Below are 72089 nucleotides of genomic sequence, written 5' to 3'. Positions count from 1 at the left end.
GTCAGAATAAGTAATCGGAACCCATTTTTTATTTTGACATTTATTAGTCGACCAAAGATTAGAGTTTATGATAGGTATGTATAATCATGAATTGTTAGGACTACCCGAATCATATAGATATCCAAAAATTTGTTGAAATCATGATTATGTCTTGAACTCTTGATCATTGTTTACTATCATCAAGAATCATGATTTGTTTGTCACCTGTTATACATTTCTTCAACAATTCACAATACAATAATGGACTTTTTAATATTATTTTAGTTATTGATTGGATTATTTCGTAGCAACCAAAAATAAATCTAGGATATTAGATGATGTGAAATGAATTTATATTTATTACAACTTTCTCTTTAATCGTCAAATAATAATTATTAAACACTTTTTTCATTAAGTATTCTGAAAATCGGCTAATCAACAGATTAATTAGTAGTTGGGAGAAATTTCGTCTTTACTAATCGGAATTTGGGTTAGGATACGATTTTTCATAAAATCGGTAAAAAGTCAGGCAAAACACGATTAAGCGGTCGAATTGGGTCAAAATCGGCCAAACCAGTAAGAATTAAAAAATTTACTAAATTTTCTAAAATATTGATGCATTAATTTTATGTTTAATGACTTAGATCATGAGGTTTATGGAACTATACGTTGGTAAATTAGGATTTTATATATGTTAGTAGTAGTAGATACTAAATCTATATTTTTTAAGTTACAAGGAGTGATTATCAGACGCGAACAACCTACATAGTAATTTTGTTTTTTTACAAATCTTGCCACTTAAATATCATAATTGGACTAATCATATAACATTCAAACCGAAAACTGAGAGTATATCGGACACAACAATCCACCACATATCAGTCCTAAAAAGCTAGTAATTTGGTACACATTATTTGTTGACTTGTCTCTCTAAAGACCCCGAATACTTTTATTTTTTTAAGTTACAAGGAGAGATTATAAGGCGCAAACCACTTAAATAGTAAATTTTGGTTTTTTTACAAATCTTTCCACTTAAATATCATAATTGGACTAATCATATAACATTCAAACCCAAAACTGAAAGCATATATGACCCAACAATCTACCACAAGTCACTCCTAAAAATCTAGTAATTTGGTATACATTATTTGTTGACTTGTATTAATAAAAGCCCAAAATACTCGTATTTTTATTGATCTAGGATTTTACAAGCACCCCCTCTTATTGGCTCGATATTCTCGTCCATTCCACACGGAACCCGGGCAGTGCCTCTGCACTTCCGCCCGGGCAGAGCTCTAATAGCATTGATAACATCGAAGCCCGCAACCGAATACATACCAGACTCAACAACCCACCACAAGTTGTCTGAAAAAGCTAGCGATTCAGTATACATTAGTTGTTAGCATTATGACTCCGTTTGGGAGTGCTGTTGAAAACTGCTGTGCTGTGAGAAAAAGTGCTGGTGGAAAAAGTGTTGTCAGGAAAATTAGATAACTGTTTGGTAATTTTTTTAATTTATGAATATTTTGAGATATAATATATAAAAATAATGTTTTTAAGAAGGTTTGATGGTGAAACTGATAGTTACTTCTTGTAAAGGTTGAAAATAGATTTTTTCCAAAAGCATGGGGGACATTCTTTTGCTAACAACAACTTTTAGACCAAAAGTGATTTTCCAGACATCAGCTTTTAGAATTTACCAAACACCTTTCTCACAGCTTTTTAGCAAAAAGCTGCTATAGAGTCCCCGAACACTCTTATTCTTATCATTGTGGGATATTACAAACGCCCTCTTATAGAGTCGACGTCCTACTCGAGTCTACAACACACATACGTAACTCGGACTGTGTCTTTGCAATTTAGACGGGGCAAAGTTCTGATATCATTTATAACATCCAAGCTCACAAGTGAATGCATATTACACCCAATAACCCCTCACACCTCACAGGTCCGTACAAAAAAACTAGCGGATTAAGTGTATAATTGGATTATAATTCTTTAAAATTGTATATTATTTTTGTTTTAAGGGATAATCTTGGGATTGAAATATAGTTCTTTAAATTTTCCAATCCTATATTTGTTTCAGATGAGATAACAATGAGGGGATTATAATTATTTAAAAAATGAGGGGATAAAATAATATCTCCTCACACTAAAGCTCTGTTTGGGATTGCTGTGCTGTTAGAAAAAGTGCTGCTGAAAAAAGTGTTGTAAAAATCAGATGACTGTTTGGTAATTTTTTTGATATGTATATATTTTTATGCAAAAAATTAAAAATAATAATGCTTTTGATAAGGTTTGATGGTGAAATCAGCATCTGCTTTCCCCAAAAGCTGAAAAACAGTTTTTTCTAAAAGTATGGGGGAACTTGCTTTCTCTAACAACACAACTTTTAGGCCAAAAATACTTTTCCGAAAAACAAATTTTGAATTTTACCAAACACTTTTTAAACTCGCTGTTGCTGTCAGCAACAACAATACCAAACACACCCTAAGTATTAGAGGAGATTATAGACATATTCTCTACTCCAAAAAAATAAACACGGGATAGAGATAAACATGAGAAAAGATAATTAAAAGGATTATAATCCTTGAATAATCATTCACTATTTTTTTTAAACAAATATGAGAAAATTTTAAATGATTACAATGTTTTTTTTACAGAAAAATGATTACAATGTTATCCCCTATTTAATAACATAAAATAAAAATGGCCATAGGTTATAATATCTTTGTATAATTTTTTATTGGAATTACGTGTTGTTGCGCCCACTTATCGGAGAGGCTGGCTGCGCCGCTAGGTGCACATGTGAACTCAATGTGAAGGTTTTTGGGACTAGAAATCCTGATTATATTGATCGCTGCTATAACAGATTTGGTCAGGCTGCTGATACCTGCTGCTTATATTTGAAGATAAGCAACTAAATTATTTGTATCAAATGCATGCAGCTATTCCTTCATATCAAAATTATGATGTTGAAGATTACCCTGTTTTTATTATTTTATATAGCTGGCTACAAGAACACAGATGCTTGTAGTTAGTTAAAAATACCACAAACATTAACATGACTTGAAATCTATAATGTTGCAGTAATATGTAATTCAATTAAGTTTATTCAATTTTGATGTAAATGTAATTAGTTGAGTTGATCAAGAGTCTGTGAATACAATCTACGATTAATACATATAAATCAAACAAGTGTGTGCGTGAGTAAACAAAATCAAACAGAGAAAGAAAGGATATAAACATAGGGAGATCCTCGAGTCTAGTTAAAACTGTCTCCTTAAACTTATTTCTCCTCTCACCGTATGTGCGAGTTGATAGCCTCCCAGGATAAAACGAGGCAGCGGCGGAGTTACGGATAACGAGCACCTTGGCTTAGAGAAATGTGTGTACTACTTCTCTTATTTAATTAAACACGTTAATTAAATTTAATTCGAGAGTCAATTATTATCTGTAATTGAATGGAATTATAACTGTATCCCAGTGGAAATTAAATTAGCAAAACTAGTCCATGATTATTCGGGCCAATTTTCTGCTACATTCGTGTCCGCATGTCGCACACGTGGGCTTTGGATCAGGCAAATCAACTTTTTGAAGATCGACAACGGCATCAGATTGATGCTTTCTCCCAAATCACACAGGCACTTGTCAAAAGACAACTTGCCAATGGTGCAAGGAATGGTGAAACTACCTGGATCTTTAAGCTTTGGAGGTAACTTTTGTTGCAGCACAACACTGCATTCTTCCGTTAGAGCAACGGTCTCAAGGTCATCCAGTTTCACCTTCCTTGAAAGAATACTCTTCATAAATTTCGCATAACTAGGCATTTGCTCCAGAGCCTCAGGGAAAGGTATATTGATGTGAAGTTTCTTGAACACCTCCAGAAACTTACCAAACTGCTTATCCAGCTTTTGTTGTTGCAATCTCTTAGGGAAAGGTGGTGGAGGATAGAGCTGTTTCTCCCCTGTATTACCCTCATGCAGAGTGTGTTCAACAGTAGTCTTCCTTGGTTCCGCCGCTTTCTCCCCTTGCTTAGCTTCTTCATCACCAACTTCAGCTTCCCCGTCTTTTGCTTTTTCAGCCTCAGCAACTTTTCCAGACCTTAAGGTAATAGCCTTGACTTGCTCTTTAGCTTCCTTCCTGCCTGGCACTTCAGTATCGCTGGGAAGTGTGCCAGGTTGACGATTGAGCACTGCATTGGCTATTTGACCGATTTGATTTTCCAAGATCTTGATAGAAACTGCCTGACTTTTGCACAACAGCTTAAGTTCCTCAAAATCAGCACTAGAGGGTGGAGCAGCACCTCCTTGTTGAGGATATGATTGCCTTTAAGCATATTGCTGTGTTTGCTGGAATCCAGGTGGATTAAACTGTTTACTTATGCCTTGCTGATATGGTTGCTGAATATCATTCTGATTATTACTACAGCTGAAATTTGGATGATTTCTGTTATTAGGATGATAAGTAGCTGGCACAGGCTGCTGCGATCACTGATAATTATTCACATACTGAACAGATTCATTAACAAGAGAATACTGATCCGTAGCATGAGAACCTGCACAAAGCTCACAGACCATAGCTATCTGATTGACTCCATAGGTGGCTAAAGAATCGACCTTCATAGACAGCGCTTGGAGCTGCGCTGCAATAGCTGTAGCTGCATCAACTTCCAGAATACCTGCTACCTTCCTAGGCATCATCCTTTGAGTTGGGTTTTGATGCTCATTTGCAGCCATCGTCTCAATCAGATAATAAGCCTGAGTATAGCTTTTGGCCCACAAGGCGCCTCCAGCTGCTGCATCGAGCATGGGCCGAGATTGGGCCCCCAAACTATTATAGAAACCAGTGATCACCATCCAATCAGGCATACCATGATGTGGACACTTTCTCAACATCTCCATGTAGCGTTCCCAAGCTTCGCACATGGATTCTGTAGGTTGCTGCGCAAACTGAGTAAGAGCACTCCTCATAGCTGCAGTCTTCGCCATTGGATAAAACTTCACCAGAAACTTTTGCACAAGATCTTGCCAAGTAGTGATGGACCCAGCTGGTTCAGAATGTAACCAGTCCTTAGCTTTATCCCTCAGTGAGAATGGGAAAAGCCTTAGCTTGATAGCCTCATCAGTCACACCATTATATTTGAAAGTACTACAGATCTCGACAAAATTCCTTATGTGCTTGTTGGGATCTTCAGTCGCAGCACCTCCAAAAGAAACAGAATTCTGCACCATCTGAATAGTGCCCGGCTTGATTTTAAAAGTGTTAGCCTGAATAGACGGATGAAGGATGCTTGACTGAATGTCATCAATTTTAGGCCGAGAAAAGTCCATAAGAGCTGGATCTGCCGGAACTATACGATCATCCATGATTACTGGCTCTTTCTGCTCACTTCCTGAATCCGAATCTTCAAAATCTATCTTCTCCGGAATATCAAGAATTTCGTCTGTCTCCTCAGCCGTATCTAAAGTCCTCTTGCGAGTACGAGAACGTATTTGCATAAACGCTCGCTAAAGTACCTGAAACACAACCGGAAACAATAAGTAACATGTATTAATCAATGAGTCCTAATGACCACTGATGGTAAGTACATAAACTAAACAAATATGCCGAGTCCCCGGCAGCGGCGCCAAAAACTTGTTAGGGCGAAAACCCGCGCTAATAATACACGCAAGTATACGCGTTCGCAAGTAATATAGAATACTTTCTAGTTCGTTCCCACAGAGACTCAGTCTAATTATGTTCAATTAATACTCACTCACCAATATATAATTACTTCTCAATGTTAAGACAATAACACTTAGATTTTATTAACTAATTATTAACTACAATTAACTACGAGAATTAAGCACTTAATTGACACTTGAATTGACAATATTAAAACACACATGAGATCACAACTTCATTACTACTTCCTTCAATAGTCATTGTCATTACCCTTAGCATACAACAGTGATGAAATTAATCGAACAACACGAAACTGATAAAAGGCAACTTTCATTGTACTAATACCATTCTACCAAGCATCCAAAATTAAGACAGAAGTTGAATAGGCATCAATTATGTTGAGACCCTATATGTCTACAGAATTTGACAACATAACGATTTAAGCACAAGTTATTCCTTATAATTACACAGGGCAATTAAAATGGTTAGAGTTACCCACTAATCATGCATACTCATACATGAACCTATGCTAGCATGGCAAGTTCTAAACCTCAAGATCCACCGTCGCTTCACAAGAGATTAACACCCTATCTTATATGTTCGCGACGCACATAAGACGAATAAGCACAACCAATACTAGATATCATACAATCATCACACACTAAGGTATTAAAAACTAACTAAAGAATTCCATAGTAAATCCGTTATGACCCCATGATCACGATTAGCCCATGATAGAACTCATCGTCATCATGGGTTCATATGAAAACATGATAATAACACACGAGAATAATTACAACTACTTATATTAAATCAGAGTACGTCACAAGAGTAAATAGGTTCAAAGTAAAGAAAACTAGCATCCAACGTTACAACGAAATAAAGAATCACAAGAAAATATGCTTCATCTTCGTTGCGATGTGCTAAAACGGTCATCTTCCTTATCTCCTCGCTCCTCGATTAATACTACGATCCAACACTATGTGAAACGTCTCTGAAAACTACTTATATAGGAGTCCCATAAAACCCAGCTAACTCAGAAGTTGGAAGCTTAACAGAATCAGGAGTCTAAAATAATTATTTTAAAATTCCGTCCCTGAACGGCCGCTCAGCATTCCTGAGCGGGCGCTCAGCTTCCTGAGCGGTCTCTCAACACTCAGACCCCTTCTGGAAAATGCACTATTTTTGCTCCCGTTTCTTGCTGCATTCTGCTCCCATCTTCACACTTGCAATGCCAAACACATGCCAAGACTTATTCTTGATGAAATCTCTCCAGAAATGCAAATAATACCCTAAAAGGCACAAATACTAGAAAAACGCATCAAATACACAAAATACTTGATTTCAAGACATCAATTTAAGCTATTATATGACGTTCTAAGTGGTATAAAATGCCACTTATCATCTATCCAGCATCATGTATATTTACATCTGCGTGTGTATTCGACTTTAGTATCACTGTACCTATGATCAATGAGATGTGATCATCAGTCAATAAACACACTAGTCTTAATGCATTATTATTATCCCTTAATAATAATACTTGACTAGAGATATTTGGGAATATCGATACTATTCATATAATCTCAATTCTAAGTCACGTACTTAGAGATATCGAATTCATATCGTATTCCAAGGACATTTATTAATCTAATATTTATATCACAATAAATTAAGACTTAATAAATTATTAATAAAATAATCGATAGAACATAAACATTAATAATCCAAATATCATAAACGAAACATAATAGTGTTGTCTCTAGGGCACAAACACTAACAGTTATAACATCTAATCATAGATCCGTCCAGATATCCTGATTTATAGCCACCATTTCCAGTTGTATTTGTCTGAGTTTTTCCTTTTCAGTTGTTGTTGTAGGATGTTTGACCTTTACCCTTGAAGTACCTAGGCTTCTTGACTCTTATGTTTAAAAGCTTCCTTTCCAGGTAGGCCATAGACTGATCCATTTCATCCAACTCATCAAGAGTGTAATACTCATCATCTTCCAACTCCAGAATGACTTGCTTTTGAGGTTCCTTGTTCTTCTGCTCAATAGGTTGAATAACTTGAGTCTGGGTTTCAGTTTCATCTTCAGTTATTTTCTTGTAATTAGCTATCAAGTCACTTGACACATCTACAACATGTCCATACTCAACTTTAATGATTTTCTCTGCATCATCTCCAGCTCATAGGTTTTAAGAATGCCGTATAAAATCTCCAAAGTTATTCTCCCTAGATTTCTCCCTTATCTTATTACAGAAATCTTTTATTTTAGATGGTCAGGAAGAGTGAGAAAGAATTTTAGGTTGACCTCCCCAGCTTCATAATACTTGTCATGCAGCTGCAAGTCATTTATTAATTTGTTGAACCTTTCAAAAACCTCAGTAATTTATTGAAGGGTCCATGCGTGAGAATTTCAAGATAAAGTGGATTAGCCATCCTGATGAACATCATCATCTTCTTCTTTTATAGGGTGTAGTTCACTTTGTCAAAGACAGGAATCTTGATACTTCTAAGTTTCTGTGCACTCATACTTCCAATATCTAATTTGTTTACTTTCAGATTTTTCTATGATACCACTTGTTAGGTATGAATTGCAACACAGAGGGGGGGGGGGTGCATGTATTTTCTTGATTTTTCTTTGATTTTACTATTTTGAAAATCAAGATTGTGTTTTGACTTTGGAACTTCAAAAGCTAGATATAATTTTTTAGTGATAAATAACTAAATGTAAAAGACACAAGCAATTTATCAAAACTCACTTGATTTATATATAAATCAAATTTATTGTGTTACAGATCTGTGTTCTTGAATAATAAGAACTCAGCTACTTCTCTTGAGAGAATACAATATTTCTAGATCTGTTTTTGTTACTTCTAAACAAAGGACCCCTGACATGTTATTATAGAACAACATGCACAACTTACACATATTACACTAAAATGGACTAACACATGTTCTAAAGTCTATTTGTCTGTTTCCATATTAAGTGCAGCATATCTGCATGTAATCTTCCAGGTCTGTGACCCTCTTTTGTCCAGTTCATCTTGACCTTTGATCTTGTCTGCATTCTTCAAGATGCCTATCATATATAAATAATTTATTAATGTTATTAAATGAACAGCTTTTTTAATGTTAAGATCGAATTATCGATAAATAAGTTTGAAAATCTAAACTATTCCAAGATATCATATATAAATAATTTGTTCTAAAGTATAATCAAGAGTGTGTACATATAAATAAAATGATAAACTTACAAATACAGTCTGAAAAAAATATGTAAGTTGTATATTATCACAAAAAATGATTAAAAATTTCAATATTAAAATTATTTTAAAAGAATCCGGAGGCCCGGCCCGATCCACGTGCCTAGTTATTTTGAACGAAATTCGGTCCGGCCCAATTTTAGAAAAAGCCTGACCCGACCTGGTTCCAAAAAATTTAAAATTTTCAAAGTCCGACCCAATTTGATTTTTGTGCATCTCGTGTCTCAATCTAACATGGGTTATATCCTTACTTCGACTATCACTATCGTATTGATAGTTATAGATAAATATTAGTTATATTACATCGTATAGGTGTTTGGGCCATATGGTGCCTTATATGAGAACAAAATAGACTTGAAGGAGATAAAGACAACTAAAAATAGAGGTGTGTGTCAGAATAAGTAATCGGAACCCATTTTTTATTTTGACATTTATTAGTCGACCAAAGATTAGAGTTCATGATAGGTATGTATAATCATGAATTGTTAGGACTACCCGAATCATATAGATATCCAAAACTTTGTTAAAATCATGATTATGTCTTGAACTCTTGATCATTTTTTACTATCATCAAGAATCATGATTTGTTTGTCACCTGTTATACATTTCTTCAACAATTCACAATACAATAATGGACTTTTTAATATTATTTTAGTTATTACTTGGATTATTTCGTAGCAACCAAAAATAAATCTAGGATATTAGATGATGTGAAATGAATTTATATTTATTACAACTTTCACTTTAATCGTCAAATAATAATTATTAAACACTTTTTTCATTAAGTATTCTGAAAATCGGCTAATCAACAGATTAATTAGTAGTTGGGAGAAATTTCGTCTTTACTAATCGGAATTTGGGTTAGGATACGATTTTTCATAAAATCGGTAAAAAGTCAGGCAAAACACGAATAAGCGGTCCAATTGGGTCAAAATCGGCCAAATCGGCAAGAATTAAAAAATTTACTAAATTTTCTAAAATATTGATGCATTAATTTTACGTTTAATGACTTAGATCATGAGGTTTATGGAACTATATGTTGGTAAATTAGGATTTTATATATGTTAGTAGTAGTAGATACTAAATATATATTTTTTAAGTTACAAGGAGTGATTATCAGACGCGAACAACTTACATAGTAATTTTGTTTTTTTACAAATCTTGCCACTTAAATATCATAATTGGACTAATCATATAACATTCAAACCGAAAACTGAGAGTATATCGGACCCAACAATCCACCACATGTCAGTCCTAAAAAGCTAGTAATTTGGTACACATTATTTGTTGACTTGTCTCTCTAAAGACCCCGAATACTTTTATTTTTTTAAGTTACAAGGAGAGATTATTAGGCGCAAACCACTTAAATAGTAAATTTTGGTTTTTTTACAAATCTTGCCACTTAAATATCATAATTGGACTAATCATATAACATTCAAACCCAAAACTAAAAGCATATAGGACCCAACAATCTACCACAAGTCACTCCTAAAAAGCTAGTAATTTGGTATACATTATTTGTTGACTTGTATCAATAAATACCCCAAATACTCGTATTTTTATTGATGTAGGATTTTACAAGCACCCCCTCTTATTGGCTCGATATTCTCGTCCATTCCACACGGAACCCGGGCAGTGCCTCTGTACTTCCGGCCGGGCAGAGCTCTAATACCGTTGATAACATCCAAGCCCGCAACCGAATACATACCAGACTCAACAACCCACCACAAGTTGTTTGAAAAAGCTAGCGATTCAGTGTACATTAGTTGTTAGCATTATGGCTCCATTTGGGAGTGCTGTTGAAAACTGCTGTGCTGTGAGAAAAAGTGCTGGTGGAAAAAGTGTTGTCAGGAAAATTAGATAACTGTTTGGTAATTTTTTTAATTTATGAATATTTTGAGATATAATATATAAAAATAATGTTTTTAAGAAGGTTTGATGGTGAAACTGATAGTTACTTCTTGTAAAGGTTGAAAACAGGTTTTTTCCAAAAGCATGGGCGACGTGCTTTTGCTAACAACAACTTTTAGACCAAAAGTGATTTTCCAGACATCAGCTTTTAGAATTTAACAAACACCTTTCTCACAGTTTTTTAGCAAAAAGCTGATATAGTTGTATGCAACAGCAATACCAAATGGAGTCTAAATCTATAAAGTCCCCGAACACTCTTATTCTTATCATTGTGGGATATTACAAACACGCCCTCTTATAGAGTCGACGTCCTACTCGAGTCTACAACACACATACGTAACTCGGACTGTGTCTTTGCACTTTAGACGGGGCAGAGTTCTGATATCATTTATAACATCCAAGCTCACAAGTGAATGCATATTACACCCAATAACCCCTCACACCTCACAGGTCCGTACGAAAAAACAAGCGGATTAAGTGTATGATTGGATTATAATTCTTTAAAATTGTATATTATTTTTGTTTTGAGGGATAATCTTGGGATTAAAATATAGTTCTTTAAATTTTCCAATCCTATATTTGTTTCAGATGGGATAACAATGAGGGGATTATAATTATTTAAAAAATGAGGGGATAAAATAATATCTCCTCACACTAAAGCTCTGTTTGGGATTGCTGTGCTGTTAGAAAAAGTGCTGCTGAAAAAAGTGCTGTTGTAAAAATCAGATGACTGTTTGGTAATTTTTTTGAGATGTATATGTTTTTATGCAAAAAATTAAAAATAATAATGTTTTTGATAAGGTTTGATGGTGAAATCAGCATCTGCTTTCCCCAAAAGCTGAAAAACAGTTTTTTCTAAAAGTATGAGGGAACTTGCTTTCTCTAGCAACACAACTTTTAGGCCAAAAACACTTTTCCGAAAAGCAGATTTTAAATTTTACCAAACACTTTTTAAACTCGCTGTTGTTGTCAGCAACAACAATACCAAACACACCCTAAGTATTAGAGGAGATTATAGACATATTCTCTACTCCAAAAAAATAAACACAGGATAGAGATAAACATGAGAAAAGATAATTAAAAGGATTATAATCCTTGAATAATCATTCACTATATTTTTTAAACAAATATGAGAAAAATTTAAATGATTACAATGTTTTTTTTACAGGAAAATGATTACAATGTTATCCCCTATTTAATAACATAAAACAAAAATGGCCATAGGTTATAATATCTTTGTATAATTTTTTATTGGAATTACGTGTTTTTGCGCCCACTTATTGGAGAGGCTGGCTGCGCCGCTAGGTGCACATGTGAACTCAATGTGAAGGTTTGTGAAGGTTTTTGGGACTAGAAATCCTGATTATATTGATCGTTGCTATAACATATTTGGTCAGGCTGCTGATACCTGCTGCTTATATTTGAAGATAAGCAACTAAATTATTTGTATCAAATGCATGCAGCTATTCCTTCATATCAAAATTATGATGTTGAAGATTACCCTGTTTTTATTATTTTATAATTATGATGTTGAAGATTACCCTGTTTTTATTATTTTATATAGCTGGCTACAAGAACACAGATGCTTGTAGTTAGTTAAAAATGCCACAAACATTAACATGACTTGAAATCTATAATGTTGCAGTAATATGTAATTCAATTTAGTTTATTCAATTTTGATGTAAACGAAATCAAACAGAGAAAGAAAGGATATAACCAACGCATGTCGCACACGCGGGCAAGGCCAAAGGCTTCGGAAGCCTCGGATTACCCCTTGATATCCCACACTTTGCACTTTGCACCCGCAAAGTAGGAGTTGGAACAACACCTTACTAACACTCTTAAACAATAATAAAGTGTTGTGCTATATAAAGCAATGGAAATCCCTTTTCCAATTTCAAGGTGGGATACAAGTTTTCCTTTCTATATTTACACATTCAAGGGACCAACTTTGAATGATCACATCTCATTCATCCCTTAACCATTTTGAGTGTTTCAAAGTGCCTCGGAAAGCTCTCACGGAGGAGAACATACTCCAAGTATCACCCACTCGAGAACGACTCAAAATGACTTGACAATGTGGGGCTCAATACCCCCATTTTCCAACAGAGTCTTGATGAGCCCTACTCGAACAATATCATATAGTTAAGGAATACATGTACATTCATGATCTGATGTGTAGAGCTAATGAATTGTCATGCATTTCGGTTCTCTTCTAGTCTTTTCGGGGTCGTATTTTCCTCGGCGTCTTATCCTGCAATTTTACTTCATGAAAGTTTTACCATCTGATCTGATTTCAGCTTAATTATCTAAAATGTCAAAGCAACACATCCACTCGTGTAAATAGAAACAGTATGTTAAATTAGTTGAACATGATAAGATCCATTTAGTCGCTTTTACATCAAGGTTTAAGGTGAGGTGACTAATATAACAGGGAATCGGAGCTCATTTGAGGAGCTCAGGCTTAGGAGTGTCACAAGGTCGAACCCTCCCTCAGATTTCTCTTGGTGTGGAGACTTCTGTTTGTTACTTGTCCAGTGGCTTATACTCTGTGGTTCAGAACATTGGAAATTCAGCGGACACTTTCAAGTATTATTGCAATTTATTCCCGCCCTCTCAGTTTTACTGTAATACGTTTTTGGATACAATCGCAACTGCATAATTACTGATATAAATCAATGTAACAGTTGGACATGTTACTGTTACAGTATAAGTGTTTGGAAACCAATGATCTGATGGAGTGTACTTCTCCTAAGTTTTACTTATTCTCTTCTCTCAACTAGAGAGAAGTATATTCTTCTGAGATCCTATATTTCTCTTCCATAACAGAACTATCTGAACAAGTTATCATTTGCTTTTACGCAACTTGATTCTGTGAGGAATTAGGACCAGCTGAAACCATTCAAGTCGAATTGCTTGCAATTTGAAGCAGCATCGCTATCATCATGGATATTCAGGTCTAACTTCGGGGCTGAGTGGGATATCTGAAAGCCTTGTCTTGATTTCACGTCCTCTTGCTTAACTGAATGTATACTGGGATAAAAAAGATTAGCATCGATATCCCTGTTCTTCATTTTTTCTTGAACGTCTCTGCTGTTGCTATTCCAGTTTCCTCCCTGAACTCCAACTCTCATTGACAAGTCACTGGCATGAAGCTGCATCTCATTTGCTTTATCTGTATCCTGAACTATAGGATACATGAAGTTTCCATTATCTTTAAGGTCTTTGCTCCATCTATTTTGTATCTCTTGGCCCTGTTGGGAAACTTCGTATGAGGTCAGGCCGCTTTGCATTGAACAATCTGTTGGCTGCTTTGCTTGTATCTGTTGTGGACAGGAACTAGGAACTTCTGTCATTCCCGAATATGCAGAATTAAGGGACTTGGTGGATACTTTTGAGACCAATTCAGATAGTTGGACCTTTGCAGCTTCTAGTCCTACTGTGCCCAAGTTCTGTTTGCCAAGAGTATCTTGAGCTTTCTCTAGCACTGTCTGTAGGTATTTCCCTTGAGCTTCTATTCGAAGCTGTAGGTGTCGTTGTACCTGTCATTAAGAACATAACCGATTAATAAGGTTGCTCAGAATCTCTTTACACTTTAGGAGGAAGGAACTGATTGTTTTAAGTTACTAGACTGTACATGTCTGATGATTTATCCTGCAACATTGACTATGTCATATACGCATATATCCTGAAGTTTTGAGTGACATGCAACCATTGTTTAAAGTATTGTACCTCAAGCTGCTCATGTAGCCGTCTCTGCACTTCGATTTGCATCTGTATTGCGTCACCTATATGTAAACTTCTGCATAGAAAATCTTGAAGTTAGAGTAATTAATTATATGAAACATAAAACTGTAAATTAAAGTTATAAGAATATAGATCTGTGCTTCTTGCATACTTATTTGTTTGAGGTCCAATATCCGAATTGCCTATTTGAGTTCCAGTTGGGTCGGACATCCTCTCTCCAGCCAGTGCAACCGTTGCTACTGAAGAAATCATTGTTAAGCCCTCTTTGCAGTAACTGGTGTAGATATTATTATGTGCATGTATGAAACATGAGATGCTCACCAATTTTGTTTGCCCCATTATTTGCCTGCCCATGCAGATTTTTGCTGAGCCTGTACTTCTGCCAGTCAAAAAGCAAGAGTTAGTTTTTGAGGAATGAATTAATACAGAACAAGAAATTAGAGAAATAAGTGATTTCTGGATTCTCTAGATTGCTTCCATTAAATCTTGCATTCAAGATTGGATTTTGACTGCGAGTGAAGGGAATGCAAATGCATCCTTTTACATTGTTAAATATGTGCTACGTTTACCAATTACTGCAAAAGGCTTGAACTTGCAGGCTAATCGAACAAAACATAAGTATAGGCCCTGAACTTTAGTTATAGTGAATCTATACCTGAAGGTGACTCTTCAGATGGTATAATGTTAGTCCTTGAATCCCCATTAGTTTCAAAACTGATTTCGGTGTAGCCTCTGCAATAGAAGAACAACCCATTATCAGGTAATGTTAAGCTATTGTATATATGGTGATCATATTATCATAGTCTATTCACATACTGTCTGCTCCACCAAGCTGATTGACCGCCTCAATAAATCTCTCATGAAGGTCCGGGGTCCACTTCAGTCTAGGCTTTGCATCTGTTGAAAGAACAAGTCCTGAATCTCCTGCAGCATTCCCAGCTTGCAGAAACATGTGTCTTTCTGGAGTAATGGACATTCTTGAGGTATGTTGCATATTGTTTGCCTGATAATGTTGATGATACATTTTTTCCTTCAAAAGGGCTGCCTTAACGTTAGCCTCATGATAAGAGCACAACAATATGATCCAAAGAGGTAAGAAATATCTGTGTGAATTACCTGTTTAGTATACTCAGGCTGAATTTTGAAACTTTGTATAGAATGTAATACAGCGCCCTGATCCTTAGTATGCAAAAATTAACAAAAAGAAAAAGTTTTATATGCTGTGTACTGCAGCCCTTATTTATGTCCTATTTTATTTGACCATTTCTCACAGTTGAGCTTGTGCTCAAGGATGTCCTTTTAAAGCAATGGAAGGACTGTAGGGTTAAAGGAAGGGGGTTGTCACTTAGGCAGAGAATCTTAGATAGACCAATCAAATCCTCACAGCAACTCAGAAAGATATATTGTCCTTCCAGTCCTGAGCATCTGCCGGACCTACTTTGGAACTTCACCTTTTTTCTATTCTCAGACGGCCCTATCAATCTAAATTACTCGATGTGCTGCTACGCTTGACACCCTACAATAGATACCGGAATCAATCCACCAGACTTTTGTGTGCATTTATACTAGTTGGGGAATCTTATTCATGGTTTCTGAAGTAGAATATATTGACCTGATTGGAAGAATTTACTCTCTGTTACAGTAAAACTTTCAATTCATCTTTTCTTCCTCATAGGAGGAAGATACATAAACACCTATTCATATTTTTTTTCTCTCGAACTTCTCACTTCTCCGTTATTATTGTTGAAGTTGATAAACCCTTCGGTTTCAGCTGCATTGCAGAAAATGACTAGATATTGACCACATCAAATTTATATCCATTGTGTTCCACTAGGAAAGCTCTAGGTTGATTAAAATGTACGTAGAGCTTACCGCTGCTCTGATAGATTTTATGACTAGAAAATTTTAACCGTTTAACTTGGAGAATGTAGAAGAAGATTCTCTTGGCTGGAGCATCTGAAACTCAGAATTGGATACAAACTGGAGAAAGGTAGAAAAGTTGTGAAAGATGCTCCTCTTTAAGATTGTCTGAAGGGCCAAGAATGGAATAAGGAATACATGCAATTTTGTCTCCTTCCATATCTTTGGTATTTATTCAGCTTAGATGGAATTTAAAAATCATGGAATGAGGGCCCCGAATATATCTATTTTTATTCTTCAACTGGAATAAGGAAGCTTGCCCTTTGTTGAAGTTAATGCATGGGACCCTACAGAGAGAAAGGAAAAATGATTGTACTTGCTCCATACTTGCATTTGATGTAAAGTATGATTAGTCAGTGGCTTGGAGATGACCAATTTGACTTGAGCAGTTGAGCTTTGGTTGGTTTGCAGATTCACTTGTATGAATCTTAACATCTTTATTTGTTTACTTCAAATTGTTTTGATGTTCTCTACTTTCTTTAAAGATTGCAAGTAGTTCTGCATGCATCTTTATATGTATACAAATAAATGTTATTCTATGGTTTCATAAGTTTTCTATTATATGTTCTAATATTGCTTCACAATTCCTGGCTATCAGCAGACCTTGGTCTCTTGCTAATTTGCATGTGATACTTATTGCACTTACAGCTATGGCATCTTATTCTCTTATTTATGGTGTATTTAGGATATGAAATATTAAATTAAAAGATATGATAAACAGATGAAATAGCATAAATTAATATGATAAGCAAAGTATTGGTTCTGCCAAGTCATCACTGTTCTAAGAATATAAATAATAAAACTGAATACAAATAAGAACATCTGAGAGCTACACGTACCAATTTCCGGTAGTTAACTTCGGATGTCTTCTTTCTTTCATTTCCCTTGCGTTCCCCTGTTGATGTTATGAATATGATTATGTGGCATGCAAGCGTTGCCGCTTCTGTTAAAGATGTTACTGAACATACATCTCCCTTATTCTCTGTATTTGTGTGAACAGCTTGACATTTTCTGGATGCCAATTGATGGAGAAGCAATCTATGTTAGGAAGTTTTTATATGATACAAAGTAACAGCATTTTCTTATATAACAACCAAGTAATAACTCTTAATTTCCGTATTTCATGTACACTTTTATTGCGATATTAAAATTTTGGGTAATGTGGTGTCTGAATAGTAAGATGTTTTCATTGTGTTACACACAGCTGATATGTTACCAAAAATTTCAGTTTCTGTGTTATGAAGGATTCAATTATATTTCCAGTAATAGAACATGTAAAATTCTTTTCTTTTCTTGATGCTGATATAAAGCTTTCCTGTGAATTTTTTATTCTCCTGAGTTTGTTTATGCATATGGTATGAGCGTAGTACAAATAATAACCAACTGCTTCATGTTACTAGGGATCTTGTATTTTCCTGTGTGTTAACGTTTATATTCTCCACTTTAAGAGATGGAAACATGGCTGTACTTAGAAAATTACCTTTTTAAGGCTCTCTTATGTACAATTCTAGTTTTGTTTGCAGGACCAGATGAAACTTAAAGAAGTAACAAGAATTGGCATTTTACAAGTATCATCTACACTGGCCTGTCAATCATTAGAGAAAATTTTTGTCAGTGCCAGATGCTCATTGGTTTGTGATGTATTGACCACATCTGACAAGGATCGGCGGGAAAATAAAGAAATAAATGACCACGGAATGATATTCTCTTTAGGAAAAAAAAAGTTGAGGAGAGATGGAAAGTTGGGAAAGATTCTAAGGTATGAAATTTGAGAATCTTAACTCAAATTAAAGTCTCTGGGGTTGGATTGTATTCTGAAGCCAAGAATTTTTTCATATTCTTTCTGCTGAACACCACGAAAAATGGGTTCCCACTTCCTACCAAATTTTACTTCTATCTAAATTTGGGTGGATAGATTAGGATTGATGCCTTCCAACAATCACAATCTGTAGTTGTGTTCTTGTGAATAGTTCTACTTTCTTAAAAATGTTCACTACATCTTATAAGCTAGCTTAGAAGAGAATGACAGGAAACTTATCCTAGAGGACAGGATAGTCTGAAAAATTGTAAGTAGCAAAACAAAATTAATTTGAAAATTACCAAATGATGACGTAAAAATTTCCCTGTAAAACATTCGAGCTATCCAAATATATGACAAATTAAATATTAAGGGCTCAAGTGTCATCCTGTCGCTGCTTCTACTGTTTCGTGCAGGCAGTGGTGGACTGGAGCTCAGATGTTGGGTTAGCATAAATAGAGGGTAAATGGGTCCGTGTACTTGTAGCCTAGTAAATCTTACTAATTTTGTTACTGAAGTAGAGTAAGTGAGTTGGTTGGCAAATGTAAATTTACATGGGTTTTACTTTTTGGACAAGCAATATAGTTTTTTCCAATACTTCTTATCTTCATTTTTATTCCAACAGGCTACACTTTTGTTATCTCCGATTTTAACCTTCATTTTTTTCCCCAGTCAACTGTGCTCTACATTTTATTTTTATACTACACAGGCTACACTTCTGTCCAGCAGGCCGGGGATGCACGACATGTTTTCGGAAGTTGCACATGCTTTACACTAAATGCCACTCTCAAGGAGTACAATGCACAATACTACCATTCTAAAGAACAAGAAGCTTTCAACCGTAATATCTAATTCAGTTTTTTTTTATTAAGGGACGTGTTCGCAATATTTCATGTCTTGAACAGTCGAACCTTCCTAAAGTAGTTTGTGGAGCAGAATCTGAATCCAAGGTAGCAATTGTAGTGGAAAGTGAGATTCACTGCAATGAAAAAAGGTGACAGCTATATACTTCTGCAACTTTAAACTATTTATTTATTTTTGACATTGGCAACTGCAGCTCACTGCTATGTTGCAGTATTAGTTTCCGGTTTCCACGACGACCGGAAATAACGTCGCAAAACCTTACAACCGACCAAAATGGAACCATATTTGTTCATATTGAGCAATTTCTTCTGTATTGGACAGTTACAGTCCCTGCTTTGCAACATGAAATCGTTAAAATGGGCTGTGAATACCACCCTCCGTATAGTTATTGATGACTATTAGCTACTGCAGGCAAAATTTTGTTGCAATGACAATCATGATTCATGCATCCAGTGTCACTGTGTCACCACTAGCTAGTGTTTATTCATGGAGTTAGCAAAACAGATGTATGTAATCCACAACCTTAACGATATAGATTTCCATACCCGCAAGCCTCCTTTATATAATCCCCCAAAAAGTAAAATTAACGCCTCTGTGTTACACAGGATCCGAACTCTTGAGTAATCGGTTAATCAGTAACCATTAAGAAAATAAAGAGATGATGATACACCAGAGAGATTTAGAGAGAGAGAGATAGAAAAGAGAGAGGGAAAGCTAAGAATTTGTTATATTTTTCCATAAAAACTAGAAAATGTTTACGGATTGCTATTTAATAGTCTAACAAACTTTGGCGCCTAATTTGGGACTTGAATTCACTACTGAAATGACCAAACTACCTTTTTACTAATTTTCAGTATTATAGCCCCTAACACACTACCCCTCTTCAAGACGACTTGCCCAAAAGTCATGCTGAGATCAAATCCTAGGAAATTGAGGATATTTCAGCACAAAATCTTCAGCTATCTCCCACATCGCCTCCTCAGCGTCCAATCCTTCCCACTGTACAAGATATTGAATTTGAGTTTTATTCTGGACCTTTATCATTCTTTTATCCAGAATAGCCAGAGGAATCATGTAATCAGCAGCTGCGGCTTTCCCAATCCACCAATCAGGCACAGAAGTTGTCACAGGCGGATCACCATAAAATGTTTTCAATTGAGAAATATGAAAGACATCATAAATGGCAGCTTGTTCTGGCAACTGTAATTTGTAAGCCACCTTACCAATGACAGCCTTGACTAAGAAAGGACCATAAAACCTGTAAGCTAGCTTCTAGTTGACCCTTCTCTGTACAGAATGTTGTCTGTAAGGCTGAAGCTTAAGCCACGCCCAATCACCAACCTTGTAAGATTTATATGTCCTATGTTTATCAGTTTATGTTTATCAGTTTGCTCCTTCATCCTGAAAACTGATTACTTTCTAGGATCATAACATTAAGAATGAGTGCAAAAGAGAATCAAGAGAATGATAGGAGAGAGATGTTATGTTATTGAGAAATTATTATTCTGAGTCTTATCATTACAGCCCCTTGACCTTAAATATTGGAAACAACAAAATACATAGACAGAGACAAAACATAGTACTAACAAACTTTGTCCTCTTGCAGGTACAAATGCATAATTGCATATTAGTCTATAAGTTCTTGCAGGGTTGCATATCAGTCCCTCTATACGCCCCCTCAAGCTGGAGAGGGAGGTGAAGCTGAAGCTCCCAGCTTGCCAAGGAGATACTGATGTTGCTGCACTGGAAGAATCTTTGTGAGTATGTCTGCGAGCTGTTCATTCGAGGGAACATAGGAAGTCTGAACAGTGCCATCCTTGATGTGATCACGAATGAAGTGGCAGTCCACTTCAACATGTTTAGTCCGTTCGTGCAAGACAGGTTAGCAGCTATAGCAAGTGCAGCTTGATTGTCGCACTTGATATTAGTAGAAGGCAAGTTTTTGATTCCCAGATCTTTAAGTAATGCAGACAACCACAATACCTCGCAAGTGGTCAAGGCCATGGCCCGGTACTCTGCTTCAGCAGAGGATCTAGCCACCACGTTTTGCTTTTTTGCCTTCCAAGAGATGGGCGAGTCACCGAGGAGGATACAATATCCAGTTGTAGATTTTCTGCTGATTGGGCAGCTTGCCCAATCACTATCACAATAAGCTGTGAGAGTGGCTGTGCTGGTAGAGGCCAACAATATTCCTTGTGAAGTGGAGCCAGCGAGATACCTGAGAAGCCTTTTAGCAGATTGCATATGCACAGTAGTGGGCTGGTTCATGAATTGACTCAAGTTGTGGACTGAGTAAGAGATGTCGGGCCTGGTGATTGTTAGATAAATCAACTGACCCATCAATCTCTGGTACGTAGCTGAACTGGGAAGTGGATCTCCTTTGTCAGTGGTCAATTTTACATTAGGATCCATAGGCAAAAGCACTGGTTTGGCTTGTGACATATTGTGCTCGGAGTGGATGTCAAGAATATACTTTCTTTGTGACAAGAAAAAACCAGCCTTGGATATGTCAACTTCCAGGCCCAAAAAATATCGTATAAGACCCAGATCTTTCATATGGAATACAGCAGATAGCATTTGTTTGAGATTATCAACTATCAGACATGGTGTCACCACAGATTAGTAAGTCGTCCACATAGACCAGCACTATGAGAGTGACAGAACTAGTATTTCTCATGAATAGACTATAGTCTGTCTTGAGTTGAGTGAAGCCAAGATCAAGTAAGGTAGTTGACAACTTAGAGAACCACAGTCTTGGTGCCTGCTTAAGTCCATACAAGGATTTTCTGAGCTTACAAACAAGGTTGGGAGATGTACCTGATTTGCAGGGAATAGTGCCAAGCTGAATTCTGCTCCCCCTGTATGTGTAGCCCAGTGGAAGGGTCATGTATACATCCTCATATAAGTCACCGTGCAAGAAGGCGTTTGACACGTCCATGTGTACAGTAAACCAATCATAGATAGCAGCTATAGCCAGGAGTGTTCGAACGGTTGTCATTTTCGCAACTGGAGCGAACGTTTCAGTGTAGTCTTCGCCAAATTTCTGTCTACACCCCAGAATCACCATCCTAGCCTTGTATTTCTCAATGGAACCATCAGGGTTATATTTAGTTTTGAACAACCATTTACATCCAATGGCAACCTTTCCTGCAGGCAGCTCAGTCACATCCCATGTATGATTGGATTCCAATGCGTCCAATTCTGCATTCATGGCAGACACCCATTGTGGATGTGTTACAGCAGTTTTAAAGGTGACTGGATCAATGTTGTTGACAAGGGTTGACATGAAGCAGTTGAACTGGGGTACTACTGTTGTGTTGGTGACATTGGATATGGCATAAGCATTATTGGTTACGTAATCTTTATGCCACAAAGGTTGTATGTGGTTTCTTGTAGACCTCCTTGCATTGGTAGTGACAAAGGAAGGATCATGAATAGAGGGAGGAGAAAGGATAGAGGTGTGAGAAGGAGTAGAGTTAGGCTCAGGTGTTTCAGGTATAGGTGTTTCAATTGCATCTTCAGTGTCGGGTAAGGTGAGAAACATATCATCTTCAAGGTCTGCAGTGTGATGATTAAGAACATTTGCTGGCACAGGAGTTACATATTGATCTGCAGATTGAGGGTGAAAGGGGAATACATCCTCAACAAACAAAACATCTCTCGATACAAATTCTTGCTTGTCTTGTAAATTGAGCAATCTGTAGCCTTTCTGAGTTGCTGGGTAGCCCAACATGACACACGGTACGCCTCTTGGATGAAACTTATCAGAGGAAAAATTGGGATTAATAGAAAACGCCAAGCAACCAAACACTTTGAGAAGCTCGTAATCAGGAGCATTACCATACAAGGCAGTATATGGAGTTTTAAATTGTAAGATACTGTTAGGCAACCTATTTATGAGGTAGACTGCTGTGAGAACACAGTCACCCCAATACCTGATGGGAAGATTAGCTTAAAATCGAAGTGCTCTTGCAGTTTCTAGGATGTATCTGTGCTTGCGTTCTACTCGGGCATTTTGCTGTGGTCTTCTCACACAAGACGTTTGGTGCATTATACCTTTGCTGGAAAAATATAGTTGGCATTGACAGGTGTTGAATTCCAGAGCATTATCGGATCGAATGGTTTTTATAGAAGTTTTGTAATGATTTTCAACAAAGTTTATGAATGATTGCAGAGTTTTCAAAGAATCAGATTTAAATTTCAACAAATACAACCAAGTGTACCTGGTGTTATCATCTACCAGGGTCAAAAAAAATCTGCAATTTCCTTTTGTGGAGTCCTTGTAAGGACCCCAGATGTCTATGTGAACCAAGTCAAAGGGTTTAGAGGCATGAGATCCACTAGGCGGCAATGGTACCTTAGTGAACCTGGCCTGGGGCAAGTGACACAAACTTTATGAAAAGATTTTGTAGAGGCAGGCAAGTGAGGAATGAGTTTGATTTTAGGCAGGGGAGCATGCCCAAGTCTTAAATGCCAAAGCTCAAGATTTGAATCTAGTGCAGCAGAGGAGTTGTGTGCACAAGATTGGTGAGGTAACTTGGGCACAAATTTAGTATTTAACTGAGCAGACACATCTGAGGTTAAGTAATAAAGACCATTTCTGGCAACACCTTTACCTAAGATTTGCTTAGACCTAGTGTCAAGGATGTTATAGTGTGTAGGAAAAAATTGCACTTCGCAGTTGTTATCTTTAATGAGCTTTTGTACAGACAATAGGTTGTGTTTGAAATAAGGTACGCATAGCACATTATGAAGAGATAATCGATTTGACAATTGAGTGTTACCTGTATGTGAGACTATCACAGTATCACCATTTGGAAGATTTATCTTTGGAGACAGAGTTGTTGCCACCGTTTCAGTGAGCAGATCCAGATATGGAGTCATATGATCTGAGGCTCCAGAATCGATGATCCACTCTTGAACAATACTAGCAGCCTTGTAGCATGAGATCATTCCTGAGAAATGGAAGTCAAGGTCCCCCAATTCTTCTGTTGCTTTATCCTGTGAAAGTTGCATCTGTGGCATTAATTGTGCCAATTGCTCCAACTGTTGTGGAGTGAAAAAAAATGCCATTTGAGTTCTGTGATGACTGAACTGTAGCTGCCATTCTTGGCGTTTGAACTCTGTTGCTTGACCATCTTGTAGTTGGATTAGTATTAATCCTGTTAGCAGCAAAGTTGGGTTTATGTTTGGGATGCCATCTCGGATAACCAATCACAGTCCAGCACCTTTCACTAGTATGGCCTCTTACTTTACAAGCACTGCAGATAACAGACCTTTCTTTGTGCTCAGTATTGTTCTTACTGTACATGGCCATCAGTTCATGCTCAGATTTTGACCCTTGTAATAGATCTCTCTGTGCTTCCTCCTGCTGCAGAGTTGCAGAGGCCATTTCCACAGTGGGCAGTGGGTTGTACATCAACAGTTGGCTTCGAATGGAACTATAAGAATCATCAAGACCATTCAGGAACTGAAACAGTCGAGCTTCTTCCTTTTGAAGCTCAATGGTGGCCAAAAGTTTTTGTATTTCATCTGAAGGGTTAGCAACAACAGGCAACAGGTTCATATTATCTAATTCTTCCCACAGGGTTCTCATTGTCGTGTAATACTCATTTACACTCGATGAGTGTTGTTTGACCTCGTACAAATCTTTACTAATTTTGTACTTTCTTGAACCATCAGTCAAGGCAAATCTCGTTTCAAGGTTTTTCCAAATATCACTTGCATTTGTCATGTACATAATAGATCTTTTAATAGAAGGAGAAACATTAGATGTGAGCCAGGCGATTACCATATTATTGCAGACATCCCACATCTCTGCTTTGGCTTCATCATCTGTAGATCTGGTGATTGTTCCGTTAACAAATCCCAGTTTTCGTTTTGAGGCTAGGTTTATCTCCATGGATCTTGACCATGATCTAAAATCAGCTGAGCCTTGCAGTTTTTCCACTTGAATAGAGGTGGCGTTATCAGATGGGTGTAGAAAAAGATGGTTTAACATTTCTTGATAAGTTATTCTTCCAGATGCAGCCATTTTGAAAAGAGGGTTTAAAGAGGGTTTTGAAGAAAGATAGAAATATGGCAAAGAGAGGTTTAATCAGATAGAAGAAAGTTGGGTTTGAGGAAGGAATATTCTGAGATACTTTATGTCCCTTTTGCACACTCCTAGCTCTGATACCATGAAAACTGATTACTTTCTAGGATCATAACATTAAGAATGAGTGTAAAAGAGAATCAAGAGAATGATGGGAGAGAGAGATGTTATGTTATTGAGAAATTATTATTCTGAGTCTTATCATTACAGCCCCTTGACCTTAAATATTGGAAACAACAAAATACATAGACAGAGACAAAACATAGTACTAACAAACTTTGTCCTCTTGCAGGTACAAATGCATAATTGCATATTAGCCTATAAGTTCTTGCAGGGTTGCATATCAGTCCCTCTATATCCTGTGTTGTGCCCTTGTGAGATGAAACTTAACACTATCAATCATAGCTTCCCTTCTATGCATAGTTCTGTCCACCTCCTTGTTAATTTGCTGATTCACCAGGTAGATATGGTAAATGGAGTGGGGGTTCCTGATTGTATACAATCTCACAAGGAGTCCGCATTGTGGCTGAGTGGAAATGGGTGTTATACCACCACTCGGCTAAAGACAACCAACTACTCCACTCTCGAGGACAATCTCCACATATGCATCTCAAGTAAGTTTCTAAACATCTGTTAACAACCTCAGACTGACCATCTGTTTGAGGATGATAAGCAGATGATAACAGTATATCCGTGCCATGTAAAGCAAAGAGATGTTGCCAGAAGTTACTCAAGAAAATAACATCTATATCACTCACAATTGTTCTTGGCCAACCATGAAGTTTGAACACATTGTCTAGATTCGCTTGAGCCACTTGTTTAGCAGAAAATACATGAGCAAGTGATATGAAATGCACATACTTTCTAAATCTATCCACCACCACAAAAATTACCTCCTTATCCTGAGATTTAGGGAGAGCAGCAATAAAGTTCATGGATATATCTACCCACATTTCTTCAGGAACAGGCAAAGGCTGCAGGAGTCCTGGACTTGCAGAAGTTTCATACTTAGAACTCTGACACACAGCACATTGTCTTACAAAAGTTCTCACATATGTGGATATACCTGGCCAGTAAAATAAACCTTTGACCCTCTTATAGGTAGGTTCCCTACCCACATGACCTCCCTCGGGACTGCAATGCTGCCAAGAAATAATTATGGACCTCAGCTGCAGGTCTGGACCTATCACTATTCGACATTTCCTTCTTAATAAAGAATCTTGCCATACATAAGAAGGCACAAGTACAGTGGTCTTTAATTTGTCAATTAATTAACACAAATCTGGATCCTGAGCATAACTGTTAAAATTTGATTTCCCAGACTTGAATCCAACACCGAAATGGCCAAACACAATATCTCAGTACCTTGGACCCTAGATAGTGCATCATCAGCAATATTCTCCTTACCATGCTTATAAATGATGTCATATTGGAATCCTATTAATTTTGACAACCAAAATTGCTGGAAGGGTGTTGACATTTCTGTTGTAATAACCATTTCAAGCTTTTTTGATCTGTTTTTATCACAAAATGCCCTGCACAGAGATATTGTTCCCACTTCTGAACAAAACACACAATTGCCAATAACTCTTTCTCATATACGGACAATTTCTGCCATCTGGGTCTTAAACTCTTGTTGAGGAAAGAAATGGGATGATCCTCCTGCATAAGAACAACACCTATACCTCATTTTGATGCATCTGTTTCCACTATAAACTGCTTAGAAAAATCAGGCACTGCCAATACAGGAGCGGTAACAAGAGCTTCTTTTGATTTCTCAAAAGTTGTCTAAGCTCCACTATGCCATTTAAGCTCTCCTTTCTTTAACAAATCTGTCAACTCCTTACCGATCCAAGAAAAATTCTTTACAAATTTTCTATAATACCCGGCTAGCCCCAAGAAACTTCTTAATTCTTTAACAGTTGTGGGAACAGGCCACTCTTGCACAACTTTAATCTTTTGAGGATCAGTTTCCACCCCATTCTTAGAAATAAAGTGGCCCAAATATTCAATTTTCTCTAAAGCAAAATTACACTTACTAGCTTTGACATACAATTTATTGACCTTTATTAACTCAAACACTTGTTCCAGATGTGTCCAATGCTCTTCTGCAGTTTACTGTAAACCAGCATATCATCAAAAAATATAAGCACATATTTCCTTAACAAATATATGAATATATCATTCATCCAACTTTGGAATGATGCTGGTGCATTAGAAAGGCCAAACGGCATTACTAGAAACTCATAGTGCACAGTGTGTGTCTTGAATGCTGTTTTATAAACATCTTCATCAAAAACCCTCATTTGATGGTAACCTGCCCTCAAATCTAGCTTACTAAAAATAGTAGCTCCAGCCAGCTCATCAATCAATTCTTCCACCACTGGTATACAAAATTTATCTTTAATGATATTCTTATTGAGTTCTCTATAATCCACACAAAGCCTCCAAGTACCGTCTTTCTTTCCCACCAATACCACTGGTGATGCAAAAGGACTGGAACTCTTCTGTATAATTCCTCTGTCCAACATTTCCCTAATACTCTGATCAATAATGTCTTTTTGCCTAATAGGGTACCTGTACGGCCTAATATTGACGGGTTTAGCTGAATTCTCCAAGGGAATTCTATGATCAAAGACCCCCTGCTAGGTAGTAACTCCTTTGGCTCCTCAAATACACAAGCAAGTCTATCTTTAAGAGCAACTATTTCTGCAGGTTCCAGCAAATCCACCTTACTAACTTGACATTGACTCTCCTCCGACCCAACATTGTTATCACCTTCTGTAGTAGTTTTACTATCACTGCTAACCTGATCTATTTGTTGCAACTGTAGAACACACAGGTGAGATGCAGTATTCAATAACTTCTGAGGCAACCCCCATTTTACCACCTTTACTTTCTTGGGAGAAATCCCTTTCATTTGGATAACTCTCCCTTGCAATTCAAATTTCATCACTAAATCTTTAAAATTCCATGACACTGATCTTAGTGTACTTAACCACTGTATTCCTAGAACCATGTCACAACTTCCTAGTGGTATAAGCATAACATCTGCTTGAAATATAACTCCATTCAGTTTCCATGAAAACTGTTTCACCATTTGTTTACATAGGATGTGATTACCATCTGCTACTGTAACAGCCCGAGACTCCATATCATGTACTACTACTCCCATTTCTCAGCAATAGATGTGTCCAGAAAATTATAAGTACTCCCTGGATCAACCAAGATGTGTAATGCTTGACTTCCTGATGTAGATCGCACCACAAAGAAACAAAAATAAGAAGAAGAAAAGGGATAAGAGAATAAAAAGATATTTCAAAAGAACACGATCAATCCAGAAATGTGAACTTTGAATCTCAAATTGCTTAGATCAATCCAGAAACTAAGTAATTTGAATCTAACCTTCAAAACAATCCAGTAATTGAAGTTTATAGGAAAGAAAAACTACTCATAGTTTATCTCAAAACAAAAGTTTTATATCATCCATTGTCTCCCTTAAAAGATTACATGAGAGGGGTATTTATAGGTTTAGACAATAACCCAAACCCAATAGGATTCCAAGAGAAATTCAATATCAGCTTGAATTTATCCAATATCTGAATCCTTCCAGGAAACAAATTTAAAAACCAAACCTGAATAGAAAAAAGACAAAAACCAAATCCAAATAGGAAAATAAAATTCTAAGTGCTTAAAACAAGAAAAACCCTTTCATGTGAAAGGTAAAAACTTGCAAGAAAAATTTGAATTAATAATTATATAATAATCAGCTACTTGTCCAACTTCATGCGCCGCTCCTTTATTCCTTGTTGTCCAAGTAAGCTTCATAACCCATATTTGCATCCTCTCCAATTGAACATCACCACAAGTACACATAACCAAATCCAAATTAACATATTCATTCCTTGATCCTCATCAATCTTTCACCTTAACTAAAATTTTATCAAATTCATCAAACCTCGATTCCGTTGAATTAGCAAGCTTTTGAGTACGTTTATCAATCTCATCCAATTTTCCAAGTAATTTTTTGAGCAATTCATCCGTAGCCATAAGAAAAATCTGATTTTTTTATGAATGGTACCCATGAACAGTGCCTGTGAACAGTAACTCGTGAACAGTGTCGATGAACAGACTCGTGAACAGTACTCGAGAACAGTAACTCGTGAATAGTATTATTTTTTTTAAACCTAGATCTCCCAACAATTAAGAAATTGGAGAAAAAACCTTGGATCTGATACCAAATTGATGTGGATCGCACCACAAAGAAACAAAAATAAGAAGAAGAAAAGGGATAAGAGAAGAAAAAGATATTTCAAAAGAACATGATCAATCCAGAAACGTGAACTTTGAATCTCAAATTGCTTAGATCAATCCAGAAACTAGTAATTCAAATCTAACCTTCAAAACAATCCAGTAATTGAAGTTTAGAGGAAAGAAAAACTACTCATAGTTTATCTCAAAACAAAAGTTTTATATCATCCATTGTCTCCCTTAAAAGATTACATGAGAGGGGTATTTATAGGTTTAGACAATAACCCAAACCCAATAGGATTCCAAGAGAAATTCAATATCAGCTTGAATTTATCCAATATCTGAATCCTTCCAGGAAACAAATTTAAAAACCAAACCTGAATAGAAAAAAGACAAAAACCAAATCCAAATAGGAAATAAAATCCTAAGTGCTTAAAACAAGAAAAACCCTTTCAAGTGAAAGGTAAAAACTTGCAAGTAAAATTTGTTATTCCTAGTGGACTAACAATGAGATTTACAGAAGGGGGGTTGAATGTAAATCTCAAAACTTTTTCAAGTTTTGAGCAGTTTTAAAGGCTTTGTGTTCAAGATAAACAAGTGTGTGAATTGCTTTAAGCTAATACAGACAGATATATATTCAAGCACTAATGTAAAGAACACAACATACCTTAAAAACTTTTCTGGTGGATTGTTGTTCCACCAGAGATGGTATTTCAGAAAATCTGTGATTCTAGATGTTGATCACAGCTGCGTCCTAGTACAAACTAGATAATTTTTCTCTCAAGATTTTTCTAAACAGCACTGGAAAAATTCTTATCTAATTACTAGCTGCTACTTGGTTTATATATCACCAAGTGTACAAGTGAAGACAAAGATAAAAATACAATAATAAAATAAGTTCTCCACTTGTTTCTTCTCCATATCACTCAAGTACTTTGTTGACTATTGCCTCTTTGTACTAGAGTAGAACGACTGCTTTTTCTGATGTTCCTGAAATTAGGCTTCCAAATTTCAGTTATCTCTGTCAACCCATGTGCCTCTGTCTGCTGTTACAACTACCACTTATCAACTGCTATTTAACAGAACATCCGTTGAAGCCTTCATCCGTTGATGGCTTTATCCGTTGATGTGTTAGCAGTTGAAGCTCTATCCGTTGAAGCTTTAGAGACATCCGTTGAAGCTTTGTTTCTCATCCGTTGAAGGTCTTTAAGATATCCATTGATACCACTTCATTTATACAAAATTACAAGGCATGAAATATTTACAATTGGCCTTCCTATTTGCATATCTTCTAGTAGTCAACATGACTTATATTTTCTCTCAACTTCCAAGAATTATATCTTAAATACAGAGACTGAAATGTGCTACAACACTAGACTTATTTCTAAGTAAAGCTGCACCATCAACGGATAGCCAAAGTGGTCTTATCCGTTGAGGCTACAAACACTAAACTTCTACTTAAGTGTTTTGTTGAACATATCATCAAACTAATGCACATATATTCCTAACAATCTCCCCCTATTTATGTCTATAAGAATTGTAGACATAAATTCAGGGTTAACTTGATGATAACAAAACACTTAACAAATATATGAATTGAAACTAAGTAGAAATTTAAAAGTGCTGCAAAAGTGTATGTACTAGGAGGTAATTGAAGATTTACAGAATTTCCAAGGGTGCTCCTCTAGTCTGAGCAAATCACCTTTTTCTTCTTTGTTCCCTTATTTTCTTTCCTAGCCCTTTGTCATTTTCCTCAATTTGGAGTTGGAGTTGTCTGTAGAATTCAACTTCATCTTCATCACTGATATCCAACTTAGATTGCATTTCCTTGAGAGTTTCATTGCTGGCAATCTTGAGTTGGTCTTCAAGTCTGAAAAATCTTCTGACTCCTTTATCATCTCTAAATTCCATCAACCAATGAGGTAATTTGTGGATTGTAATTCCCCTTTCTTGAATGAGTAAAGTTCTGGGCAAAGCATTGGGCTCCCTCCAAGTTTTCCTTATATTGGCAATCTTGTTGAGAATTTCAGTCTTGGCAGTCCTGGTAAAGCCAGAATCCTTTTGTATGGCTGAAAAGACTCTGATCAAGGTAGAGTAGCCTTCATTCAGAATCCTGTAGAGAGGCCATGTTCTTTCCCCATCTCCTTTGTATCTGAACACCAGTCTCTCTGGTAGTTGTCTGTAGGCAGCTATTCCCCTTACATCCTCCAGCTCATCCAGATAGAGTTCAATATCTGAAATTTCTTTTATGTCACAGATGTGAACATAATCATCTTTAGAAATGGGTGGCTTAGGCTTAGGTTTTTTGTTTTTGAGTGAATTTCTTAGAGGTTAGGGGAGGTGTAGATTTGGATTTTCTTTTCTGTTTCTTTGGTAGTGGAAGAGTGGTTAAAAAGGTAGGCAATTTGATGGTGTCCCAATCAATAGGTTCCTCTTTTAGGATGATTAGTTCACCATGGATGTTTATAGTGGGATCAGCAACACAAGGTTCAGGTATGGAAGGTAGTGGTTTAGATATTGATTTAGTTTCTTCAGTGTTATCTTCACTCCTTCTATGTGCCTTGGCCTTTCTTCTGTTTCCCTTCTGCCATTCCTCTCTTTCCTCCATACTCTCACCAAATATACTCCCAAAAACCTCATCTAGGTTTGCAATCTTGTCTTCACCCCTGACTTCAATTCCTTTCTCTCCTTCAACTTGACTTGACTTTAGCTGTTGTTCAAGCTTTGCTTGTGCTCTTTTGTCAGCCTTGAGTTTTTCAGCTTCTTTCTTCAACCTTTTGGTTTCTTCCCTCTTGGCCTTTGGAAATTTGGGATGTCCTTGCATCACACAGATACTCTTTCCCTCTCTAAAGATAATGACCATTTTCATTCTTTCAACTATGTCCCTGGTCTCCTTGTGCTTTTTGATGTTAGTACCCAAAACTTTGTCTTCATCAGGCTTTGGAAGAGGAAAGTCCACTTCTTTCATCTGAGCAAAGTCTAGGGGGTTCTTTGTGGAGTCCTTGCTGGATCTAGTGTTGGGCTTGAGAACTATAGGTTTTAGATTCTTGAAAGAAGTCTCTCCAACCTTATTCCTCCTTTCTGGCTTGTGCTCCATAATGATTGGTTCAACCTTTGTGCTATGTTTCACAGATATTGATTTATCTTGTGTTGAGCCAAACACTTGTTGCACCCTTTCATCAATTCTCCTCCTTTGCTCTTTCACTTGAATTTCAGCTGCTGCTAGCTGGATTAGGTCAATTCCATCAAGCTTTCCTTTGATTTGCATAATTGGAGAAGTAGTGATGGCAGGAACTAGCACTTTAGATATCTGGATTTTTGTAGATGGCTCTCCTTCCCCTTCCCTTTTTCTCTCCCCCTTTTTGTTATCATCAAGGAGAGGGGTCAAGCCTTGTGCCTTTGCCAGCTGCATAAGTAGACTTGTTTGAGATTGTTGGTTGTGAAGAATGCTGGCCACAGAATTTTCAATAACTTGGACTCTGTCTTCTAACTTAGCCAGCCTCTTTTTAGTATTTGAATCCTTTTTCAATCTCAACAATAAGTCCTTCATTGTACCATAGGGCATGACTGAATCCAATTTTTCAGAATTGTAGGATTTCAAGTCAGCAATATCCTTCTTGAGTTCATCCACACTCAGATTCTGTCTTACTTGCTGCAACTTCATGAGATGCAGTGAGTCCAGGTGAGCTGTAAGGATTGCCTTGGTACCAGCATGTGAAGTTTTCTGAATGGCCTGTTGGATAGTACTGATTTGTTTGACTAAGGAGACATTGAATTGCCCTGTTGTAGACTCCTTTGTCAAGGCCCATTCAGGTAAATTTGGAATAGAACTAGGGCTTTCATCTCCCCCTAAGTTCATGCTTCCATCAAAAGAAACAGAGTCATCATCATCAGAATTTACTCCAAATTCCTCAGATGACTCACCAGCTGTAGAAGGCATCTTGTTAATAGCAGCTTTATCCCTTTGAAGAGATTCTGTTGTATGTACTAGATGTAGTGTCTTTTCTGCCTCCTCATTGCTCTGAGCAGCCAACAACTGATAGGCTGACACAGGATGAGTAAAAGTGTCAGCATCCAAGGAAATGTTATCAATTACAGCTTTGTAATGTTGCTAAAATTGTCTTTCCTTTTCAGCATCATCCACAATCATTGACTCACTAGCAATGGCTGGATCCACCCTTATATCTGCTGTACCTGCCTTTCTCTCTTTTTCTCTATATTCTTGCATCAGGGGCTCCCCCTGGCTCACACTCCTCACTTCCTCACCTTCACCTACTAAGGTGGTACTCCTCTCACTTACTTTTGCCATGCTGGAAGAAATAGCATGCATATTTGAGCTCTCAATCTCTCCTTTTGCCTGGGTGCAACCCAGCCTCTCACTCAAATTGTCACTCCCTTCCCTCAGTCCTAAAAGTGATTGTACAGTAATCATGTCTTCTACACTTGGAATTGTTTCAGTTGTGTGTGTAGAGACTATCAACGGATATGAAATAGCCGTTGAAGGTGACACTGATGGTATCAACGGATAACTGCTGTTAAGCTTATCCGTTGAAGAACAACCACTTGTCAACGGATGAGCGATATCCGTTGAAGAAGGAAAAGAAGTAGAAATTGAAAGTGATATAACTGTTGAATCTGTGTGGATTGATTTGAGTTTTGGTGACACAGATCCTTCAATTACATCTGAAAGAATTTGCGGGTGATCCAACAAATCATCTAAAAGATGATGATCACATGTATTTGAGTGGGGCTCCTCCCTGAGTTGTAAAGAGGGAGAATCAGGAATTGATGGGAATAACATATCCACATCCAGAGATGGTGATGAAGTGTGTGGTGATTGATGTGTGTTAATTGTGAGAGAATGGGGCTGTGACTCCACATTTGTTGGAGCCACATCAAACTGAGTTTGAGAAGGCATAGATACAGATGGATGTATCTGTGCAGTGTGTGCACCCTGTGTAGAAGATTGGGTTCTAGCCCTCTTTCTTCTAATAAAAGCTTTTGTTGGTGAGTGTTTGGCTTCTGTGTCCCTCCCTCGTTTGATCTGTGTTCCTGGTTGGGAACTATTTTCAATAGTTACATCCTTTTGGGAGAATGCAGCTAGGGATGTGCTAGTAACCTTTTCAACCACCACAGCTTTTTGAGAAACTATGGTTTGGCTAGCTTGGGAAACACTTATCTCTCCTTCCTTATCCTGGGGGTTTCTTTGATGTTCACCCCTCCCCTCACCACTCACACCCTGTTCACTCCCCTCAGGGTTAAGGGTAGGTGTTACAACTATTGTCTTTTGAGAAACAACAGAGGTGGTTTTCTTTGTCTTTGATTTTGAAAGTTTAGTTTTGGTGACCTTGGTAGGAATCTGTTGGGGCATTGTCACAGATTCCATGGGCACACTAGAAGATAAAGAAATAGAGGGATTGGAAGAAGTAGGAGTTGTAGAAACAATTACCTCACTTACCTGAGGTGCATCCATGATTGGTAAATATACCAATGGTACACTGCTGTTGAGATCCATTCTCAATAAATCTGCAAGAACTCTTTTCTCTTGTGCCCAGCACTTGAGTTTGTTATTCTCATTGGTTATGACCAAACCTTCAGCAACATGGTTAGCCAATAACATAAAGAATCTAGCATAATAGATGTTATTAGGTCTATTAGCTTTGTTACCTAATCTAGTACCCAATTCTAGCATAACATAATTGCTAAAGTTAAAATACCTATCAGAAATAAGCATATAGAGCATATTAACAAGAGATGAAGTTATGGCATCAAAATTACTAATTTTCCCAGAGAAAACCTTGATAAAGGCATCCCCAAGAAAACTCCATTCTTTCCTAAGGCCTTTTCTTTTAATACTCCCTAAACTAGCAGAGTTAAGAGAATAACCTATGGAATCTAACATGCTGGATACATCATTATCAGTGTGTGGTGTCATGGCATTGTTCTCAGGCAATTTAAAACATGCTAGTAAATCATCACAGTTAACACAGTGATTTTTACCTTTGAGAGTGAAAGAGATGGTCATATCTATGGAGTTGAACTCAGCAGTTGTCCAAATCTCCTCAAGTACTTCACAATAAATCGTTGGGGCTTCCAGCATTGCATAGCTAAGTTTACAGTTTTTGATGAAGTCCATCATTTTGTGATAATCTGAGTGGGCTTCATTCTTTGCTACCAAAGCTATGAAATTGTTCTTCTCATAGATGAACCCAGATTGAGACATAATTTTTACTACTGGTGCCATTGTTGTAAGTAGAAATTGCAGAGAATAACTTGAAGGTTTTGCAGAGAGTAAATGGTAAAAGCTTTGAAGTTTCAAAAAAGCGTAAAGTAAAAATGAAAAATCAGAAGGGCTTTTATACTTTCTCAAATTAAAAAGCATAAATAAAAGATTAAACAATAAATATATGTAAGTGAGTTTCAGCCGTTTAAGAATAAACTGTAAGTATTCTAAAAACTACCTTTAAAACAAATACATACAGCTGTATGTATGAGTATCAACGGTTAAGAAAATAGAATCAACGGCTGTAAGACACCTGAATCGACTGATGTGACATTTCAACGGATAAAGTAAATTGTCATCCGTTGAAAAGTACTACAGTTTTATCCGTTGACGGATAAAAATTCCAGAAATGTATATGTCTTTCAACGGATAATGAACATCCGTTGATGGAACAATTTTGACTTTCAACGGATAGGAAATACCCGTTGATGGAATAATCTGTGTTAAAAAGTCAAATTTGTTCTAGCAACTAATACATTTCAGGCTTCAATTCAAATTGCAATTAGGACATAAATTTTACGAGTAATTAAGCATACCTAGCTCACTTACCAATCTTGTGAATGTTGATTCATCAAGTGGCTTGGTAAATATGTCTGCAATTTATTGTTCACTTGGAACAAAATGTAGTTCCACTGTACCATTCATGACATGCTCTCTGATGAAGTGGTACTTGATATCAATGTGCTTGGTCCTTGAGTGCTGCACAGGATTCTCTGTTATGGCTATGGCACTTGTGTTGTCACAAAAGATAGGAATTCTATCAACATGAAGTCCATAATCAAGGAGTTTATTCCTCATCCATAACACTTGAGAGCAGCAACTTCCAGCAGCAATATATTCAGCCTCAGCTGTAGAAGTAGAGACTGAATTTTGCTTTTTGCTAAACCATGATACAAGCTTGTTTCCCAGGAATTGGCAGGAGCCTGTTGTACTTTTCCTGTCTATTTTGCAACCTGCATAGTCTGCATCTGAATAACCAATTAGATCAAAGCCAGATTCTCTAGGATACCAAATACCTAAATTTGGTGTACCCTTGAGATATCTGAAAATCCTCTTGATAGCAATTAAGTGAGACTCCCTAGGATCAGCTTGAAATCTAGCACACAGACATGTAGCAAACATTATATCTGGTCTACTGGCAGTTAAATATAAAAGTGAACCCACCATGCCTCTATAACTTGTAATGTCCACAGACCTTTCAGTCTTATTCAATTTAAGTTTGGTGGCAGTGGCCATGGGAGTTTTTGCAGATGAACATTCCATTAAGTCAAACCTTTTTAGAAGATCATGAATATATTTAGTTTGACTAATGAAAATTCCATCACTAACTTGTTTAACTTGTAAACCAAGAAAATAGGTTAGTTCTCCCATCAGACTCATTTCATACTTACTTTGCATTAGCTTAGCAAACTTTTTGCAAAGTTTATTATCTTTAGAACCAAATATTATGTCATCTACATAAATTTGAACAAGTATACTAGAGCCATTAACATTCCTAAAGAAGAGAGTTTTATCAACAGTACCTCCAGTGAAGTGATTCTCTAAAAGGAATTTTGATAGGGTTTCATACCAGGCTTTAGGTGCTTACTTCAGTCCATAGAGTGCTTTCAACAGATAATACACATAGTCTGAAAAATTTGGATCTTCAAACCCTGGAGGTTGACTTACATAGACTTCTTCCTCCAATTTCCCATTTAGAAATGCACTCTTGACATCCATTTGATAGACTTTGAAATTGGCATGGGCTGCATAGGCTAGAAAAATTCTGATGGCTTCAAGTCTTGCAACAGGAGCATATGTTTCATCAAAATCTATTCCCTCTTGTTGAGAATAGCCTTTAGCAACCAATCTGGCTTTATTCCTTATGACAATGCCATTTTCATCCATCTTGTTTCTGAATACCCATTTTGTGTCAATAGGACTCTTGTTCTTTGGTTTGGGTACCAGCTTCCAAACTTTGTTTCTCTCAAATTGGTTCAGCTCTTCCTGCATAGCTAATATCCAATCTGGATCCAATAAAGCTTCTTTCACTTTCTTAGGTTCCTCCTGAGATAGAAAACTACTATACAGACATTCATCTTGAGTAGCTTTTCTTGTTTGCACTTTAGATGATGCATCACCAATGATCAGTTCAAAGGGATGATTCTTGGTCCATTTCCTTTGAGGTGGAAGATGTGCTCTAGATGAGGTGGCCTCAGTATTGTCATGATGTGAGACAGAGTGTTGATTAGTTGAAACTCCCCCTGAGTTGTTGGTTCTTTGCAGGGAATTTGGAGTTCTATCAACTGATGATGTAAATCGATTATCCGTTGATGAACTATGATCAACGGATGCTTCATTTTGTACTTCAACGGATGATGCACTATGTCTTTCAACGGATACTGCATTGCCTCTATCAACGGATGCAGAATTTTGTGCATTATCCAAGGGCATATTTTGAATCCCTTTTGAAGTGTCATCTCCATCAATCTCCTCTTCACTATCATCACAATATATCTCAATGTTGTCAAATTTGAGTCTCTCATTGTGTCCCTCTTCTGTTAGTCCATCAATCTTTTTATCATCAAACAAAACATGCACAGATTCCATAACAATGTTGGTTCTAAGATTGTAGACCCTATAAGATTTTCCAGCTGAGTAACCAACAAATATCCCTTCATCAGCCTTTGCATCAAACTTCCCTTTATGGTCAGATTGATTTCTCAGTATAAAACATTTACATCCAAAGACATGAAGAAAGTTTAGAGTTGGTTTTCTTCTCTTGAACAACTGATAAGGAGTCATGCCTTTAGTTTGATTGATCAAAGAAATATTCTGAGTGTAGCAGGCACAATTAACAGCTTCAGCCCAGAAATATGTTGGTAACTTTGATTCTTCAAGCATTGTTCTGGCAGCCTCAATCAAAGATCTGTTCTTCCTTTCAACTACCCCATTTTGCTGAGGTGTTCTTGGAGCTGAGAACTCATGCATGATTCCATTTTCTTCACAGAACAGCCTTATTGACAAATTCTTGAACTCAGTTCCATTGTCACTCCTGATATTCCTAACCTTCAAGTCAAGATGATTATTGACTTGCCTGATGTGATTGATAATGATTTCACTTGCTTCATCCTTTGATCCAAGAAAATAGACCCATGAAAACTTTGAGAAATCATCTACAATCACTAAGCAATATCTTTTTCTTGCAATTGACAATACATTGACTGGTCCAAACAAATCCATATGTAGCAGCTGTAATGGTTCATCAATTGTTGTTTCAAGTTTCTTTTTGAATGATGTTTTCCTTTGTTTGCCTTTCTGACAAACATCACACAAACCATCTCTTGAGAATTTAACAAGAGGAATTCCTCTGACTAAGTCCTTTTTGACTAGATCATTTATTGTCTTGAAATTCAAATGGGATAGCTTCTTGTGCCATAGCCAACTTTCAACTGGACTTGCTTTGCTGAAGAGACAAGTAATAGATTCTGCATCTGTAGAGTTGAAGTCAGCTAAGTACACATTTCCATTTCTAACTCCAGTTAGAATCACTTTGTTGTCTTTCTTACTGGTGACAACACAGACTTCTGAATTGAAGGAAATTGTATTCCCTCTATCACATAGTTGACTGATGCTCAGTAAGTTGTGCTTGAGACCATCAACTAATACAACTTCATCAATGATGATATTCCCTGTTGAAATCAAGCCATATCCCATAGTAAACCCTTTGCTGTCATCTCCAAAGGTTATGCTAGGGCGAGCTCTCTCCTTAAACTCAGTGAGCAGGGAGAAATCTCCTGTCATGTGTCTTGAACAGCCACTGTCCAAGTACCATAGATTTCTTCTTTTTCCCTGCACACCATAAAATCAATCAAGTTGATTTTGGTACCCAAGTTTCCTTGGGTCCATTCTTGTTAGCCTTTCTCCCAGACTTCATTCCTCCTGCATCTTTAGACTTAGGTAACTTTGAGTCAACCTTGATCTTAGATGTAGTTGGTTGAGGTGTAGGGTTAGTCACAGAATCATTTAGCACATTTGGAATTTGATAAGGCATGGATTGTGCAAGCATGTTATTCCATATTGGCATATTGTATGGCATTTGAGGCATACTAAATGCAGCAAGATAAGGATTGTTAAAATATGGCATGTTTGAAAAATGTGCATAAGGATTCTGTTGAGACATAACAGGCATAGCATGCAGAGGTGATGCAGACATATTAGGCATGGAAGAGGGTACAGGTATGGGAGTTTTCTTAATAGATTTGCAATTAGCAGATAGATGATTAACACTACTACAATGCACACAGCTTTTTCTAGGAGCATACTTATCATGTGTGTAATTGTTATGTTTGTTAACCCCTACCTTCCCATTTCTATTAGATTTCCTTTTAGTTTCCTTTTTATCCTCAACCACTTTGAGCCTATTCTTTAACTATTCTAAGGTCATGTGTCCTATATTCACCTTACTGAAATCTTTGGATGTGCTTGCTTCTCCTTTGACAAAGTTCTTGGAAGTTGAACCAAACTTTTTGTTGAGTTTCTTTAGATTTTCACTTTTAGAAACATCTACCTGTTTTAATTGAGGAACCTTCAACGGATGCTCCTTTTCTTCCTTCAACGGATAACTTTCATCATCCGTTGATTCTACATCCGTTGACAGCCCATCAATTAATTCCAGTTTCTTTTTGTTTTTATCCCAGGCAGTCTCACAGAATGATTCAATTCCTTGGACCTTGGAAATTTGAGCACTAACATCCCTAGATGTCTTCCAGGCTTTAATCACCTCTTGCTCTCTCTCTAATTGATTGGAAAGTATTTCTACTTTCTTAACAGATTCAGCTAGTTCATTTTCAACAGATATACAATGTAGCTTAGTTTTCTCTAGGTCAATCAACTTATCTTCTAACACAGCATTTCTATTACTTAAAAATAGATTGTTCTCTTTAATCCTACTATTTTCTTTAGCAAGAGATTTAAGAGACACACGTAAATGATACAATTCAGTAGACATGTCGTTAAAAGCATCATTGCACTCTTCTTTAGTAAGCTGTGTTAAATCAGTAGTGATTACCTGGTTGCTTGATGAACTAACTTCATTTTTCTCAGAATCAGCCATGAGAGCCAAGTTGACATATTCCACATCTTCATCCTCTTCTTCTCCATCAGCTGCCCAGTCTTTTTTTGAGTAATGAAAGCCCTCTCCTTTTGCTTGAGCAGATCAAAATATTTCTTTTTGTAATCTACTTGGTCAAATTTCTTCTTTTCAGAAGTTGGCTTTCTGCACTCACTTGCAAAGTGTCTACTTATACCACAATTGAAACACTTGAACTTGGATTTGTCCACCATGTTCTTATGAGGTTTAGTGGCTCTAGTGTTTTTCCTAAATTTCATCTTTGCAAATCTCCTGGACAGAAATGCAAGATGCTCATCAATACCATCAGAGTCATCTTGGGTGGAGTTGTCTTCATTCTCAGCAACTTGCTCCTTATCCTTGCTTGATTCTGATTTGCTTGTGCCATCTTTGGAGTTTGATGTAGATCTCACAGTTTCTTGTCTGTATTCTTTCTCATTTTCAGCTACCAAGGCAACTGAACCTCCTTTCTTTCTTCCCTTCTCCAATACCTCATCCTGTTCCAGCTCTAGTTCATAAGTCTTCAAGATTCCATATAATCTTTCAAGAGTGAAGTCCTTATAATCTTGAGAGTTTCTCAAGGAGACAGTCATGGGTTTCCATTCCTTTGGCAAGGATCTTAAAAATTTAAGATTTGAATCCTTCACCTGGTACACTCTACCATACAGCTTCAGTCCATTCAACAGCTTTTGGAATCTATTGAATGTGTCATTTAAAGATTCATTTTCTTCAAAATGAAAATACTCATACTGTTGAATGAGAAGCTGCATTTTGTTTTCTTTTACTTGTTCTGTACCTTCACACAGTAGCTGAACTGTGTCCCAAACCTCTTTGGCAGTTGTGCAATTTATCACATTATCAAACATATCCTTGTCAAGACCATTAAACAAAATGTTCATAGCCTTCTTATCCTTGTGGACTTCTTCTGTGTCTTCCATTGTCCATTCTGCTCTAGGTTTTGGAATGGATTGACCAACAGCAATTGTGGCCGTAGCAACTGTGGCTACTTTGTGGGGAATGTGAGGACCATTCTCAATGCAGTTTACATAACCTTCATCTTGGGAGAGTAGATGAAGGTGAATTTTCACCTTCCAATGGTGATAACTGTCTTTGTCAAGAACTGGGATTTTTACTCCAATATCCTTTTTACTCATCTTTGTTAGTTTCCAAGATCTTTAAACTCTTTGTGTGTCAAGAGCTTGCTCTGATACCAATTGTTATTCCTAGTGGACTAACAATGAGATTTACAAAAGGGGGGTTGAATGTAAATCTCAAAACTTTTTCAAGTTTTGAGCAGTTTTAAAGGCTTTGTGTTCAAGATAAACAAGTGTGTGAATTGCTTTAAGCTAATACAGACAGATATATATTCAAGCACTAATGTAAAGAACACAACAGACCTTAAAAACTTTTCTGGTGGATTGTTGTTCCACCAGAGATGGTATTTCAGAAAATCTGTGATTCTAGATGTTGATCACAGCTGCGTCCTAGTACAAACTAGATAATTTTTCTCTCAAGATTTTTCTAAACAGCACTGGAAAAATTCTTATCTAATTACTAGCTGCTACTTGGTTTATATATCACCAAGTGTACAAGTGAAGACAAAGATAAAAATACAATAATAAAATAAGTTCTCCACTTGTTTCTTCTCCATATCACTCAAGTACTTTGTTGACTATTGCCTCTTTGTACTAGAGTAGAACGGCTACTTTTTCTGATGTTCCTGAAATTAGGCTTCCACATTTCAGTTATCTCTATCAACCCATGTGCCTCTGTCTGCTGTTACAACTACCACTTATCAACTGCTATTTAACAGAACATCCGTTGAAGCCTTCATCCGTTGATGGCTTTATCCGTTGATGTGTTAGCAGTTGAAGCTCTATCCGTTGAAGCTTTAGAGACATCCGTTGAAGCTTTGTTTCTCATCCGTTGAAGGTCTTTAAGATATCCGTTGATACCACTTCATTTATACAAAATTACAAGGCATGAAATATTTACAATTGGCCTTCCTATTTGCATATCTTCTAGTAGTCAACATGACTTATATTTTCTCTCAACTTCCAAGAATTATATCTTAAATACAGAGACTGAAATGTGCTACAATACTAGACTTATTTCTAAGTAAAGCTGCACCATCAACGGATAGCCAAAGTGGTCTTATCCGTTGAGGCTACAAACACTAAACTTCTACTTAAGTGTTTTGTTGAACATATCATCAAACTAATGCACATATATTCCTAACAAAATTCGAATTAATAATTATATAATAATCATCAACTTGTCCAACTTCATGCACCGCTCTTTTATTCCTTGTTGTCCAAGTAAGCTTCATAACCCATCTTTGCATCCTCTCCAATTGAACATCACCACAAGTACACATAACCAAATCCAAATTAACATATTCATTCCTTGATCCTCATCACTTCCCACCATTCCTTTAACCCGCATTGTTTGGAAACTCTGGTTTCTTGACAACGCATTAACTGATATGCAGGGTTCAATTAATCCCTCCCCCAATTCACTGTCATCTGACAATTCTTCCTCAGGCTCACAGGGTATTTTCACAGTGAACAATTGGGTTTCTTTAAACTTGCACTTATGCCCCCTTTCATACTTTTGATCACAGTAATAACGTAATCCTTTAGCCAACTTATCTGCTCTCACCTCTGCAGGTATGTACTTAAAAGGTCTGGCATTCTCTTAGGGTATCAATGAATGAATAGGTTTCATTTGAGGAGTAGGGAGCAAGGGTGGTTTATTAACATTTTGTATAGGCATATTAGTAGTGTTGTTCCTATAATTAGAATACACAGGAAAAGTGGTCTTAGTCTTAACACTACTAGCAGTCAAAGTTTCTTCCTGTAACCTTGCAAACCTAATTGCTTCAGTCACACTAGTGGGTTTAAAGGCCTTCACAAATGGTTTAATTGTTGGTTTTAACCCTCCAACAAAACTTTCAAGTAGATAAGCATTAGGTAACCTATGGTTCTGCTGGCACAAAACAGATCTCAATTTCTCAAATTCATCAACTTACATTTCCAGAGAAGCTGTTTGATGCAACTTATTAAACTCCTCTACCGCATTATCTCCTAACTCATCCCTAAACCTAGCATCCAAATCCATGATAAACTCACTCCAAACCACATTTCTCCTTCCAGAGAGATAATCATTAACCCACACTTCAGCTTTGTCAATCATATACAATGAGGCCAAATCAACCTTTTGTTCATCAGGGATTTTACACAACCCAAAGTACTTATCACATTTTTTTACCCAATTCTTAGAGTTTGAGCCATCAAATTTAGGAAATTTAAGTTTAGGAACATAACCTAATGGTCTCGAGACATTACCTATCAATAGAGGAGGAGTTTGAGATGTTGAAGCAGAATTAGGGTTTTGTAAATCTACAATCAGCTTCATCAAATCCTCTAATCGATGTTGCTGATCATCAATTTTCTTTTCTAACAACTTGAATTGATCATCACTCGGTGTTGATGCCATTGTCGCCGTTGATTTCCTTGTTGACGGCGCCAAAATTACCGATAACTGCTTCGAAACTAACCGAAATCGAGAGAGATTTCTCAAGAGAATGGCTCCGATACCATTGTTACAGGATCCTTACTCTTGAGTAATCGGTTAATCAGTAACCACTAAGAAAATAGAGAGATGATGATACACCAGAGAGATTTAGAGAAAGAGATAGAAAAGAGAGGGGGAAACGTAAGAGTTTGTTATATTTTTCCATAAAAACTAGAAAATGTTTATATATTGCTATTTAACAGTCTAACAAACTTTGGCGCCTAATTTGGGACTTGAATTCACTACTAAAATGACCAAACTACCTTTTTACTAATTTTTCAGTATTATAGCCCCTAACACTTCGTTTCTAAACATAAGGAAAAAGTAGGGAACAGTGTACAGTCAAATTGTGAAGTTCATTTGTGGTATCATTTAAAGTCCTAAAATCAAAACCCAACCATTGTGGTCCATATTGCGTCCAATGATCGGGGTCTTGGCTAATGGCAAAGAGTGAGGGTCTCTCGTGTAGAATTAAAAATACTCAAACATACATTTGTATGTTTAAGATGAAGAAGAACATAAAAATAAGTACTAATTTTATTTCTCTCAAAATGAAATTGATTACATGCAGTGATATATAACCTATGACATACTAGATACATACAGGAATAACACTCCTAAAAATACTTAATGACTCCAACTTGCCCAACAAATACTCAAACAGACTATGACTGCTTCTAGCTGACTAATTCCACGACTACAAACTAGGTGTTGCATTTTACTTAAAACATAGAATAAGCTTAGATTAAAATAACAACACATTTATTTAAAATTAAAACAAAACTTAAATAATAAGTTTTAAGATTAATTTCCAACAATCACCCCCTTAATCTTAAACTTATGAAACACTTCTCTTCATCTTTGTGATGCACTTCTCACCACCATCTCTCCATTTTGTGATGCACTTCTCACCACTATCAAGTTTGATGCACTTCTCATCAAAAACAATTTTGAAGTACTTCTCTCTATGGTGCACGTAATCACCCCCTTAATCTAAACTTATGAAGCACTTCTCTTCATCTATGATGCACTTTTCACCACCATCAATTTTGATGCACATCTCATCAAAAAAAACTTTGGAGCACTTCTCTCCGGGTGCACATAATCACTCATACTTCTAAAATAAAATTACTTTCACGACCGCTTGTGGCATGATATCTTTCTCATTATTTTCACCGCTCATGTTCCTCCTTGATTTTTGTTCTTGCTTCTCTTTCTTTTTCTCATGCTTCTCTATCAAGAATGTTTTCATCTTGATACCTCATTCAATATAGATGGAGATTTTATTTTTTTTGATGCCATTTTAAATCACAGATAAATACTTAATATATATATATATATATATAAATGTATGTATCACAAGCCCTAGATCATGAAGCTCTGATACCAAGTGTAGAATTAAAAATACTCAAACATACATTTGTATGTTTAAGATGAAGAGAACATAAAAACAAGTACTAATTTTATTTCTCTCAAAATGAAATTGATTACATGCAGTGATATTATAACCTATCACATACTACGTACATCCAGGAATAACACTCCTAATAATACTTCATGACTCCAACTTGCCCTACAAATACTCAAACAGACTATATGACAGCTTCTAGCTGACTAATAATTCCACGACTACAAACTAGGTGCTGCATTTTACTTAAAACATAGAATAAGTTTTGATTAAAATAACAACATATTTATTTAAAATTAAAACAAAACTTAAATAATAAGTTTTAAGATTAATTTCCAACATCTCGTACGTTGATTTCCCCTCCCTATTTGTAATCTTTACGCCTTGAGTCTCATTTTAATTTTAAAAAAAAAAAATCGTCTATCTGGTCGATGTTCTAAAAGGAATAGGAAGCCTGTTTCATAAATATACCTGCTAAGTGCGTATGACATGTTTATTATTCGGTTAATAAAATATTTCGCAGATAAATAGATTAATTTGTACGAATTTGATCATGTCCTGATTTTAAATTGTTTTCTGCAAAATGAGCTTAATCGTCTTCTTCACTCTTCACATGTAGTTGTCGATTAATTTTCATATTATTCATGGTGTTGGTGGAGGTTAAAAACTCGTCTCATTTGTCACTGGGATTACTATAAAAGGTCATGTAAACCAGACTGTTGTATTGAAATCATAAGCTAAGAAGGGTGTTTAGTGGTTAGATTCAGATAATAGGCAGCTAAATCGAGCGTAGCGTTTTCTGAGGCACTTAAACTAGAATGTAAGTAACATGTATGATCTGTTATGCCCCAGCGCATGAGATGATTCATTTACACTCAGAACACTGGAAGATTCTTCCCACAGATCATCTTTCAACTATCATTAATTCTACATCTATGGTGATCATGAAGAAAACGCGTCATCAAATGCGTAGTAGCAAAGTTAGGTATGCAGATAAAACTATCTTATAGCTATTTTAAACCTGAGTTTACTCATCAAAAAACAAAAAAGAAACAACATATCAGGGCATGTTTTACGCAAAAATCCAGGCAAGTTATAGCTAGGTTGATTTTACTTAAACATTTGTGCTCTTGCTTGTAATCAAGTAAGGAACCTTTGGGTTCAATATGAAAGAAACTATGTAAGATAATCACATGTCTGTTCCTCCGTTTCTTACACAGTGTCAACTGTTCATATATATAAATAAGGCTTGCGTTTTATTTCGTAGAGTAGTATGTTTACGCTACATTCCTGAAATTGAAAGCTTAGTCTAGCGCATGTACAGTAGAGCAAAAGACTTAAAAATCCAGGTTGTTGAGATTGATTAGCTCCAATTCAATTGATATTCCAATATGATCGGAAACCAATTTACTATCTCTGATCAACTCCGTGATTCGGAATTGATATTCCATTTACACGGGAAATGGGAAAGATATTCGATGAAATTGAGGGCGTAAAATATATTACAATCCGAAATTAGAAATAAAGTACTCCCTCCGTCCCTATCAAATATTTACATTTGGGTTGGACATGAAATTAAAAAAATGATGAAATATTGGAGAAAAGTTAAAAAAAATAAGTAAAGTAGTGGGATCGATTAATATTATATGTATAAAATTGGTATAGGGGGGGAGAGAAGTAGTGGATGTAGTTATTCTAAAAATTATAAAAAAATTACTATTTTTGAAAAAATTTAAAATATAAACAATCAGAAGGCACATCCGAAAAAGGAAAGTGTAAATAAATGGGAGGGAGAGAGTAGTATGGTAATTTACTCGATTCCCATTCCCGATTACTATTTTCATCCGCGATTCAAACGCCCGTAAGTAAGTATATGTATCAATAAATAGAATTCCTATATTTGTATATCTATTACCATTAGTCACTAGGAAGAATTGTAGGTTAAATAAAAGAGAGTTAAATTCCAACAAGAAACTAAGCTATATATATATACATCAATAAATTAAACTTGGAGCTTTCCTATTGGACTAGTTATCCTCTCAAAAGATCGAAGATGATACGATCCAATGGAAGACGTATATATATACTTCCCAGTAAATAGCTAGCTAGCTAGTTGATTGATTACAATGTGTTGACCTGAACGATTAATAAATAAAACAAACAAATAATCATAATTTGGTGCACATATTAAATTAAATAATTCTAAACTTATTGAAAATCCCAGAAAGAATCCAAATCTGCAAGACGGCCAGCTGAAGTGCCCTGATCAGCATCTTGGTTATAAGTTGGTTTGCTTCTATCCACTTGTTGCTTGGACGATATCTCAGCCGTCAAGTCAGTGCTTAGTCCGGTGTCCTGTGAACGAGTGAGATTGGACGAGTACTGCTCCACCTTGCATTGTCGATTACCAGGAATAGAATTATTGAAGCTTTGTTGGTTCAAGTAATTACCGAGACTTGAAGAACCTTGGTACGGGAAATTAGCATTTTGGGAGTAAAACACGGCGTTCGGAACTTGATCATAAGTGTAGTTATGAGTGCTTTGAGAATATGGATGGTTTATACCAGAGGTAGGGGCCATGTAGCCATGCTGCTGCATTTGCATTTGGTTCGTAAACTTTCCATCCAAGGATCTAAACCCCGAAGGTGGATATATTATTGTCCCTTTCAAATCTTGTAATCCATGAGTAGCGGTTATATTGTTAGCAGTACCATTGATGTCGGTATTGGTTGTGTAAGGAGAATCCATCAATGGTGGCAGAGAATTACTGTCCAAAAGGCCTTCCACGAAAGAGTCCATTCTTATCAGATCAGTCATTGAATTTTTCTTGTTCATCATTGACGTCGTCGCCGCATTCTTGTGAAAAACCTTGCACACAACCCATTCATCCTGCAAAAAGAAAAATGCGTGTTTCCGGTCAGTGATTTGATAGCGGATCAAATTATTTCATGTGTTGGACGCACTGAAAGACTAATAAGAGGTTGATTTTTAATCGATAGACAAATGTAAATATTAAAATTTTCGCAATTGGCTAATACTTAAGAGAAACAAATAGCTGTTGTACGAATGTTCAACTAATACAGATGCATTTGGCATATTTTTACATGATCTGTCAATTCTATCATACATGTCAATATATATATATATATATATATATATATATATATATATATGCAAGTAGCTAGCAATGTCAATATTTCTGGGTGTTAGTTGAATAGTCAAAACAAAGTTGGTTCGGTTCGGTTATTTCGCATTATAAACGTGTTCATTCCTATGAATTGCAAAACCAGAAAATAGTGGTTCCGTGACAACCTACTAGAAATAGAAAAAACTCCTAATTGCCTAAACAAAATAGAAAATGCGTACGAACCTTTGCTGCAGCCTTAGTAGGAAAGTTTTGGTAAGATAATTTGGCGTCGAGTCTGAATTCATGCATGACCCAGTTTGTTTTTTCTCCTTTAGGAGCTCTTCCCATGTAGAAAACAAGAGTTTTCTTCATCCCAATTAACTGTTGCTGTCCGCCTTGGTCGCGATTTTTGGCTTTTCGATATATCTCCTTATCTTTTCCGGTGGCTTTCCAGTATCCTAATTCCGTGGCCCTGTTTGTTCTCATTCCTGTGGGATACTTCCTGTCTCTTTGGCAAAAGAAATACCATTCTTTCTCTCCCATCTTTGCTTTCTCTGCAAGTCATTATGCAAAAATTAAGCATTTACAAACCTCTAGCTACAAAATATTATAGTTTCTAATTTCTACAAAACAAATATAATCACCTATTAAAATAATATACAAAATGTACGAATTACTATATATATCACTTCACTACACATTTTGCTTCATGGTGCCATTATTCACCTTTCAACCAAGCAAATAGAACAAGTGTATTCGGAATCAACATAAATAAAACTTAATATGACAAGTGTATTCCAGAAATCATCATAAATAAATCTGAATATGACAAGTATATTCAGATGGTATAATAAAAAATTCTTTGAACGATGTTATCACGGGAGCAAATTATCTATTCATTATTTGCCAAATTATATACTACAAGGAATAATTCACTAAGAAAAATAAATACAAGGAATAGCACAGAATCAGACAATTATTGGAAATCTAAGGATACTTACTTGGTAAATCCCAAGGTTCACACTTGTTGAGATCAACTTCTCCAACAGCAGTTGCATTGAAGCCAGGGTTGACAATCTTGTGAGTAAGATAATGAGTTATAATCTCCTCATCTGTGGGATGAAACCGGAACCCTGGGGGTAAATTCAACAGCTCCTCATCTCCTTCTTGGTTAACCACTACTGGACCTCCTTCCATTAAACACACTACCAATATCAAACTGTAAATCTTTACAAATATCTATATATATAAAAAAAAAAGAAGCTGAAAACTTTGTTTAGAGGAAGATATTTTTATGAGAAGGAGAAGGGCTAAGCAGGAGTTTAAAAAAGAAGAAAAGAATGGGAAAACAAGGGGCTTAAATAGGAGGAGAAAGCGGCTCCACAAATCAAGCTGTAGGCTGTAGCTTAGCTTAGCTTAGCTAGCTAGCCAATAAAGAGTTAGATACGTTTGCTACAAGCAACTTGTTTGCTGCTTGTGAGTTTTTTTTATTTGGATATTTAGTCTACAAATATTTGGCATGTTCAATATTATTGGCTGTAATATACATGTAAGTACCGAGTACACATCGACATGTTTGAAAATAGATGTGAAAAGGGAATTAGTCATTTTCTGTATTTGGTTTTGAATAAGTTAAATTTTTGTTAGAAGGAGGTAGGGGCTGGTAGGGGCGGTTGGAGAAGGAAACATGTGTAATATTCTATATTATGTCACCTTATCCCTTCACCATTTATTACTTTACTAATTTTACATACAGAGCCCCGCTTATTGATGTTGTCTACATGCATATATCCCCGGCCGGGAATTAGTGAAGACTGACCTCCAATTCAGTCCCGTTTAATTTTTGAAACTTCATAAAATTAATATACCGTCCAAGTTCCTAGCATACTGGCTATTTAATATATATTAATCATTTTTAGGGTTTTTTTGAAAAATATCCAACTATAAAAATATTTATACCAAATTACTATTATTTTTTTAGAAAAATAATTAAAAATACTTTTTAATTTGCAAAAATACTATTTTTCAAATTTTTTTTGCAAAAATATGATTTTTTGGCAACTGAAATCAACTACATGAAACCTTGATAAGTTTCTGCAATTACATGCTACCTCAAATCAACCAAAATAACTTTATTCAATTAGTTGCATATCTGATTGATCTTGATTGATTTTGGTTTATTCCGTATTTTTGCAAAAAAAAAGCGGAAGATAGTAAAATCGTAAAAAAAACTTAGAAAAGTTAGTATTTTTGGTAAATTCTCTAATTATTATTTATAAAAATCTCAAATATTCTTATCTATTGGTGCGGGATATTACAAACACCCCTCTTATTAGACTGACATCATCTTCCGGCCCACAAACATATATACGTAATTCGAACAGTGTCTTTGCCCTTTGGACGAGTCCATAATAAGTCAAAATCTAGCGGCCTAAATGTAGCTAATTTAGATAAACAACAAGTTCATCGAAAGTAAATTATGATTGTTGATGCACATAATAATATTATTTTATCTTGTTAAATGAGCGGCAGTTCCAATCTACTCGATATGGCACTAAAGTGTTACAAACTCCTTGATTTACGTCCTGAATCATTGTTCTCTAGCCATTGTGGAATAATAAAGGCTTGTTTTGTGTCACCACCTCCCGATCTTTGTTATTTCACCGGCCTTAGTGCCCACCTTCGACAACTCTGACAAGTTGAAACATCAAATTTTTGAGAGTCGACTCTGATAATATTTATAACATTCAAGTTTACTACTGAATGTGTACCGTACATAAAGACCCATCACAGGTTAGTCCGCAAAAATTAGTGATTTGAGACACAGTAATTATTTATTTTTATATCCATGTAGGATGTTATAATTGATCTATCAAATTCAAAATGTCTCCTACGATAACATATAGTTTTTTAATTTCATATAGGTTTTAAAATCATATATAAGAAAAAGAGATCTTATGATTTAACTATTTTAAAATTTCACTTTCAATAGTACAAGTACCGGATATAAAAGCGATGACATAATTCCAAAATTGTTCCAAAATTAATGGTGACATTATTTTTAAGATAATGATAAATAACTAATTGACACATTATTATTTGAAGCTATTTTGAAAATAGATTTGCAAAGATTGGCATTTATAGGATACAATTATTTATTTATGTCGCAAGAATTGAGTAATAAGGGAGTAAAAGGTCGTGTTTGCTTGCAATTTTGAAACATTTGAAACAGTAAAAGAAGTGCTTTACGGAAGTTCTATGCATTAAAATATATATATATACTGATAGATTAAAGTCAATTATGGGCTCCTGGCAGAAGTTCAAATTATCAATCAACGAAACGAGCTCCCTTTTTTACTTTACAAATTTTTACTTTCTATCCATTATTTGGCACACAATAAACAATCTTATTCTCCAGCGACTAATTATACGGAGTTGGAGCTGCGTACTGGTATAATAATGCATGCTATTCATCTTACTGATGATGATATTTACCTTTTTTCCTGCATTTTTCCACAGTTCAATCCTTATTTTCTAAGCTTATACTTGATTTCTTTACGAAATGGCTATCGTACATGTTTTTATTGAGATTCATATCTTTAAAACTTTTATTTCTTTAAAAGGAAATATTTAGCTAAAATCACTTAACTAAAATTCAGAATGATAAAATTTTGAATTGCAGGAACAGAAGTAGTTAAATACTTAAATTCATGTTCATAGGCCAAACCCATGACCATGAAATTACTCCAGCTATATATATAATTATAAGTCTCACTTTACTGCTACTAAAAATTCATGAATAGTTGGTAATTGATTAACTATGTGCCCATATTAAAATATACAATAGTATTAGGCCTACCGTTCGTGCATGTAAGAATTGAATGTTTCAAGTCCAACTCCAAGAATTGACGGGGCAACTCACAAAACTTTATTTTCAACTGGAGCAGTGCTGTACATATGTATTTATATTTGCAGAATCACAACAGTGGAAGAATGACAAAACAGGCATGTTCTGTGCTATATTTGTTTACATATTTAGGCAATAGTCAAGAGTTTCTGGGAAGCAGCTCAACGACTTTTTGTGCCACCTTATATATTTGGTCAAACACCTGCAATTTGCGGCTGCGTACACATTAGTTGTATATAAGTATTTACTAAATCACTGATTAACCATGCATCCATAGATTAACAAATTTTTTGGAACCATGATTTTGAAGCCCCTTATGAAACATTATACACATATATGCGTGGCTCGAGGGAGCTTTTGCGGTTTAGTCCAATGTAATAGTAATTTTAAAAATAGCAGCGTCAAGTAAATAGATAAAAGTTTAATTGCTCGCTATAAATATTAACCTTTTCTTTTGTCAGAAACATTAACTTATTATACCGTACAAATAATCGGTGTAAATATATTAATGTGGTGTGTTTTTTTTTCCAGCCGTAAATCCCATCGGTTCACGCAATACTGCAAATTACGTAAAGTAATTGAAGGGTTAAAATAATAATTTAATCATTCGGTTAAAACAATAACTTACAATATCATTCAATTGAAGCTTAGGAGAACCAAAAATAATAATTTTCTTTCAAATGAACCAAAAATAATATTTAAATATAAAATTAAATATTCAGGAAAAAATAATTTATAAATCATCTTGTACATTACATGGATATAAAACTAGTAATTGTTAATTTTTATTGGTCACCTGAAATATAAAATGAAATTTCTTCGAATTCTTAACTAATTTAAAGCAGATCGGAGTTAAAATTTTTTGAAATATTTATCATTAACTGACAGCATCATGCGATCATATATATGCTAAAATATCACGCACTGGGAAAAAACGATTATAGGAATACATGGTGTGTGTAAACATGGGATGTGTCAATATCATCCACCGCCACTAGTTATTCCTACTCCTTGAAGTTGAAGCACTGCTCTTGCTTACTCACCACTATATATATATATACCTGGAGATAAATATATCCTATCTCAAATTTTTCTAGAACCCAATTGTGGAATCACAGTGACCAAACGTGACGTCCTGCTCCGCTCATCTCCTTTTCCCCGCCCCTGCAAACAAAATCAAAACCTTAAATCTCCAATTTTGTCTGTGATTCCCTGGCAGCTTAAAAAATTATGTACATTAATTAGTTCATACTATATCAATTAATTAATATTTAAGTAAAAATTAATAAAATATTTGTATGATAGTTATATGATCTGTGGCCGCACATGTACGCACAGTTGTACGCGTGATATCGGTCAATTCGGCAATCATATTCAGCGGGGCGGTGATGTATGTAAACCTGGTAATTCGGATAACCGGTTCGGTTTCGGATCGGATCAATTTCGGACCAGATCTATTTTCGGTTTATGATATATTTGAAGACCATTCGGATCGGATCGGATATGATTCTGTTCGGGTGTAATTCGGATTAAAATCGGATAAAATTCGGATTAAGATCGGACAAACATCTGTTCGGATTAAATTCGGTTCGGATATTTTCGGATCATAACTTATTTATTTTTTCAATTTTTGAGATTTACAAAATATCTTTTTTATTTGATTGTGTGTTTTTAATGTAATATAATGTACTTTTACAAAAGAATATGATTAAATAAGTATGTTACCATAAACATAAAATTGTTCAGAGTATAAATTTTATTTATTTCAGGTCATATTCGGTCCAGGTAATATATTATTCGGTTTTAATCGGTTCAAAGTTATAATTGGATCTTGTATTTCAACTCATTTTAGGTTAAATTTTCGATTCGGGTATTTTTCGGATCAGTTTGAATCGGTTTTCGGATAACTATCGGATTGTATGATTCGGATCTCGGATCGGATCTCGGTTTCATGAATTTCGGTTCGGTAATTCGGATCCAGACCCATTTTGCCAGGTCTAGATGTATGTATACTGCCCTAGCATTATATTAAATCACGGTCATAGTTAACAACTTAAATATAACTATGGATTTTAAGAATGAGTAAGGTTACCAGTTATAAAATGCTTTTCAATTTTTTTTCCAAATGGCAACTATTAATTTGTAAGGAAATATTTAATAACATACTAACTTTTTTTTTTGAAACAACATATCGACTACTTAGAATTCGGGTTAGTTATGCCCGTTTTCGGTCATGGCCCTAAACAGGTCCCTTAGGTATATTGAATAGCTGGACTCTTATATGTGGGCTTCCACTACGGAAATTAAGAAACAAAAAAAAGAGAAGAAGGATTCAAAAAGAAAGCATCCACCGACTGACTTACTGAATCTCCATGGATTAACGTGACTTGGGCCAGCACATGCGGGCTGGACTCATGACATGTCATGTGAGGTGGGCTCACACTTGTCATCTGGATTCTCATACGCGAGCCGGGATCAGTTTCCCACACACGAGTTGGGCTCAGTTGCCCACGCGCGGGCTGGGCTCAGGTGCCCACACGCGGGCTGGGCCCATGAGCCCACATTTTATGAAAACATAGGTAATATTGTATTTATTAGTTGAAAAGGAAGGCGGTGCGGGCCGAAGTGACCAGGTTGGCCCGCATTAAAGGTCTTTGTGTGCAACATGGAAAGTGACTCATAGATGACTGAGTTGCTCGTAGATTTCCCGACCGACACGGGTTATTCCTACAATTACGGGAAAATATGCGGAGATGCCGCGAGATTGTAGGAAGCGTGTGGGGCTGGTCGAGATTTACGTGACTAATTGGCTGAAGGCCTGACTTTTATCATGGGCTTGGGCTGCACGTGTTGAAGAACCCTAACCTTAGCCTAATTGACTTGTTCCCCAAGAACTACGTGAGGCTTGATCCCTATAAATAGGGTACGTAGCACTTGTATGAGACATAAGTCGACACTTGATAGAGAATAATAAAACCCTATTCTATCTTGAGGAGTCAACATACAAGAATACTAATTTGCAAAATTACTGCAATTTTTTAAAAAAAATTGTAAAAATACTTTTCAATTTACAAAAATACTATTTTTCGAATTTTTTTGCAAAAATACGATTTTTTGGCAACTGAAATCAACTACATGCAACATTTGACGAGTTTCTGCAACTACATGCAATCTCAAATCAACCTAAAATTTTTTATTCAATTAGTTGCATATCTGGTTGATCTTGGTTAATTTTGATTTATTCCGTATTTTTGCAAAAAAAATCGAAAGATAGTAAAATCGTAAAAAAACTTAGAAAAGTTAGTATTTTTGGTAAATTCTTTAATTATTATTTATAAAAATCTCAAATATTCTTATCTATTGGCGCGGGATATTACAAACACCCCTCTTATTAGGCCGACATCATCTTCAGGCCTACAAACATATATACGTAATTCGAACAGTGTCTTTTCCCTTTGGACGAATCCATAATAAGTCAAAATCGAGCGGCCTAAATGTAGCCAATTTAGATAAACAACAAGTTCATCGAAAGTAAATCATGATTGTCGATGCACATAATAATATTACTTTATCTTGTTAAATGAGCAACAGTCCCAATCTACTCCATATAGGACTAAAGTGTTACAAACTCCTCAATTTACGTCCTGAATCATTGCTCTCTAACCATTGTAGAATAATAAAGGCTTGTTTTGTGTCATCACCTCCCGATCTTTGTCTATTGTAGGGTAATATCTCACCAGCCTTAGTGCAACATGGAAAGTGACTCATAGATGACTGAGTTGCTCGTAGATTTCCCGGCCGACACGGGTTATTCCTACAATTACGGGAAGAAATGCGGAGATGCCGCGAGATTGTAGGAAGCGTGTGGAGCTGGTCAAGATTTACGTGACTAATTGGCTGAAGGCCTGACTTTTATCATGGGCTTGGGCTGCACGTGTTGAAGAACCCTAACCTTAGCCTACGTGACTTGTTCCCCAAGAACTACGTGAGGCTTGATCCCTATAAATAGGGTACATAGCACTTGTATGAGACATGAGTCGACACTTGATAGAGAATAATAAAATCCTATTCTTTCTTGAGGAGTCAACATACAAGCTCAGCCGTCACCACAAAACAACCTTCCTCCGCCTTCAAACACCGTCCTTGATCCTTGTTTCACCCATCAACCTCCACAACACTGTTATACGAAATTCTCCCTATAAAAATTAGCACTAGAAGGAAGGGAGGGTTTCATCTTAGGGAGAAGAAATGACCAAAGAAGGCAAACAAGCAGCGACACCAGGAAGCGGGGGCAAGAAGAAAGACCAGAACGAGGTTGAACACACGCCCCCATAAAATCAGGCGCCACCTCCACCAATCGCAACCGTGGACGGGAAGGTGGTCATAATATACCTCGAAGGACTAGCCGATTAGATGAACGAGATTAACGCCCTGATGTCAAAGGTAGAGAGAAGCTCGGGCCGGAACGCCAAGCGTAAGGCACGCCGCCTCAAGGTCTCTCAGCGTAGCTGGAAGGGCAAAGGTCCTCAAAAGAGGCTGATCCACGATTTTGATGACGCGACAACTGAGACCAAGCAGAAGTAAAAGGCATCGCATGAAGAGGAAGACATACCCCAAGGTCATGATGAGCGGGGCAGCCAGATCTCTAAGAGATCGGGGCAGAAGCCATCTTCGTCTGAGGCAAGGACGACTAGCGTGCTAGACCGTGTGGGTAAAAAGCTAAGTGAGCATGACCTCAGGCTTAAGTTAGAGAATTGCAAGAAAGAGAGAGACGAAAAAGAGCCCGGGGATCAGAGAGGCTCAAAAAGAGAGCGTGCAGCGACCCCTCTAGAAAGACGTCATCGTACCTCGCCCAGGAGGGAGGAGCGACGTAGACGCAGAGACAATCATGAAGAGGAGTCGCAAGTGCGAGCCGGAAGAGGGGGACGCCGCGAGCGACCTCAAGGCTCACACCATTCGAGTAACGCGAATGGTGATAGAGAAGGAGAAGTTGTTAGAGTAAGAGACCTAAGGAGGATCTTGGATGAGATGGAGGGATAGAAGAGGGGGCCCCCAACCTCAGCTGCCCCTTCTCCGTTCATGGCTGCTATCCGATCATCCCTCCTACCTAGGGTATTTAGGCACAACCCCGATCTTCTATTCAACGGAGAAGCTGACCCGGCGGAATACGTTATACAATTTAACATTGAGATGAAAGTCTATCAGGTGCCAGAGATGACCCGCTGCAGACTCTTCGCGGCGTCACTCAGAGGTAGTGCCCACCAATGGTTCTCCAAGTTGGGACCTGCTAGCATAAGGACATGGCGGCAATTGGAGGACTTGTTCATCAGACAATTTCAGTCCACCCTCCACTGCTCACCTCTTGTGGCTACGTTAGCCAACATCAAGCAAAGGGAGGGGGAGCCCCTGGCAGAATACTTTCATCGGTTCAACGCCGAAGTTCCCAAGGTGAGGGGGGCCAGTGAGGAGACCATCACGAATTTCTTGATTACAGGGTTGAAATAAGGGTCAAAATTTTGGAAGAGCCTCTAGGCAAGTGAGCCGAGAACCTTGGCCGAATTCTATGAGCAAACCGAACCCTTTAAGAGAGTGGAGAAATCGATGAGGGAGCTGAAAATTAGCGAGAACTACAGAGACAAGAGGGACCGATCCTCGAGCCCTGACGAGAGGAGAAAAACATATCATCGTAGTTCAAGCCCAAAAAAGTCCACTCGGGGCAAAGAGACCGCCAAAGATTCGGGAAGACCCTATACAAGCAAATGGAAGACACAACCCCTCTAGTAGCCTTTGTCGATCATATATATGCTATATATGCTGGAAATGGGGTATCCAGGAAGGCAACTCCTCTCACAGACTACAATAAAAGGGATACCTCAAAGTATTGTGCATACCACGAGGCGACGGGGCATGATACGACTGATTGCAGGCAATTGAAAGATGAAATTGAGACACTGATAAGGTAAGGAAAGCTTACTGAGTGGGTTGTCAAGGAGGTTCGGAAGCACAAGGATGATTATCATATGGTCCCTCCTCCACCCCCAGAGAACAAAGAAAGGATACCATGGACCGGAAGTATTCATATTATTCTAGGCGGGTCTCACATTGGAGGAGACAGCCGGAAGGCGATGAACAGGTATGCCCGAGAAGTAAAGGACAATCCCCTCACCAACGTCAACCATCTGAGCCAAAGGCCCCCAGAGCTCTTTGAAAAGGAGGCTGATGACATCGTGTTTAGGGAGAACGATGCCAAATGGGTGCATTACCCTCATACTGATGCTCTGGTCATAAAAATGAAAATTGGAACGGTGAATGTTCATCGAACAATGGTGGATACCGGAAGCTCGGCTGATATTTTGACTTATGATGCCTACAAAAAGCTAGGATTGCTAGATAGAGAATTAACCTCGACAGGTGGACACCTGTACGGGTTCACGGGAAACTCAATCGGAGTAAAAGGGACAATTTGGCTCCCGGTAACCTTAGGAGAAGAGCCTTATGTGGCCACCCGGATCGCTATATTTACAATGGTAGATCAGCCTTGTTCCTACAATGTTATAGTGTGCAGGCCCCTTATGAGGGCAATGAGGATGGTGACCTCGATCCATCACATGACAGTAAAATTCCCAACCCCCACGGGGGTAGGCTTCTTGAAGAGCTATCAATATGAATCGAGGGTCTGCTACAACCAGGCACTCAGGGCGGCCGAGTCAGGAAATGCATCAAAGGAGATGGTCGAACTGGGTAAAGGCGATGCTCTCATGGAAGAGGCAGAGGGCAGGAAGAGAGTACGGCCTGAAGGACACGAGACTTGTAACCTGATTTCAATCGAAGAATTTCCTGAGAACTATTTCGAGCACATGGGGATTCAGGTGAAACCGCGCCCAGGGGCCTTGCTGATGGAAGCCTCTCAGCCCATCATATTGGTACATGAGGCGATTATAGAAGAGGCAACTGATGAAGAAGAGAGCCCAGAATAAATCACTGCAAGACTCAGAAAAGGGAAGTGGGCTTGCGAAGAAACAACAACAACTATGGATCTGCCCAACGGAATCACTCACACGGTCACTATGACCTCTGAACGCTTGGTAAAAATCCGGTTCAAGCTCACCAGCCCAAGCTCGAAGACACAGAAGATTTGACAATCACAGAATTGGGAGAAACCAGCGAGGCTCGGGCAGACTTAGACCCGAGAATGCCCCCAATGGTCAAAAGGGCTGGGGCCGCAGATGACGTAATTCCAATCTTGGTAGACCTGAATGATCCTTTCAAAGTACTCAGAATGGGCTCTAACTTAAGTCCTGACTTGAGGGAGGATCTGGCCCAATTCTTGAGGAGAAATTTGGATGTCTTTGCATGGTCACACTCTGATATGATAGGGATTGACCTGAATGTCATGTGCCACCAGCTTAACTTGGACCCGAAAAAGAAGGAGGTCAGACAGAAGAGGCGGCCGATTAGTGGAGAGAGGGCAGAGGCCCTCAAAGAAGAGGTGGATAGACTAATGGAGGCAGGGCTTGTAAGGGAAGCATTCTACCCCATGTGGCTGTCCAACCCAGTGCTTGTCAAGAAACTAAATGGCAAATGGAGGAAATGTGTGGACTTCATCGACTTAAACAAAGCGTTCCCGAAGGATAGTTTTCCTCTACCCCGAATCAACCAGCTGGTTGATTCCACAGCTGGGCACGCACTACTTAACTTTATGGATTCTTATTCTGGATATAACAAAATCCCAATGTATGGCCAGATTAGGAGCACACCTCATTTATTACTGATCGGGGCCTCTATTGTTATATCGGGATGCCCTTCGGGCTCCTTAACGCTGGGGCAACCTATCAAAGGTTGGTAAATAAGATATTCAAACATCAATTGGGGAAGACTATGGAGACCTATGTAGATGATATGCTTGTGAAGTCAAAATAAGAAAATGATCATGTCCGCCATCTATCAGAAATGTTCTGGTCCGTACATGGTAGAAGTACGAACCTCCTACCCCCTCAGGCAAGTAATGCACAAACCGGAGTATTCTGGTCGAATGCTGAAGTGGACGGTTGAGCTCGGCCAGTTCGAGGTGGATTGTAAGCCAAGGACCGCAACCAAAGGCCAAGCCCTGGCCGATTTTGTGCTAGAATTTCCTCCACATCAAGAAGTGGAGCAGGGAGCCCTTGTTTCATACCTAGTACAGAAGAGGTCGGGATGAAAAGCCAAAATAGTGCCCCATGGTGGAGCCTATTTGTGGATGGAGCCTCTAATGGGGATGGTGCAGGAGCTGGAATTGAGTCAATCAGCCCAGAGGCGCACAAGATCAGACGTGCGACCCATCTGGCCTTTTATGCAACCAACAATGATGCTGAGTATGAGGTCCTGATCAACGGTCTCAAGCTAGCTTTAGAAATGAAGGTGGGGAATTTGAATGTGTTTAGTGACTCCATGATTGTGGTATATCAGATAAACGGGGGGTATCAAGCTAAGAGGCCGAGAATGGAGCTTTACTTGAAGTGTGCGCAGAAGATAATCGCAGGGTTCAATGAGGTGAGGACGTAACTAATCTCGTGCGGGCAGAATGAAGGCACGGATGAGCTAACTAAACTCGGCTCACGTCGCGAGGCCACTCTGCTAGGGGTCGTGCCCCTTAACATACAGAGGCAGCCTAGTGTGCCCGAGCATGAGGTGGGCAGCCTCAGTGATAACCTCGTCCCCACGTGGATGACACCTATCTTAGCCTACATAAAAGAAGGTTCACTTCCGCATGAAAAGAATGATGCAAGAAGGATAAAATACAAAGCAGCCCACTATGTGATATACGATGGAGTCCTATACATAAGAGGGTTCAGCGTGCCCCTCCTCAAGTGCATAGATGGGGATGAATGCAATTATATCCTAAGGGAAGTACACGAGGGCATTTGTGGTAATCACCCGGGATAGCTCTCTAGCTCAGAAAATCCTCTGTCAAGGTTACTATTGGCCAACAATGAAAAAAGATACCTTTGAATTCTCCCGATCCTGTGATAAGTGCCAGCGATATGCCAATTATTATAACAGCCCCGTGGCTCCCCTCACATCCCTCATGAGCCCTTGGCCCTTCGCTATGTGGGGATTGATCTGGTTGGAGAACTCCCGAATGCCAAGGGAGGTGTCAAGTATGCGGTTGTTGCGGTAGATTACTTCACTAAGTGGGTAGAGGCCGAGCCTCTAGCCACTATCACGACAAAAAAGCTCAAGGAATTTGTGCACAGGACTATTGTGTGCCGCTATGGCATCTCTTAAAAGTTGATATCTGACAACGGGAAACAATTTGATAGCAAGGAAATGGGGGAATTTTATGAGCAGCTGGGGATTCAGAAGAGTTTTAGTGCAGTTTGCCACCCCCAAAGTAACGGGCAGACGGAGGCTGTTAATAATATCATTAAGCACACCTTGAAGGCAAAGCTTGAAGAGAGGAAAGGGACATGGCCGGAGGAGCCCACCCAGGTCCTATGGTCTTACAACACGACTCCCCGAACTACAACTGGAGAGACCCCTTTCTCTTTGGTGTATGGGTGTGAAGCTATGGTGCCCGTTGAGGTAGGGGCAGGTTCTTTTCGGAGGGACAACTATGACTCAGAGGCAAATGAGGTCAACCATTGGCTCTATTTGGACATGATCAAAGAAACTCGGGAAGATGCTCAGATCAGGATATCAGCATATCAGCAGAGGACAGCAAGTCACTACAACAGTAAGGTTCGAGCCCGAACTTTTAAGGTGGGAGATTTTGTCCTGCGCCGGGTCATGCCAAAGACCAAGGTGGTGAGTCACAGAGTCTTTGGGGCAAATTGGGAAGGCCCCTACAAGATAAAATCAGTGCTCTGGGAGGGAACCTACCACCTCAATGATATGCAAGATAAGTTGATCCTGAGAGCCTGGAACGCAGAACACCTCCGCAAATATTATCAGTAATATTGTTCTTCTCAGACTTAATATTATCTTAAAATATTCCTAAGTCTCGGGGGGTAGTGCCATATAGGTGCCTCCCTGAGACCACAAGCATGTACTCCTTTCACTTTCCGTTATCTATGAATGAACGATTGATATTTATTTATGCCCTTGATATTTTAAATCCTGTTAATAGATTAAGATATCCAGCAGGGGAACCCATCCTTGGGAGCCCATGCGAGGACATAACAATTGTTTTATTAACATGTTAAAAGCATAAGTCAAGCCGGGCCCCGGCCCGCTTGAAAACAAGTTTATGAAACGAGCTGGGCCTCGGCCCGCTTCAAAAAGTAATGAGCACAAAACGGATTAAAGACGAAGATAAAAATAGTGAGAGGTGCCCACAAACCCCCTTAACTAACTTAAAAGTTAGGGATAGTCGCGATGCTAGCCCATATCCATGTCTCGTAGGACGATAGATGCGGGCCGGGGAGCCCAACCCTCTATCAAGTATGGTCAGGGTCGCATTATGCGAGGAGAGGACACAGGAACAAGATGCGAGGCCCTGGGCCCGACTCGCTAATGCAAGTACACATGCAACACTTGTGTGTTAGTAATAGTGCGAGCCTGTTCTACTTAAAATATCATTCATTTTATTTGATTGAATAATGATGCGAGCTGATGAGCTCTGCTCACTGTGAAGGTGTAACATCCGTCATACACGGCCAGGATTATGATAGCTTTTGGTCAATAGGGGCATGGTAAGTTTACAGAAAATTAAGAGAATCGTCTAGCACAATAAGTATAAATGCGGGCACAAAAGACTTGGCATTTTATATAAAATAAGTTATGCCCCAAGGTAGAATATTTCAAATACAAACGCGAGGCGAGAAGGGTGCCCGCTTACCCATCCAAAAGTCTATTTTTCAAAATTAAATTAAATTAAGGCTTATCAGTCTCTACCTCCGTACGAACTTCATCAACCACGACCCGGGCCTACTCAGCTGCAAGCCGGGCCTCCTCAGCAATACGAGCGTCCCTTTCCATCTCCAGCTTCAGCTTCTCAGCGTGCCTAGCTGTGCCCGTGCCCAGAGCCGCCCAATCAAAGTCAGAAACCTTACTGATGAAGATTTTCATGAAGTTCCTGCCCCCCAGGTTCCTGGCATCAGCGAGGGCGGCCTCGCGGCCCGCGGTCAAGGAAGAAACTGACCCCTCCAGCTCGAGCACCCTCTCCTCGAGGCTATCCCTCTCCTTCTTCCACGCTTCCGTGGCCAGGTCATGAGCCTCATTCTGTTCTCTTAATGCCTTTTCATGAGCAGCATTTAGGTTAAGCATCTTCTAATTATAGTTATTCACCAGCGTAACTTTCTCATGCCCGTGTTTGGCGACCTTGCTCTGAAGAGACTTGACCTTAGAGTCGAGCTTTGTGTTGGTCTGGATGAGGGCTCGCATTTCTCGAGCCTTAGACAGCTGATGGTAATACACCTCAGCCGCGGACCGGGTCAACGCGTCGTTGTTGGCCTCAAGAGAAGAAGAGGACCAATTCTTCACATCCTGGTCGCGGATGTGAGCTTGAGCGAGTTGGAAAAATGTGGTCGTGACTGTGTTGACAGAAGAAGAAGTGGGGAGAGGGGCATCAGATGAAGCAACCTTTTTTGGGTCAGGCTCGCCAGTTTTTCCCTCCTTGCGGCCACTATGCCTTTTCTGCCGAGGAGAAGGCCCTCAGCTTCTGAGATGCTCAGTAAGAGTAGTCATGCGGGCTGGAGGGTTGTCCTGAGAGCGAGCCCCTGTTGTCGCAGCCGCGGGCTGAACTGGGCCTGAGGTCGCAGCTTGCTCTGCCTCTTCCATAAATGGGATATGGGAGATGGCCATTCCTAAAAAGAAAACAATAAAGTGATATATTAGTCACAACGAGATACAATGGGAAGAAGAGATGCGAGCAGATAATAAATGTAGAGAATTAAAATGCAATGTAACGTGATATGCGAGCACACAAGCTCGTACATGCGGGCCCAATATTCTTACCCTTTCTGGCTCTTTTCTTAGACTTCTTCCTTTAAGGAGTCAGCCTTACTCCTTCCTTCAAAAACCCACACGCGACCAGATTCGAGGTCATTATGAGTTTTCGGATATTTCTCTCCACCTTAGAAAGTCCCAGAAGGATATCCGCGTTTATCGTTTCCTGTCCAGCAAGGACAGTGCGAGGCGGGGTTGCTGGAGATGAGTAAAAAACATTTTTTGTTAAAGAAAGAACTATTGTGAAGGAAAGGAATGCGGCCAGGGAGGACTTACATGGATTATAATAGAAGTGGGTCTGGACTCGAGGCACCTCGTGGATATAGAAATAGGGGTTCTTCCACTTCCCTGAGTTGCTCGGCCCGTTGTAGATGAGGTTCTTTTTGTTGAAGCACGGCCAGACGGAGAGGTAGAAATACCCAAAGTCATTGGGAGAATGCTTTAAATTAAGGAAATAGCCCAGCTGCCTCACGGTTAGAGGAGGAAAACCACATTTATGGTTCATGATGTACAGTGCGAGGGTGGCCCGGTACCCATTTGGATTGATCTGAAGGGGTGTGAGCTGGTAGTACTAGCAAACATCCTTAATGAAGGGATAAGAGGATAGGAGATTCCTAGCCTTAGTAAGAAGGTGGACAAGACGATGCGAGACACCCTGCCTCCATTTTTCGGATGGTTGAACCTATAACATCTCATGTGAGGTAGGGGCAAAATAACATGACCCTCGATCTGGAACTGCTCAAAGTGCTCGGTCAAGTGTTTTTTAGTAAGCGAGGTGGGAAGATCGCGAAAAGCGAGCACCTTTATCTCCTTGGCTACAGTAGAACTCTTCTCCCCATCTGGGATAATCTGTTTTCTGAAAATGACCTCACCCTCAAGCTCGGGCTGGGCAGGAGGCACATAGGGCTCAGGAGAGGCTGTGGGGACATAGTTATAATTGTAGATCTTATACTAACTAGTAACATATGCCACCTCCTCGCTTTGAGGGGAGTCATAAGACCAATGCGAGCCATCTTCTTCACCCTCGATCCCCAAGATGAGATATTCTGCGACTACAGGCTCCTTCCCTTTCTTGGTGTCATAATAGGCACTCCCTAGGTCGCTGTTAGTGGACTCCGAGTCGACATGAATGGGGTCGAGGTCATTGGCTACAACTTGTCTAAGGCGGGCCACCCTCTCTTCAACCATTTAACTTAAAATCTTCTTAGTTCGTTCTTTGTCCAAAGGAGCGGGCTCGCGGTTTAGGAGTTCCTCCACCCCAAGGGAAGCTGGTATATTGGAGAGGTCCACGGGCCTGTTTCTCCAATCATAAATACTCTTCTCCCTGGTGTAGTCTTCAGGGTTAGGATCAAGGTGAATATATAGCGAGCCGGAGCCACCTGCTCGCATCGAGTTCTCAACTCTAGCAATGTTTAGGGCCCCTTGAGGGGTGATAGCAGAGCCAGGGGAAATAAGTTGGCTGAGACGGCCAGAGAGAGAAGTTAGCTCGCATTGGAAGTCCTTCGAGCCTCGCTGCTCGGGTGGATATTGATTTAATAGAGACGGAGTGGCTGAAGAGCGAGCCGGGATCAAAGCAGAACGAGCTGGGCTCGAGGAAGAGCGAGACGATATGTAAGAACGGGCTGAAGACGCACTCAATATCTGTAAAAGATGGTGAATATTAGTGTGTGGCCCTAAAAGAAAGTAAAAACAGGTATGGGGTCGCACCTAAGTGTCCTCACGTCTCACACGGGATCACACCTAATTATCTAAGCGATTAGACAGGCTCGCATCACATTTCATGATTGTGTGTGAGCTCGCATCGAACAGGTGGTATGTGCTCTCATGGTGCGTATGAACAAACATGAATGGATATGGAAGATTGAAGATCAAAGGAATACCTGTAGGTGAAGTATAGGATGATCTTGATGAATCTGGTCCCGGAGAATATCGCCGCCGGTAGACGGTTCTTGTGGTGATGATGGTTTTTTCCGTGGTAGATCCTTGAGCAAATTGGGCAGAGGTTTGTTAAGTGTTCTTGAAGTTGTGAGAAATGAAATGTGATTCTAACATATTTATAGGAGATAGGAGAGAGAAAGGAGGAGCTACACGTGTCATCATCTCAGGAGACGTCATAAATCCCTACGTCAGCTGTCCAACAGCTTTCATGTGTTTGAACACATGATCGTTGAAAGGCATGCGAGGCACGCGAGGCGGTTTGGTGTGACCTCATGGGCTCGCATTTTCTGGGCCATAAAAAGCTAATGTTGGAAAAATTCCTAGCCTCAAGATGCGAACATGAATTTTGGGGGGTAGCTGTTATGCCCACTTTTGGTCATGGGCCCTAAACAGGTCCCCGTGGGTACATTAAATAGCTGGACTCTCATGTGTGGGCTGGAACCATGGATTAATGTGACTTGGGCCAGCACATACGGGCTGGGCTCATGACATGCAAGGTGGGCTCACACTTGTCATCTGGGCTCTCATACGCGAGCTAGGATCAGTTGTCTACACGCGAGCTGGGCTCAGTTTCCCACGCGCGGTCTGGGCTCAGGTGCCCACACGCAGGCTGGGCTCATGAGCCCACATCTTATGAAAATAGAGGTAATATTGTACTTATTAGTTGAAAAGGAAGGCGGTGCGAGCCGAGGTGACCATTATAATAACCCCAAAATTTTTCAACTTTTTGTAACCCTTGTGAATAGTGTTTTAGCTGAATGAAGAAACTTTTCACGCCACACTATGTAGGGGTTCTGTTATGGATATTCTGGGATATTATTAGTACTCTATGTAGTATATAAGTGTATGTAAAGATCGTCAGAATCCAATTCCGAACACTTTGGTTTTTCCCGGAAATCCACAAGATACGGAGAGAATTGAGTATAAGGTAACAGGATAAAAAGGATTTAAATTAAAGGATTATAATAGAGGATCATAAAAAGGAATATAATGTATTGAGAAAGGTTAAGGGAACCTAAGTAATAAGATCCCGGGTATGATCCTTCAAACGATAAACGAGAACGAAAGTTAAGCGAACCGTATAACAGATCAGCGGTCATTAGGCAAACGATTAGGAAGTTAATCAAAGGGATTAGTGGGAATGATGTCATCCAACCAATAGAAAGAGGACAAGGAAGGGAGGATGACATCATGAGGATGACATAGGCATGACATGGGAAGGAAGGAGGTGTGGTGGCTTTGTAACCACACAAATTCAAGGGCAAAAAGGTAATTGACTAAAGCAAGCACAAAAACCAAGCAACCAAGCCAAGCAAAAATCATTTTCATCAAAAATCAAAAAGCAACCAAGGCTTTGTTCTTGAAGCTCTCGGCTTTTTACTATTCATAAGGCAAGAACAATTCAAAACTCAAGATCCAAGCTTCCTAAATTGGTAAGATAATTCCCTAATCATCTTCATGCTTAGTTAGGACTATATCATGAGTTTAAGCCATTAATTCCTTCTCAATCTTCTTCATTTAATCAAAGAAGAAGACTATGAATAGTGTTTTCAAGTTTTTTAACTTGAAGTTTTCTTGTTTTTCTTGAAGATCCAAGCTTTCCTAAGACTTCTCAAAGCTTCTTAAGGCTTCCTAGCTCATCCCACCACTTCAAGGAAGGTATACCATCTCCAAACCCTAGATCCCTATGTATTATAAGATGATTTTGATTAGTAGGATGATATTGTAGCTTGTTGTTGTGATTTAGAGTTTGGGATTTGGAATGGTAGTAAATGGAATGGTAAATGTTGTGGTTTTGATTAAAAGAACTTAAGTATGGTTAAATTAAGCTTAGGCATAAGTATAAATGATTAAATTGAATTGGTTGGGGTTGTTATGATGTGATGAGGATGGATGTTGGTTGTATGTTGGATTTGAGGTTGGTTTGTGGTTGGTTTTGAATGGTTAAAATTGGGAAATCGCGTAAACATAGCTGTCGTAACGTCCGATTTTCTTTGGACTGTTTTTGTGCATAGCATTAGGACCCGAGAACCCCCTGCTATATTATGACCACTGCCATGTTTAGATAGCTCATGTTACGAGCTTCGTTTTGATATGTAGTTCGTTCGATTCCGATGCACGGTTTAGGAGAAACGACCGTTTCAAGTAACGGCATTTCGCGAACGAAACTTTTTCCCTCGCCTTACTTTGAAACATAGGTTAAAGACCAAAAAGGGTTAATTAATGTATGAAACATTTATGGTAAGTGTGTTAGGCAGTTGGTAAGACACTCGCGAAGGAATCGCTTTAAAACTCGTAAAGGTTAAATTATTAAAAATGGTGGAGCCGCGGGTACCCGAGTGACTTAAGCAAATCAGTGAGCGCAAAACAAGCGTTAGAGTCTAAGTTAGTTAAAGTATAGATTTACAAGTGATTTTGGTTTAATTCCAACTTACTTGTTGTTTATAGGTTATCAGACTCGTCCCGAGCCTTTCTCACCCCCAAGTCGCTCAGGCAAGTATTCTATCTGTTATACTGTTGTTGTGATGTATACATTTGTATATGCATGATCTTGCGATAAATGCATATTGGTTATTTAGCAAATTCTTGCGATATATTGTAGCATGTGATATGGTATATATGCATGCCTGTTTCATATTCTTGAAATATATATCTGTTGGTTCAGTTGATAATACCTATGCTAGAGAATAGCGGTAACTTGCATATACCCTTAGTATAGGGACCCAAAGGTGAAAATATTTTCTAAAACCGGGAGTCGAGGATCCCGAGTAGATTTTGTATATATGGATATGGATATATATATATATTTATATATATATATGGTTATAGTTTTCCAAACTATTAATCGAATAAGGTTTATTCGATAACTTTAACTTTATTTTATTATTGAATATTATTTCGAATATTATTCGAAGGCGTATGACTCCTTTTATTTATTTATTTGAATAATATTTGAATATTCATTCGAGGGCTTATGACTCAGTTTATATTATTTATTGAATAATATTTGAATATTCATTCGAGGGCTTATGACTCAGTTTATATTATTTAATGAATATTATTTGAATATTCATTTGAGGATCTATGACTCCGATTATTTGCTGAAATATATTCTTTATTTTATTAAAGAATAAGGTGTTAATAATCAAACTTATTTTCGATTATTCAAATAAAGATAATACTTTCATATAAGTATATCTTTGGTTATTTAATACTCGTTTCAAGTATAAGTTTTAATACTTCTACTTCAATTATTTTTATAAAGATTATTCTTTATGGGAATATTATTTAAATAATAATAATATTCAGTCATTTTCTAAATATTCTGGGGACTGATTTACTTCATTAAATCAGCTTTACTCCAAACACTCTTTAAAGTGTTTTCGAGTCTTCAAAATGATTTTTAAAGTCAGAGCGGATCCCAAAACTCATTTTTATATTTAAGATCTTCCTTTTTAAGGGGATTTAAATACTCGCTCAAAACCTGGGGAATCCGGCTCTGTGGTGTATTTTATATTCGCAACGAGGTTGCAGTTTTGGTAAATGAATTGATTACTTGCCCAACGTTCGGGAAGTAAGCCCATCTAATTGAGTCGGCATAAGCGACAGGCCGGGGTACGGTCTATGAATGTGTAAGTGGCTGGGTGGCAGTCCATCAACGCGTGAGGGGCCGGGTAACGGTCTAGCGCGAGGTCCTAATGCGGCCAGGGTGATGACCGGTGAGGAATTCATCCATCTACAGTAGAAAAGGTTACTTATTGGTATCTTTGCCTGATCAACAAGATATCTGGTTTATGCCAAAATTTTTTCCTTTCCAAAATTTATTGGATGTTTCAAACTCTGTTCATACTTTACATAACAGAGGTTCCAGGAAATGTTTTAGAGATATATATATATGTGGATATATATATCGGGACTAAATAAAGTATCTCATAACTTTTTCATTCAATAATATTTCAAAGATTGAATCTATTCAAGTCTTAACTTGTGGTCTCATCTATGGGATGTTTTTCTTAAAACTTATAATACTTTGAACGGTGGTAGTTCAAGTAGCTTTATAAATGATATAAGTGTGGTGAAGTATTGGTAACTTCATTCCTTGTTTTTACTTATATCTAGTAAGTAATTATCTTACACACGATAAAAGATTCGAGTAAGTATCCATTTAGATACTTATATTATTGTTATCACTATGTATTATCTTGCGAGCTGTAAGGCTCACTCTTGCTTTATTTCTTCATCACACAACAACAGTCAGGAGAGATGGCCAGACTCCAGCAGACCCAGCGCAAGCGCGTGGGAAGCGTCCCGCGTCTTCCCGATGATGTTGTAGCTGCTATAGCTGCAGAGGTAGATCCATTGTAGTTCAGACCATCTACTTTTGAGAATCAAATTATGTATAATTATAACTTGTGGCAGATAATGGCAATTAACTGTAAATTTATCAAGTAATCATTTTGGGTTGTAATAACTTTTAAATGGTGGATTCAAAGACTTGTACTTATTTCAATTTCATCTCTGAGACTATAACGGGTTGTGGTGTGTGTTAGTATGGGGTCACAGCATGAGGTTATTTATTATTAATTAAGTGAAGTGATATTGTGGAAAGAAAGACCGTGACAACCCGGATCCCCGACCCCGGATCCGGGGGTGATACAGAAATGGTATCAGAGCGAAGCGTTATAAACCTCAGAGATGATGCGTCGATATAATAACAAACTCACAAAGATAATAAGAACTCTTGCCAAGTTCATGGTCGGACTACTTAAAGTAGTGCTGACAGTTAAAACCCTTACGGGAACCCTTATAAGTATCATGATAGTAACTTAGCTCGTTTAATGTGTAGGCGCCTGAGATAGAGGACCCTGAGATGTTCGAGTGTGAGCATGATGAGGCATTGCTAGATGTTGAGGATCAGGAGGAGCCTGAGATGGAGGAGGATGAGGAGGACCCCTCAGAGGAGCCTGAGACGGAGGTCATTGCTATTTCAGATGAGGAGGACCCCTCAGAGGAGTCAGAGACAGAGGTTATTGCTATTCCAGATGAGGAGGACCCGGATGAGGTCCCAGTAGCTGAGGAGCGTGTTGGACCTATGGTAGTGTATGCTGGTATCCCTTTACCCACACTTCCGGTGGTCAGAGCCCCTACCCCTCCACCACTATCCTGGATTCCTGATGATGACAGCTCAGAGACCCATACTTCCGAGCCTAGGCAGACCGAGGAGGCACCCTCAGCGGCTCCGGATTCACCACCTCTTGACCCTGCCCACAGGCAGTCTTCGTTAGCTCATGGATATGTTCAGGATGTATTGAGG

General features: G+C 38.0%; 4 protein-coding genes and 1 long non-coding RNA gene across 9 annotated transcripts; 2 read left to right on the top strand and 3 right to left on the bottom strand.

Annotated features, from left to right (window-relative positions):
- Nucleotides 1-13167: 13167 nt before the first annotated feature.
- On the bottom strand, nucleotides 13168-15920 carry LOC141707715 (myb-related protein 2-like). 5 transcript variants are annotated; one of them, XM_074511049.1, is made up of 7 exons: nucleotides 15691-15920; nucleotides 15391-15615; nucleotides 15230-15306; nucleotides 14896-14953; nucleotides 14726-14810; nucleotides 14560-14626; nucleotides 13168-14369 (listed from the first exon to the last, which is right to left on the bottom strand). In XM_074511049.1, exons 2-7 carry the CDS (start codon nucleotides 15596-15598, stop codon nucleotides 13710-13712), a joined length of 1155 nt encoding a protein of 384 aa, XP_074367150.1. In that variant the 5' UTR covers nucleotides 15599-15615; nucleotides 15691-15920; the 3' UTR covers nucleotides 13168-13709. The 5 variants fall into 5 exon arrangements, with proteins under 5 accessions (XP_074367150.1, XP_074367149.1, XP_074367148.1 ...); XM_074511048.1 differs by having other exon boundaries at nucleotides 14726-14813; nucleotides 15691-15915; XM_074511047.1 differs by having other exon boundaries at nucleotides 14560-14629; nucleotides 15691-15913.
- Nucleotides 15921-17339: 1419 nt separating this feature from the next.
- On the top strand, nucleotides 17340-19216 carry LOC141706045 (uncharacterized). The gene is made up of 3 exons (XR_012568594.1): nucleotides 17340-17591; nucleotides 18018-18253; nucleotides 19002-19216. It is a non-coding gene; the product is annotated as an uncharacterized LOC141706045 (long non-coding RNA).
- Nucleotides 19217-24152: 4936 nt separating this feature from the next.
- On the bottom strand, nucleotides 24153-25190 carry LOC141692016 (uncharacterized). Its single transcript, XM_074496763.1, has one exon. The coding sequence runs from the start codon at nucleotides 25188-25190 to the stop codon at nucleotides 24153-24155; it is 1038 nt and encodes a 345-aa protein (XP_074352864.1).
- A 22613-nt stretch (nucleotides 25191-47803) lies between these two features.
- LOC141707714 (NAC domain-containing protein 46-like) lies at nucleotides 47804-50445 on the bottom strand. The gene is made up of 3 exons (XM_074511044.1): nucleotides 50007-50445; nucleotides 49249-49559; nucleotides 47804-48767 (listed from the first exon to the last, which is right to left on the bottom strand). The coding sequence occupies exons 1-3, from the start codon at nucleotides 50200-50202 to the stop codon at nucleotides 48087-48089; spliced, it is 1188 nt and encodes a 395-aa protein (XP_074367145.1). The 5' UTR covers nucleotides 50203-50445; the 3' UTR covers nucleotides 47804-48086.
- A 7546-nt stretch (nucleotides 50446-57991) lies between these two features.
- LOC141692006 (uncharacterized) lies at nucleotides 57992-58417 on the top strand. The gene has a single exon (XM_074496755.1). It carries the CDS (start codon nucleotides 57992-57994, stop codon nucleotides 58415-58417), a length of 426 nt encoding a protein of 141 aa, XP_074352856.1.
- The last annotated feature ends 13672 nt before the right edge of the window (nucleotides 58418-72089 follow it).

The sequence above is a fragment of the Apium graveolens genome, chromosome 2 (genome assembly GCF_009905375.1).
Source record: "Apium graveolens cultivar Ventura chromosome 2, ASM990537v1, whole genome shotgun sequence".
NCBI classification, from domain to species: Eukaryota; Viridiplantae; Streptophyta; class Magnoliopsida; order Apiales; family Apiaceae; genus Apium; species Apium graveolens.
Note: the sequence above shows the minus strand (reverse complement) of the source record. Positions and strands in the feature narration are given on the sequence as shown.

Excerpts from the sequence above, each read along its gene's own strand:
- LOC141707714 (XM_074511044.1), bottom strand. The coding sequence starts at position 50,202 with ATGGAAGGAGGTCCAGTAGTGGTTAACCAAGAAGGAGATGAGGAGCTG. Across the intron at positions 49,560-50,006 it reads TGAACCTTGGGATTTACCAA|AGAAAGCAAAGATGGGAGAG; the intron begins GTAAGTATCCTT and ends AATGACTTGCAG. Across the intron at positions 48,768-49,248 it reads CTACTAAGGCTGCAGCAAAG|GATGAATGGGTTGTGTGCAA; the intron begins GTTCGTACGCAT and ends TTCTTTTTGCAG.
- LOC141707715 (XM_074511046.1), bottom strand. The coding sequence starts at position 15,598 with ATGTATCATCAACATTATCAGGCAAACAATATGCAACATACCTCAAGA. Across the intron at positions 15,307-15,390 it reads TCAGCTTGGTGGAGCAGACA|AGGCTACACCGAAATCAGTT; the intron begins GTATGTGAATAG and ends CTTCTATTGCAG. Across the intron at positions 14,954-15,229 it reads ATCTGAAGAGTCACCTTCAG|AAGTACAGGCTCAGCAAAAA; the intron begins GTATAGATTCAC and ends TTTGACTGGCAG.
- LOC141692006 (XM_074496755.1), top strand. The coding sequence starts at position 57,992 with ATGGCTGCTATCCGATCATCCCTCCTACCTAGGGTATTTAGGCACAAC.
- LOC141692016 (XM_074496763.1), bottom strand. The coding sequence starts at position 25,190 with ATGGCTGCATCTGGAAGAATAACTTATCAAGAAATGTTAAACCATCTT.